Source organism: Oncorhynchus mykiss, chromosome 8 (assembly GCF_057628025.1).
Source record: "Oncorhynchus mykiss isolate SJ-2025 chromosome 8, ASM5762802v1, whole genome shotgun sequence".
Taxonomy (NCBI): Eukaryota; Metazoa; Chordata; class Actinopteri; order Salmoniformes; family Salmonidae; genus Oncorhynchus; species Oncorhynchus mykiss.
The window spans coordinates 41,074,326-41,135,273 of NC_143029.1; the positions used below are offsets into that span (position 1 = coordinate 41,074,326).

General features: G+C 42.9%; 1 long non-coding RNA gene across 1 annotated transcript; it reads left to right on the top strand.

Annotated features, from left to right (window-relative positions):
• The first annotated feature begins 39,792 nt into the window (after positions 1 to 39,792).
• LOC149981653 (uncharacterized) lies at positions 39,793 to 44,097 on the top strand. The gene is made up of 5 exons (XR_016497791.1): positions 39,793 to 40,230; positions 40,645 to 40,916; positions 41,012 to 41,357; positions 43,156 to 43,477; positions 43,580 to 44,097. It is a non-coding gene; the product is annotated as an uncharacterized LOC149981653 (long non-coding RNA).
• Positions 44,098 to 60,948: the final 16,851 nt, after the last annotated feature.

The following is a 60,948-nucleotide window of genomic DNA, read 5'->3' on the forward strand; positions in this document are numbered from 1 at the left end:
AAGCAGGGTGTCAGCAACTTCACACATGCATTCTTTTACCATCTCAGCGTCAGAATTTGTTTTGTGTGTGTGTTTTCCCAAAACCCAAGCTAAGTTCAGTGAACACTCAATTGCACGTTGTTGGGCTGTCAGGGAATTGACACTGACTTTGGCGGACCTCTCATATTGGGATTTGAGTTGGTTAATCTTGTTTGCTCTCACCTCCGTGTTCAGAGAATACGTCTGATCAAATGAACTATTCCTGGTATCATAACGGCGCTTACTTTTCACAAGAGCTACGGACTCGCAGCATATCAGGCACATAGGTTTTGTAATAGTTGTGGGGAGAATGAATAAATACTGCTCCGTCCACCCGTCTTTGAATATATGGTTTTCAGAGTCAACTTTTCTTTTTTTTAACTAGCCATATTAACAAAGATACTGGTAAGTAAGCTCATATGTGTGATCTCAACAATCTTTGTTTCTTTCTGCCTGCTTTTCCCAAGGTTCCACAGAGGATATTTGGATTGATGTGATTGGGTAAGACACGGCCTCTTGTATTTGCATATAACCACACGATTGGATTAGACGGGGCACTAGTAGAGGTGAGCAACAAAATGCGACGTCTGGATTGACCCTTCTCTGGGTCCGGACCGCGGTCCACCAGTTGAGTTTGGCTGACATTGTATCGGCACCTAAGTATTAGGGCTGGGAATTGCCAGGGACCTCACGATACGATATCACGATACTTAGGTGCCAATACGATATGTATTGCGATTCTCACGATTCTACATGTATTGCGATTCGATACTGTGATGTTATTACGATTCAATGTACCAAACCATATGTCTGCTGCAGAGGGACAAGATCAGTCATGTAAATTAAAGTGCTGAAAACAAATTGGATCCCTATTTTAAAAAAACAAGCCATGGAGTTTTGGTGCAGGTACAGTCATCTAGCGCAAAAATAATTTTGTGAAATTGGCGATACAATATATTGTCAAATAATATCCTGAAATGTAACTATTGATTTTCCTTTCCATCTTTATTTAACTAGGCAAGTCAGTTAAAAACAAATTATTATTTACAATGACAGCATACCAGGGAACAGTGGGTTAACTGCCTTGTTCAGGGGCAGAATGACAGATCCCTGGTAGACTTTTACCTTGTGCGCTCGGGGATTCGATCCAGCAACCTTTCTGTTACTGTCATGTATTGTCATGTTGTGTCTTTCTGTCCTTTCCTTTCACCCTGTCTCCCTCTGCTGGTCGTATTAGGTTACCTTTTCTCCCCCGCTTTCCCCCAGCTGTTCCTTGTCTCCTCCTAACTACCCATTCACCCCGTTTCCCACCTGTTCCCTTTTTCCCTCTGATTAGGTCCCTATATCTCTCTCTGTTTCTGCTCCTGTCTTTGTCGGATTCTTGTTTGTTGTGTTTCATGCCTGAACCAGACTATCGTCATGTTTGCTGTAACCTTGTCCTGTCCTGTCGGAATCTGCCGGTCTGTCTGAACCTACCTATGTTTGGTTATTCAAGAAGCTCTGTTAAGTTAATTCGCTTTTGGGTCCTCATTCACTCACCGTAACAGAAGAATCCGACCAAGAATGGACCCAGCGACTTCGGATCCTCTCCACTCAGCCGTCGAGATCCAGGGAGCGATGCTAGGCAGACACGAGCAGGAATTGTCTGCTGCTCGACATGCCGTTGAGACCCTGGCCACCCAAGTCTCCAACCTCACAGAACAGGTTCACCATCTCCGCCTCGATCCACCGGCCACTTCCAGGGCTTTCGAATCTCCGGAGCCCAGAATCAATAACCCGCCGTGTTACTCTGGGGAGCCCACTGAATGCCGCTCGTTCCTCACCCAGTGTGATATTGTGTTTTCTCTCCAGCCCAACACTTACTCCAGGAGCACTGCTCGTGTCGCCTACGTCATATCTCTCCTTACTGGACGGGCTCGTGAGTGGGGCACGGCAATCTGGGAGGCAAGGGCTGAGTGTACTAACCAGTATCAGGACTTTAAGGAGGAGATGATACAGGTTTTTGATCGATCTGTTTTTGGGGAGGAGGCTTCCAGGGCCCTGTCTTCCCTATGTCAAGGCAATCGATCCATAACTGACTACTCTATTGAGTTTCGCACTCTTGCTGCCTCCAGTGGCTGGAACGAGCCGGCCTTGCTCGCTCGTCTTCTGGAGGGTCTCCGCGCAGAGGTAAAGGATGAGATTCTCTCCCGGGAGGTTCCTTCCAGCGTGGATTCCTTGATTGAACTCGCTATTCGCATTGAGCGACGGGTTGATCTTCGTCACTGAGCTCGTGGAAAGGAGCTCGCGCTCTCCGTTGCCCCCCTCTCCGCATCACTACCATCTTCCTCTGCCGGCTCGGGAGCTGAGCCTATGCAGCTGGGAGGTATCCGCATCTCGACTAAGGAGAGGGAACGGAGAATCACCAACCGCCTCTGTCTCTATTGCGGTTCTGCTGGTCATTTTGTCACTTCATGTCCAGTAAAAGCCAGAGCTCATCAGTAAGCGGAGGGCTACTGGTGAGCGCTACTACTCCTGTCTCTCCTTCAAGATCCTGCACTACCTTGTCGGTCCATCTACGCTGGACCGGTTCGTCAGCTTCCTGCAGTGCCTTAATAGACTCTGGGGCGGAGGGCTGTTTTATGGACGAGACCTGGGCTCGGGAACATGACATTCCTCTCAGACAGTTAAGGGAGTCCACGGCCTTGTTCGCCCTGGATGGTAGTCCTCTCCCCAGGATTCAGCGTGAGACGCTACCTTTAACCCTCACTGTTTCTGGTAATCATAGCGAAACCATTTCTTTTTTAATTTTTCGTTCACCTTTTACATCTGTTGTTTTGGGCCATCCCTGGCTAGTTTGTCATAATCCTTCCATTAATTGGTCTAGTAATTCTATCCTCTCCTGGAACGTCTCTTGTCATGTGAAATGTTTAATGTCTGCTATCCCTCCTGTTTCCTCTGTCTCTTCTTCACAGGAGGAGCCTGGTGATTTGACAGGGGTGCCGGAGGAATATCACGATCTGCGCACGGTGTTCAGTCGGTCCAGGGCCACCTCTCTTCCTCCACACCGGTCGTATGATTGTAGTATTGATCTCCTTCCGGGAACCACTCCCCCCCGGGGTAGACTATACTCTCTGTCGGCTCCCGAACGTAAGGCTCTCGAGGATTATTTGTCTGTAGCTCTTGACGCCGGTACCATAGTCCCCTCCTCCTCTCCCGCCGGAGCGGGGTTTTTTTTTGTCAAGAAGAAGGACGGGTCTCTGCGCCCCTGCATAGATTATCGAGGGCTGAATGACATGACAGTGAAGAATCGTTATCCGCTTCCTCTTATGTCTTCAGCCTTCGAGATCCTGCAGGGAGCCAGGTTTTTCACTAAGTTGGACCTTCGTAACGTTTACCATCTCGTGCGCATCAGGGAGGGGGACGAGTGGAAGACGGCGTTTAACACTCCGTTAGGGCACTTTGAATACCGGGTTCTTCCTTTCGGCCTCGCTAACGCTCCAGCTGTCTTTCAGGCATTAGTCAATGATGTCCTGAGAGACATGCTGAACATCTTTGTTTTCGTTTACCTTGACGATATCCTGATTTTTTCACCGTCACTCCAGATTCATGTTCAGCACGTTCGACGTGTCCTCCAGCGCCTTTTAGAGAATTGTCTTTTTGTGAAGGCTGAGAAGTGCACTTTTCATGCCTCCTCCGTCACATTTCTCGGTTCTGTTATTTCCGCTGAAGGCATTAAGATGGATCCCGCTAAGGTCCAAGCTGTCATTGATTGGCCCGCCCCTAAGTCACGCATCGAGCTGCAGCGCTTTCTCGGCTTCGCGAACTTCTATCGTCGTTTCATCCGTAATTTCGGTCAGGTGGCAGCTCCTCTCACAGCCCTTACTTCTGTCAAGACGTGCTTTAAGTGGTCCGTTTCCGCCCAGGGAGCTTTTGATCTCCTCAAGAATCGTTTTACATCCGCTCCTATCCTTGTTACACCTGACGTCTCTAGACAGTTCGTTGTCGAGGTTGACGCGTCAGAGGTGGGCGTGGGAGCCATTCTTTCTCAGCGCTCCCTCTCTGACGACAAGGTCCACCCATGCGCGTATTTTTCTCATCGCCTGTCGCCGTCGGAACGTAACTATGATGTGGGAAACCGCGAACTGCTCGCCATCCGGTTAGCCCTAGGCGAATGGCGACAGTGGTTGGAGGGGGCGACCGTTCCTTTTGTCGTTTGGACTGACCATAGGAACCTTGAGTACATCCGTTCTGCCAAACGACTTAATGCGCGTCAGGCGCGTTGGGGCGCTGTTTTTCGCTCGTTTCGAGTTCGTGATTTCTTATCGTCCGGGCTCTAAGAACACCAAGCCTGATGCTTTATCTCGTCTCTTCAGTTCTTCAGTAGCCTCCACTGACCCCGAGGGGATTCTCCCTGAGGGGCGTGTTGTCGGGTTGACTGTCTGGGGAATTGAGAGGCAGGTAAAGCAAGCGCTCACTCACACTCCGTCGCCGCGCGCTTGTCCTAGGAACCTTCTTTTCGTTCCCGTTCCTACTCGTCTGGCCGTTCTTCAGTGGGCTCACTCTGCCAAGTTAGCCGGCCACCCTGGCGTTCGGGGTACGCTTGCTTCCATTCGCCAGCGTTTTTGGTGGCCCACCCGGGAGCATGACACGCGTCGTTTCGTGGCTGCTTGTTCGGTCTGCGCGCAGACTAAGTCCGGTAACTCTCCTCCTGCCGGCCGTCTCAGGCCGCTTCCCATTCCCTCTCGACCGTGGTCTCACATCGCCTTAGATTTTGTCACCGGACTGCCTTCGTCAGCGGGGAAGACTGTTATTCTTACGGTTGTCGATAGGTTCTATAAGGCGGCTCATTTCATTCCCCTTGCTAAGCTTCCTTCTGCTAAAGAGACGGCACAAATCATCATCGAGAATGTTTTCAGAATTCATGGCCTTCCGTCAGACGTCGTTTCGGACAGAGGTCCGCAATTCACGTCTCAATTTTGGAGGGAGTTTTGCCGTTTGATTGGGGCTTCCGTCAGTCTCTCTTCCGGCTTTCACCCCCAGTCTAACGGTCAAGCAGAACGGGCCAATCAGACTATTGGTCGCATCTTACGCAGTCTTTCTTTTCGCAACCCTGCGTCTTGGTCAGTACAGCTCCCCTGGGCAGAATACGCCCACAACTCGCTTCCTTCGTCTGCGACCGGGCTATCTCCTTTTCAGAGTAGCCTCGGGTACCAGCCTCCGCTGTTCTCATCTCAGTTCGCCGAGTCCAGCGTCCCCTCCGCTCAGGCTTTTGTCCAACGTTGCGAGCGCACCTGGAAGAGGGTCAGGTCTGCACTTTGCCGTTATAGGACGCAGACTGTGAGGGCTGCTAATAAGCGTAGAACTAAGAGTCCTAGATATTGTCGCGGTCAGAGAGTTTGGCTCTCCACTCAGAACCTTCCCCTTAAGACGGCTTCTCGCAAGTTGACCCCGCGGTTCATTGGTCCGTTCCGTATTTCTCGGGTCATTAATCCTGTCGCAGTTCGACTTCTTCTTCCGCGATACCTTCGTCGCGTCCACCCGGTCTTCCATGTCTCCTGTATCAAGCCCGTTCTTCGCGCCCCCGCTCGTCTTCCCCCCCCCCCCCATCCTTGTCGAGGGCGCACCCATCTACAGGGTCCGCAGGATTTTGGACATGCGTCCTCGGGGCCGTGGTCACCAGTACCTCGTAGATTGGGAGGGGTACGGTCCTGAGGAGAGGAGTTGGGTTCCCTCTCGGGACGTGCTGGACCGTGCGCTGATCGAGGATTTCCTCCGTTGCCGCCAGGTTTCCTCCTCGAGTGCGCCAGGAGGCGCTCGGTGAGTGGGGGGGTACTGTCATGTATTGTCATGTTGTGTCTTTCTGTCCTTTCCTTTCACCCTGTCTCCCTCTGCTGGTCGTATTAGGTTACCTTTTCTCCCCCGCTTTCCCCCAGCTGTTCCTTGTCTCCTCCTAACTACCCATTCACCCCGTTTCCCACCTGTTCCCTTTTTCCCTCTGATTAGGTCCCTATATCTCTCTCTGTTTCTGCTCCTGTCTTTGTCGGATTCTTGTTTGTTGTGTTTCATGCCTGAACCAGACTATCGTCATGTTTGCTGTAACCTTGTCCTGTCCTGTCGGAATCTGCCGGTCTGTCTGAACCTACCTATGTTTGGTTATTCAAGAAGCTCTGTTAAGTTAATTCGCTTTTGGGTCCTCATTCACTCACCGTAACAGTTACCTGCCCAATGCTCTAACTACTAGGCTACCTGCCACCCTATCACTACGAAGGATCATAATAATATTGTAACTTGAAGTCCCTGGCAATTCCCAGCCCAAGTAAAAATAGTGATTTGAACTTGGCAGCTGGGCTAAAGCCGTTGCCATTTCAATAAGCCTATGTGTGTTTGTGGTTGCTGTCTGTACAATAGTTAGTGTGTATCTTTATTTGGCAATTAGAAAGTGGTATATAACACAATAAATGTAGCCCATGATCTGTAATTCTGTATACAATTGTCCAAGGCCCCTATCTATCTGTAGAATGTAAGGTATACATAAGCAGTTGTCTATTTTGAGTTTGTGATTGGTTGCAAGATGCAAGGCATGTAGTCCGTAGTGTGTGCGTGTATGTGTGAGACTGTGAATGCATTCTTTTATTTTTAGGGGTAATTTCCCCTGGGCACAATGCCACTCAGTCTTGAGATGTGCATGTGACAGTTTAATGAGGGGGCAAGGGGTCATACACACATACACACACCTAAATTAGGGCATGACAATCTGTGCTTATGTTGGCAAGGAGAGCTAAACATGCTGTCATCACCCTCTCTTCCTTCCTCACTAATATTTCTCCTTTCATCAGAAACTCAGTGAATGCAAACACACACGACAGAACAAGTGTTTGGGTATTTTTGGTTTTGCCTGTAGTGAACTAGTTATGCTCATGAAAGACTTTCAAGAAACACCTAAATATTTTGAGCACTTTTTTTCCTATTTTATAGCACTTTGTGACATCGGCTGATGTTAAAAGGGCTTTATAAATAAATGTTATTGATTGATTTGAGTGCTCTTTCTGTAATGATTTTCTATGACATAAAATCAAATCAAATCAAATGTATTTGTCACATACACATGATTAGCAGATGTTAATGCGAGTGTAGCGAAATGCTTGTGCTTCTAGTTCTGACAATGCAGTAATAACCAACGAGTAATCTAACCTAACAAGTGTAAAAGGATAAAGAATATGTACATAAAGATATATGAATGGGTGATGGTACAGAACAGCCTAGGCAAGATGCAGTAGATGGTATCGAGTACAGTATATACATATGAGATGGGTAATGTAGGGTATGTAAACAAAGTGGCATAGTTTAAAGTGGCTAGTGATACATGTACAGTGGGGCAAAAAGTATTTAGTCAGCCACCAATTGTGCAAGTTCTCCCACTTAAAAAGATGAGAGGCCTGTAATTTTCATCATAGGTACATTTCAACTATGACAGACAAAATGAGAAAAAAAAATCCAGAAAATCACATTGTAGAATTTTTTATGAATTTATTTGCAAATTATGGTGGAAAATAAGTATTTGGTCACCTACAAACAAGCAAGATTTCTGGCTCTCACAGACCTGTAACTTCTTCTTTAAGAGGCTCCTCTGTCCTCCACTCGTTACCTGTATTAATGGCATCTGTTTGAACTTGTTATCAGTATAAAAGACACCTGTCCACAACCTCAAACAGTCACACTCCAAACTCCACTATGGCCAAGACCAAAGAGCTGTCAAAGGACACCAGAAACAAAATTGTAGACCTGCACCAGGCTCGGAAGACTTAATCTGCAATAGGTAAGCAGCTTGGTTTGAAGAAATCAACTGTGGGAACAATTATTAGGAAATGGTAGACATACAAGACCACTGATAATCTCCCTCGATCTGGGGCTTCACGCAAGATCTCACCCCGTGGGGTCAAAATTATCACAAGAACAGTGAGCAAAAATCCCAGAACCACACGGGGGGACCTAGTGAATGACCTGCAGAGAGCTGGGACCAAAGTAACAAAGCCTACCATCAGTAACACACTACGCCGCCAGGGACTCAAATCCTGCAGTGCCAGACGTGTCCCCCTGCTTAAGCCAGTACATGTCCAGGCCCATCTGAAGTTTGCTAGAGAGCATTTGGATGATCCAGAAGGAGATTGGGAGAATGTCATAGAAGCTGTTTTTTAGTCTCTCGGTCCCTGCTTTGATGCACCTGTACTGACCTCGCCTTCTGGATGATAGCGGGGTGAACAGGCAGTGGCTCGGGTGGTTGTTGTCCTTGATGATCTTTATGGCCTTCCTGTGACATCGGGTGGTGTAGGTGTCCTGGAGGGCAGGTAGTTTGCCCCCGGTGATGCATTGTGCAGACCTCACTACCCTCTGGAGAGCCTTACGGTTGTGGGCGGAGCAGTTGCCGTACCAGGCGGCGATACAGCCCGACAGGATGCTCTCGATTGTGCATCTGTAGAAAAAAATCATAAATCAATGGGAGAAAGAGGAGGGAGAAAGGAGGGAAGGAGAGGGGTTTTGGCTTGCGAGGAAGCGGGGGGTGGGATTGGTGAGGTGAGATAGGAGGAGGAGATTGAATATGGGATTCTGGAAAACATCCAGAACCATGCGTGCTGAGCTCCTAATTTAGTCAACAGCAGTATTTAAGGACCCCTGTACTCAACTGGGGGCATGTGGTTTTCCCGTTTTTAAAACGTTAGCCAACTTAAATAACACCACAAGTCAATACCCACTGGGCAAAAACTGGTTGAATTAACGTTGTTTCCACATAATTTCAAGAACATTTTAACGTGGTAAGGTAACTGAACTAAATGGCTATCACAGACACTGTGATGAAGTAGGCACAACAGTGCCTCTTCCACCTCAGGAGGCTGAAGAAATTAGGCTTGTCACCTAAAACCCTCACAAACTTTTACAGATGCACAATTGAGAGCATCCTGTCGAGCTGTATCATCCCCTGGTACGGCAACTTCACTGTTGTATGGTCTACACAACGCATCACCAAGAGCAAACTACCTGCCCTCCAGGACACCTACAGCACCCGTTGTCACAGGAAGGCCAATAAGATCATCAAGGACAACAACCACCCGAGCCACTGCCTGTTCACCCCGCTATCATCCAGAAGATGATTTAAAAAATCCAGAAGGTGATCAAATAAAAAGTCAGGCATCCTTTAAGGCCTCGTTATGTAGACATACACCTACATCAATCACGTGCTGACAATATTTGAGGAGTCCACGGTTTTACACTCACTGATGTGAATACAGTTCCTAAATTGCCAGTATTCAGCATTTTTAAAGAGCACCGTTTTTAGTCCGTTATGATTCCACAGTGAAACCCAGAGGCGAAAGACTGAAAAATAGATTCTATCTCAAGGACATCATCACTAACATAGAGAGGCTGCTGCCACCATACAGACTCAAACCTCTGGCCACTTATTAAATAATCATACTTAATACAGGTATCACTAGTCACTTTAAATAACGGCACTTTAATAATGTTTACATAGAGGTATCACTAGTCACTTTAAATAACGGCACTTTAATAATGTTTACATATCCTACATTACTCATCTCATATGTACATACTGTATTCTACACCATCTACTGCATCTCGTCTATGCCGCACACCGTCGCTCATCAATATATTTATATGTACATATTCTTATTCATCCCTCTACATTTGTGTCTGCTACCCATAAGTATGTGACCAATGAAATTTGATTTGGTCTGATGAGTTAAAATTTGCGATTTTTGGTTACAACCACCGTGTCTTTGTGAGACGCAGAGTAGGTAAACGGATGGTCTCCACATTTTTATTTATTTATTTTTATTTTACCTTTATTTAACCAGGTAGGCAAGTTGAGAACAAGTTCTCATTTACAATTGCGACCTGGCCAAGATAAAGCAAAGCAGTTCGACAGATACAACGACACAGAGTTACACATGGAGTAAAACAAACATACAGTCAATAATACAGTATAAACAAGTCTATATACAATGTGAGCAAATGAGGTGAGAAGGGATGTAAAGGCAAAAAAGGCCATGGTGGCAAGGTAAATACAATATAGCAAGTAAAACACTGGAATGGTAGTTTTGCAATGGGAGAATGTGCAAAGTAGAAATAAAAATAATGGGGTGCAAAGGAGCAAAATAAATAAATAAATTAAATACAGTTGGGAAAGAGGTAGTTGTTTGGGCTAAATTATAGGTGGGCTATGTACAGGTGCAGTAATCTGTGAGCTGCTCTGACAGTTGGTGCTTAAAGCTAGTGAGGGAGATAAGTGTTTCCAGTTTCAGAGATTTTTGTAGTTCGTTCCAGTCATTGGCAGCAGAGAACTGGAAAGAGAGGCGGCCAAAGAAAGAATTGGTTTTGGGGGTTACTAGAGAGATATACCTGCTAGAGCGTGTGCTACAGGTGGGAGATGCTATGGTGACCAGCGAGCTGAGATAAGGGGGGACTTTACCTAGCAGGGTCTTGTAGATGACATGGAGCCAGTGGGTTTGGCGACGAGTATGAAGCGAGGGCCAGCCAACGAGAGCGTACAGGTCGCAATGGTGGGTAGTATATGGGGCTTTGGTGACAAAACGGATTGCACTGTGATAGACTGCATCCGATTTGTTGAGTAGGGTATTGGAGGCTATTTTGTAAATGACATCGCCAAAGTCGAGGATTGGTAGGATGGTCAGTTTTACAAGGGTATGTTTGGCAGCATGAGTGAAGGATGCTTTGTTGCGAAATAGGAAGCCAATTCTAGATTTAACTTTGGATTGGAGATGTTTGATATGGGTCTGGAAGGAGAGTTTACAGTCTAACCAGACACCTAAGTATTTGTAGTTGTCCACGTATTCTAAGTCAGAGCCGACCAGAGTAGTGATGTTGGACAGGCGGGTAGGTGCAGGTAGCAATCGGTTGAAGAGCATGCATTTAGTTTCACTTGTATTTAAGAGCAATTGGAGGCCACGGAAGGAGAGTTGTGTGGCATTGAAGCTTGCCTGGAGGGTTGTTAACACAGTGTCCAAAGAAGGGCCGAAAGTATACAGAATGGTGTCGTCTGCGTAGAGGTGGATCAGAGACTCACCAGCAGCAAGAGCGACCTCATTGATGTATACAGAGAAGAGAGTCGGTCCAAGAATTGAACCCTGTGGCACCCCCATAGAGACTGCCAGAGGTCCGGACAACAGACCCTCCGATTTGACACACTGAACTCTATCAGAGAAGTAGTTGGTGAACCAGGCGAGGCAATCATTTGAGAAACCAAGGCTGTTGAGTCTGCCGATGAGGATGTGAGGATGTGGTGATTGACAGAGTCGAAAGCCTTGGCCAGATCAATGAATACGGCTGCACAGTAATGTTTCTTATCGATGGCGGTTAAGATATCGTTTAGGACCTTGAGCGTGGCTGAGGTGCACCCATGACCAGCTCTGAAACCAGATTGCATGGCAGAGAAGGTATGGTGAGATTCGAAATGGTCGGTAATCTGTTTGTTGACTTGGCTTTCGAAGACCTTAGAAAGGCATGGTAGGATAGATATTGGTCTGTAGTTTGGGTCAAGAGTGTCCCCCCCTTTGAATAGGGGGATGACCGCAGCTGCTTTCCACTCTTTGGGAATCTCAGACGACACGAAAGAGAGGTTGAACAGGCTAGTAATAGGGGTGGCAACAATTTTGGCAGATAATTTTAGAAAGAAAGGGTCCAGATTGTCTAGCCCGGCTGATTTGTAGGGGTCCAGATTTTGCAGCTCTTTCAGAACATCAGCTGAACGGATTTGGGAGAAGGAGAAATGGGGAAGGCTTGGGCGAGTTGCTGTTGGGGGTGCAGTGCTGTTGACAGGGGTAGGAGTAGCCAGGTGGAAAGCATGGCCAGCAGTAGAAAAATGCTTATTGAAATTTTCAATTATGGTGGATTTATCAGTGGTGACAGTGTTTCCTATCTTCAGTGCAGTGGGCAGCTAGGAGGAGGTGTTCTTATTCTCCATGGACTTTACAGTGTCCCAGAACTTTTTTGAGTTAGTGTTGCAGGAAGCAAATTTCTGCTTGAAAAAGCTAGCCTTGGCTTTTCTAACTGCCTGTGTGTAATGGTTTCTAGCTTCCCTGAACAGCTGCATATCACGGGGGCTGTTCGTTGCTAATGCAGAACGCCATGGGATGTTTTTGTGTTGGTTAAGGGCAGTCAGGTCTGGGGAGAACCAAGGGCTATATCTGTTCCTGGTTCTAAATTTCTTGAATGGGGCATGTTTATTTAAGATGGTTAGGAAGGCATTTTTAAAAAATATCCACGCATCCTCTACTGACGGGATGAGATCAATATCCTTCCAGGATACCCCGGCCAGGTCGATTAGAAAGGCCTGCTCGCTGAAGTGTTTCAGGGAGCGTTTTACAGTGATGAGTGGAGGTCGTTTGACCGCTGACCCATTACGGATGCAGGCAATGAGGCAGTGATCGCTGAGATCTTGGTTGAAAACAGCAAAGGTGTATTTAGAGGTCAAGTTGGTTAGGATGATATCTATGAGGGTGCCCGTGTTTAAGGCTTTGGGGAGGTACCTGGTAGGTTCATTGATAATTTGTGTGAGGTTGAGGGCATCAAGTTTAGATTGTAGGATGGCTGGGGTGTTAAGCATGTTCCAGTTTAGGTCGCCTAGCAGCACAAGCTCTGAAGATAGATGGGGGGCAATCAGTTCACATATGGTGTCCAGAGCACAGCTGGGGTCAGAGGGTGGTCTATAGCAGGCGGCAACGGTGAGAGACTTGTTTTTAGAGAGGTGGATTTTTAAAAGTAGAAGTTCAAATTGTTTGGGTACAGACCTGGATAGTAGGACAGAACTCTGCAGGCTATCTTTGCAGTAGATTGCAACACCGCCCCCTTTGGCAGTTCTATCTTGTCTGAAAATGTTGTAGTTTGGAATTAAAATGTCTGAATTTTTGGTGGTCTTCCTAAGCCAGGATTCAGACACAGCTAGAACATCCGGGTTGGCAGAGTGTGCTAAAGCAGTGAATAGAACAAACTTAGGGAGGAGGCTTCTAATGTTAACATGCATGAAACCAAGGCTATTACGGTTACAGAAGTCGTCAAAAGAGAGTGCCTGGGGAATAGGAGTGGAGCTAGGCACTGCAGGGCCTGGATTCACCTCTACATTGCCAGAGGAACATAGGAGGAGTAGAATAAGGGTGCGGCTAAAAGCAATAAGAATTGGTCGTCTAGAACGTCTGGAACAGAGAGTAAAATGAGGTTTCTGGGGGCGATAAAATAGCATCAAGGTATAATGTACAGACAAAGGTAAGGTAGGATGTGAATACAGTGGAGGTAAACCTAGGTATTGAGTGATGAAGAGAGAGATATTGTCTCTAGAAACATCATTGAAACCAGGAGATGTCATTGCATGTGTGGGTGGTGGAACTAATAGGTTGGATAAGGTATAGTGAGCAGGACTAGAGGCTCTACAGTGAAATAAGCCAATAAACACTAACCAGAACAGCAATGGACAGACATATTGACATTAAGGAGAGGCATGCTTAGTCGAGTGATCAAAAGGGTCCAGTGAGTGGAGAGGTTGGTTGAGGGTCACGGCGATTTAGACAGCTAGCCAGGCCATCGGTAGCAAGCTAGCATAGGATGGAGGTATGTTGTTAGCCACCTCTTGCGTTCGGTCAGTAGATTAGTGGGGTTCCGTGTGGTAGAGGGGATTAATCCAAATCACACAACAACAACAAAAATAAGAACAATAGATATAGTTATAGAGGCCCGAGAAGAAAACATAATAATAAAAATAAATAAATTGTCCAATTGTCTATTCAGATAGCAGCCGGTAAGACAGCTAACGGTTAGCGGGCCGCAGATGGGCGTTCAGGTAACGTCGCGACGGAGGAGCCAGCCGGATCTCCTTCAGGTAGATAACGTCGGCAGTCCAGTTGTGAAGGCCCGGTGGGGCTCCGCGTAGGCAGTAAAACGGGTCCGGATAGGTGACTGCAGCCCAGGAGTGAATGATGGAACTCAGGAGTGATTGACGGAGCTGGCTAGCACCGGAATAATTGATGTTTGCTCCGGAATCGACGAAAGCCGATTGTCACACGGATAGCAGCTAGCTAGCTGTGAGATCCGGGTATGAATGTCCAGAGAGCAGTTGAAATCCAGGGACATGGAGAGAAAAATTGGTCCGGTATGTTCCGTTCCGAGCCGCGCTGCGCCGTACAAAACTGGCGATAGATTTTCGATAGATTTTCGAGCTAAATGATAGCTGATGACCACAAACCGTAGTTAGCTGAATACTAACGATTTGCCAGTAAAGAAGCTAACTAGCTTCTGATTAGCTTCTGGATTAGCTTCTGGGCTAGCTCCTGGCTAGCTTCTGGCTAGTTTCTGGCTAGCTTCTTGGAGTTTCTGGCTAGCTTCTTGGAGGATTACAGATCTGAGGTAAATAATACTTTTTTATAAATATAAATTGGTGAAGCGGGTTGCAGGAGAGTGTTTTGAAGATGAGTTGATGGAAAATAAAAATAAAATGTATGTGAAAAAAGTTGTAAATATATATATATATATACAGGACATGACAAGACGAGGACAAAAGACGTCTGAACTGCTATGCGATCTTGGAGTAGAATGATGTGTGGTTCCCACTGTGAAGCATGGAGGAGGAGGTGTGATGGTGTGGGGGTGCTTTGCTGCTGACACTGTCTGTGATTTATTTAGAATTCAATGTCACTTAACCAGCATAGCTACCACAGCATTCTGCAGCGATACGCCATCCCATCTGGTTTGCACTTAGTGGGACGATCATTTGTTTTTCAACAGGACAATGACCCAAAACACACCTCCAGGCTGTGTAAGGGCTATTTGACCAATGAGGGTGATGGAGTGCTGCATCAGATGACCTGACCTCCACAATCACCTGACCTCAACCCAATTGAGATGGTTTGGGATGAGTTGGACTGCAGAGTGAAGGAAAAGCAGCCAACAAGTGCTCAGCCAATGTGGGAAATCCTTCAAGAGGTGAAGCTGGTTGAGAGAATACCCATAGTGTACAAAGCTGTCATCAAGGCAAAAGGTGGCAACTTTGAAGAATCTTAAATATAAAATATATTTGGAATTGTTTAACGCTTTTTTGGTTACTGCATTATTCCATGTGCGTTATTTCATAGTTTTGACGTTTTTACTATTATTCTACAATGTAGAAAAGAGTCAACATAAAGAAAAACCCTTGCCAATCCAAAGTTTGGACACACCTACTCACGTATTTATTTATTTTTAAAAATTGCGGACCCCCTGCAGTACCTCTGGACCCCCGGTTGAATGAATACCCCTGCTCTAGACATTCTGTTCTCTCATTCTGGAAGATTTCAAGTTCAACTTTAGACTTTAGGCATAAATAAACTTCAGACATAAATACAGACTACTGCATTAGGTTAGGACTTGTGAGGTGTCTATTTCTCAAACTAGACACTCTAATGTACTTGTCCTCTTGCTCAGTTGTGCACTGGGGCATCCCTCTCCTCTATCCATTCTGGTTAGAGCCAGTTTACACTGTTCTGTGAAGGGAGTGGTACACAGCGTTGTAGCAGAGCTTCAGTTTCTTGGCAATTTCTCGCATGGAATAGCCTTCATTTCTCAGAACAAGAGTAGACTGATGAGATTCAGAAGAAACTTCTTTGTTTCTGGCCATTTTGAGCCTGTAATTGAACCCACAAATGCTGATGCTCCAGATACTCAACTTGACTGAAGAAGCCAGGTTATTTCTTCTTTAATCAACACAACAGTTTTCAGCTGTGCTAACATAATTGCAGAAGGTTTTCTAATGATCAATTAGGCTTTTAAAATGATAAACTTGGATTAGCTAACACAACGTGCCATTAGAACACAGGGGTGATGATGGCTGCTGATAATGGGCCTGCCTCTGTACACCTATGTCGATATTCCATAAAAAATCTGCCGTTTCCAGATTCAATAGTCATTTACAACATTAACAACGTCTACACTGTATTTCTGATCAATTTGATGTTATTTTAATGGACCAAATTGCTTTTCTTTCAAAAACAAGGACATTTGTAAGTGACCCCAAACTTTTGAACGGTAGTATATCTTAAACAAACTGACACATACCAGAACACTCAGACTTACGTAAGTGCATGTATGACCACATACTGTGTGTGAGGATGCGTGCTCATGGTGTAAGTGTTGGAGTGATGTGTGTGTGTGTGTGTGTGTGTGTGTGTGTGTGTGTGTGTGTGTGTGTGTGTGTGTGTGTGTGTGTGTTCATTAGGCATGAGCTGGTTTAAACTAGTTCCTCAGTGGGATGTAGCGCGGTGGCTCGGCTACACAGAGCACTTCGTAATAACAGAGGCTTGTCTTCTGAGCATGGACAGGGATAGTAAGACTAGCACAGAATTATTCACAACAGAGGGGTACCTACCAAGCAGCTATGGTTATTGTGCAGTGTTTGATAGAGTTTTAGGCTCAATGTTCTCATGTGTTAAGCAAACATGTGTTTCCCAGGGTAACTCATAACTAGATGGAGAAATAGTGATGGAAAGACAGAGCGAGTGAAAACAAGATGTAAAAAGAGACAGAGCGAAACGGTAGGGTGTGGGAAAGAGATGAAAGCTGTAAAGGTATAGAACGACAGATACGAGAGAAGGAGACATCTGTAATGTGAGAGAAGCAGAGAAAGTGTGTGTTGGTTGGTGCCAGAGGAAGTGGTCTGTTACCCTGACAGGATGGATATGGAGGTTTAGTGGGTAAGAGGTCATCTCAGCCAGGAGCCTTGGGGGGGAAGTCCCTTCTCACAGCAGCCAGCTGTGTGCGTATACTGCATACACAGTGTTTGCACACAGAATATGTACTGTATGCTATAAGTTCAAGGACATCCAGTGTTCCACTGCTACTGTATGTGCAGTGACATACTACTAACTGTATTAAGGCCTATACCTTACAATATTGTTTCTCTCTCTCTGTCATTTTCACACTCTCTTTCCGTCTTTCTCTCCCTCTCACGTTCGCAAGCATGCGTGCGCATGCACGCACACTGCCTCTTACTCTGTAGCTGTGACGAAGGTCTGGCTGTTATTGTTGTCAGCTGGCAGTGGGCTTTCCTGTCTAAACAGCTGCAAACACTGAGGTGACAGAGCTGTGGAGAGCTGTGGAGCGAGGGGGAGAGAGAGAGCGAGAGAAAGGGAGGCTGGGTGCGGTTACCACTATGCCTGGGAGGTGGAGAGGGTGAAGATGAGATACCTTCAGGGCTGAGGTTAGGGCAAGAAACTGGGGGCATGGGAGATGGGCAAGGGCCAATGATTTCTTGCCCTGACAAAGGATACAGACACAGAGGGAGACACAGACACAGACTTGGCACACGGAGGCACCCCAGCTCATGTGAAACCAAGTAACCCCTAATCCTCCAGCCGCCCACTGAGGTTATCAGAGGAGAGCTGAGGCGCTGTCCTCACACCCCCTTCCATCGCTCTTCTATGTGCTCCCCACGCTTCTCTGTGGTCTACCCTATCCCAACTAATTTATTCTGACTCACATTACATTATTTAAAGTGAAGCCTAGGCCCTATAAACATACCTTTTCCCTCTAAATAAAATCACAGAACGGGTTTGTGTTACTGTGCAAGGACCACCTCCTCTTCTAGATTCCTTCCAGGAATTTGAATCACACTCTATGGACACTAGGCAGTAGTAGGCTATGTAAACAAGATGCTGCATGAACCTTGCATAGACTATGGCCTGGCTGATTGAGTCAGGCTTGGGCCCCTATAGGTCACACTCACGTAACTTAACAAAGCATTGATGGCTGCTGGAAGTTATGTGACATGAGTGTTTCTCAGTCAGTAAGGCCCCCTGGGGACAGTGTGTAACCCATGGTCACCAGCAGTGACGACCACAGGGGTTATTTCTGATCTCTGACGCTCCTGTGTGACATTCTGACCTCTCAACTGATATGTCTTGTGGTTTATGTTTTCAGTTTCCTCATAACACACTTTGACAGAGGGGGGCACACACACACACACAGGACACATAGTGTGAGGGATCTTTCCAACAACATGTAGAAAGGAAGGGGAAGCTCCAGAAACAAAACATCTGTTATCCCTCTTTTTAGTTGGCAGTCTGAGAAGAACTGGTGACTTCGCCAAAGAAGACATTGTGTGTGTGTGTGTGTTTTCACTGTAGTTACTGCTCTCTAATGTTAGCGGCTTGGTCTGTGATTTTCACTGGAGATTTTTTAGGATGATACAGTTGAAGTCGGAAGTTTACATACACTTAGGTTGGAGTAATTAAAACTTGTTTTTCAACCACTCCACACATTTCTTGTTAACAAACTATAGTTTTGGCAAGTCGGTTAGGACATAGAACATAGAAGCAGTGTCTCACTACTTTGTGCATGACACAAGTCATTTTTCCAACAATTGCTTACAGACAGATTATTTCACTTATAATTCACTGTATCGCAATTCCATTGGGTCAGAAGTTTACATACACTAAGTTGACTGTGCCTTTCAACAGCTTGGAAAATTCCCCAAAATTATGTCATGGCTTTAGAAGCTTCTGAAGGCAAATTAAAATAATTTGAGTCAATTGGAGGTGTACCTGTGGATGTATTTCAAGGCCTACCTTCAAACTCAGTACCTCTTTGCTTGACATCATGGGAAACAGGTACAAAAGTATCTATATCCACAGTGAAACGATTCCTATATAGACATCACCTGAAAGGCCCCTCAGCAAGGAAGAAGCCACTGCTCCAAAACCGCCATAAAAAAGGCTGACTACGGTTTGCAACTGCACATGGGGACCAAGATTGTACTTTTTGGAGAAATGTCCTCTGGTCTGATGAAACAAAAATAGAACTGTTTGGCCATAATGACCATCATTATGTTTGGAGGAAAAAAGTGGAGTTTTGCAAGCTGAAGAACACCATCCCAACCGTGAAGCATGGGGGTGGCAGAATCATGTTGTGGGGGTGGCAGCATCATGTTGTGGGGGTGCTTTGCTGCAGAAGGGACTGGTGCACTTAAAAAAATAGATGGCATCATGAGAAAAGGAAAATGATGTGGATATATTGAAGCAACATCTCAAGACATCAGGAAGATAAAGCTTGGCCACAAATGGGTCTTCCAAATGGACAATGACCTCAAGCATATATCCAAAGTTGTGGCAAAATTGCTTACGGACCACAAAGTCAAGGTATTGGAGTGGCCATCACAAAGCCCTGACCTCAATCCTATAGAAACTTTGTGGGCAGAACGGAAAAAGCGTGTGCGAGCAAGGAGGCGTACAAACCTGACTCAGTTACACCAGCTCTGTCAGGAGGAATGGGCCAAAATTCACCCAACTTATTGTGGGAAGCTTGTGGAAGGCTGCCCAAAACGTTTGACCCAAGTTAAACAATTTAAAGGCAATGCTACCAAACACTAATTGAGTGTATGTAAACTTCTGACCCACTAGGAAAGTGATGAAAAAAATAAAAGCTGAAATAAATCATTCTCTCTATTATTTTTCTCACATTTCACATTCTTAAAATAAAGTGGAGATCCTAACTGACCTAAGACAGGGAATTTTTTACTGCGATTAAATGTCAGGAATTGTGAAAAACTGAGTTTAAATGTATTTGGCTAAGGTGTATGTAAACTTCTGACTTCAACTGTATATCATCATCCTTTTCAGTGTGTGTGTGTGTGTGTGTGTGTGTGTGTGTGTGTGTGTGTGTGTGTGTGTGTGTGTGTGTGTGTGTGAGGGCATTTAAAGAATATACCCGGGGGGAAATAATTATTAAAACAATGAGGGGCTGACCCTAATTTATATCATACGCAAGTAAGTACATACTTACCAATACAAGTGGCGTGGTTACTGCCTTGTAGTTTTTCAAATCCCGAAATGTCCCTTTAATAGTTCAATGCAGCAGTTTTTATCTTGATATCAAATCATTTCTATAGATAACAATTAAGTACCTTAATGTATTAGCTTCTTATAGCAAAGAGCAATTTCTGGTCTGAGTTGGGAGGGGAAATCTGAAAACCAGCTCTTATTGGCATAGAGGTTTGGAACTCTCTTTCTTATAGGTCTATTACAGTTTTCTACAATCCCTTTGTCACTAATTTCAGAACCGTGTGGTCATTTTTCAAAACTCTAGACACAAAACTCAAAACGGGCCATCACTTGTAACACAGGCTGTCCAATGTTCAAAACATTGTATTGTGCATTCATATCTTTAAAGAAACCTTGCACTTGCAGAATCATTGATTCATATAACAAATGTATCATGAAATACCATAAGGAACATTAATTTAGATCACCCACACACAATATACCGATAGTTTCACTGCGTAGTTGTTCGTTCAATCATTTGATATTGTAGTACAAAATATGTGATACATGTTTCATTATGGTACTACACGTAAATACATCACACAGTGGAATCCTTGAACAAAATCTGAAATGTATTGATGAAATACAATAAAATCACTCATAGGTTTCTTTGAATCAAAGCAAAAATAATTAGCTACAAAAAAGAAAAAAACTACAGTACAACATCAACTGCGGTGTTCCTCACCTGGCTTACTGTAAAAAGCAAAACAAAGGATTGATTACTGTACTTCTATATTTCCATCAACCCTGTCTTGTGGATTTGGCCACAGGTTCTCATCCACATCACAATGGATGTTTTCATTAGCCAAACATCTTCGGCAGGGCAAATCCAGGCCTGACACTGGTCTGCAGTGATGTCATTGCATGCGTTATCTATGGCCTGGAGAATGGTGGCTTGTTTGTGAGGGCACCTATCATATACCTTCCACCTCCATGTGGAGAAACATTTTTCATTTGGGATTTAGGAAAGGAGAGTATGGGGGTAAGTACAGGGTGGTAAATTGTGGATGGGCCTGAAACCATGCTTGCACCATTTGAGCATGGTGGAACCTGACATTATCCCACACAATGACATAGGTCATGCCATCAGCCCTGCAGACCTGGTTTAGCCCATCAAGGAAACTTACATTCGAACAGCGAATCATGTGGCTGCCTGCAACTCAATATATAGAGTAGAGAGCTTTAGTTGTTGTTCGACCTAACAATAGAACGGGCAAGATGCATAATCTTAGCAACTTTGACCGTGGTATGATTGTTGATGCCACACATGGTGATTCCAGCATCTCAGAAACAGCTGCCTTCCTGGGATTTTTATGCACTACAGTCTCTAGAGTTTACAGAGTTTACAGAGCGGAAGTTCTGTGGGAAAAAACACCTTGTTAATGAGAGAGGTCAGAGGAGAATGTCCAGACTTATTCAAGCTAACAGAAAGGCCACAAATGCTGGTCCTACCCAGTACTAGATAGGTGAACCTAATAAAGTGGCCGGTGAGTGTACAGTAATGTCAAATCTGAAAACATGGTCTGGAAAAGTGGTACATGGGACCATAGAAACAGTGTCTAATAAAGAATGATGATGAAATATTACATCCATAGATAATGTAGTCCAATTGGTTCATGTTCCACGGTAATTGGTGTCAATGGATCTCGTTATCCTGAAACTTTCATGATCTTAACATGGAATATTGTTTCCAAAAAAGAGTAATGCAACAGTTACTTATCATTTTGAGCAGTTGTATCAATTGATAGTTAGATCATTGTAATGAAATAAATAGGCAGTCATCTCAGATGTAATGTGTGAATTTAATTTTGAAATGGTAATACTTTGATGATAAATTGTGTCATTTTGAACAGGTGATTTTAGTTAACAAATGAGCTTAGCTTTATGTGTATTGTATCCAAGCAATTAGAAAAAGTGTTTGAGTTTTGAACAATTTGCATTTTGATCATTGGTTGTGAGTTTTGTGTCTAGAGTTTTGAAAAATTACATCAAGGTTCCGAAATTCGTGCCAAAGTGATTGTAAAAAACTGTAATACATTTTTACCGCCTGGTTATGTCACCAGGCAGGTCAAAACTCCATCCCAACACAACAGGCTGAAATTTCAGACAGCCTTTTCAAACAGCTATTTCGCTAAAAGGACATTATCATTTAGACAATTTCACAGTATTATTCCAAGCTCGGTGTGGAAATATATATATAAAACACAGCAAATCGCATTTTTGACTACTTTAGGCCTTAAATGAAAGGGCGAAACAAGGCAATTGCATGGGAGAACGACAGAATAAGTGAATCGGGGACATTCTGCATAAATCATTAAAGCATTTAAAAAATAAAGTTGGGAGGAGAGAGGAAAACAAAGAAGGGTGACAGAGAGTTGGCAGACGTGGTTGTGTTGGCAGGTAGCCTACGCAGCTGCTTCATACAAGGCCCTTACATCGCATGCAGCAGGAAAGGGACAGTACACACACAGTACACACAGTACACAGTACACACACAAACACTCACTCTACGCTGGTGAGTTGAGCCTCCATTGTGTTTGGGTTGTCTAGTCCTTCACCCTCAGCCATGTGTGTGTGTGTGTGTGTGTGTGTGTGTGTGTGTGTGTGTGTGTCCTTATGGACTGTTCTGTCAGGATGCTGTGCAACTACACTGAACAAAAATATAAACACAACATGTAAAGTGTTGGTTTCATGAACTGAAATAAAAAATCCCCGAAGTTTTCCATATGCACAAGAAGCTTTAGTTTTTCTCTTATTTCTCCTTTGCCAGGATAATCTATCCACCTGAAGCTGATTAAACAGCATGATCATTACACAGGTGCGCCGTGTGCTGGGGACAATAAATGGCCACCTTAAAAAGTATTCAGACCCCTTGACTTATTCTAAAATGGATAAATAAAAATCCTCATTAATCTCCACACCATACCCCATAATGACAAAGCGAAAACAGGTTTTTAGAAATGTTTGCAAATGTATTAAAAATAAAAAACTGAAATAACTAAGTATTCAGACCCTTTGCTGTGAGACTCGAAATTGAGCTCAGGTGCGGTCTGTTTCCATTGATCATCCTTCAGATGTTTCTACAACTTAATTGGAGTCCATCTGTGGTAAATTCAATTGATTGGACATGATTTGGAGAGGCACACAGCTGTCTATATAAAGGTCCCACAGCTGAAAGTGCATGTCAGAGCAAAGAAAAAGCCATGAGGTCGAAGCAATTATCCGCAGACCTACGAGACAGGATTGAATCGAGGCACAGATCTGGGGTACCCACACAATGGCCTCCATCATTCTTAAATGGAAGAAGTTTGGAACTCTTCCTAGAGCTGGCCGCCTGGCCAAACAGGGTAGAAGGGCCTCGGTCAGGGAGGGGACCAAGAAGTCGATGGTCACTGAACTCCAGAGTTCGTCTGTGGAGATGGGCGAACCTCCAGGAGGACAACAATCTCTGCAGCACTCCACCAATCAGGCCTTTATGGTAGAGTGGCCAGACGGAAGCCACTCCTCAGTAAAAGGCCCGCTTGGAGTTTGCCAAAAGGCACCTAAATGACTGTCAGACCACGAGACACAAGATTCTCTGGTGTCTGATGAAACCAAGATCAAACACTTTGGCCTGAATGCCAAGCGTCACGTCTGGAGGAAACCTGCCATCATCCCTAAGGTGAAACATTATTGGTGGCAAGATCATGGTGTGAGGATGTTTTTCAGCAGCAGGGACTGCGAGACTAGTCAGGATTGAGGGAAAGATGAACAGAGTAATGTACAGAGAGATCCTTGATGAAAACCTCCAGAGTGCTTAGGACCTCAGATTGTGGCAAAGTTTCACCTTACAACAGGAATTGACCCTAAGCACACAGCCAAGACAACACGGGAGTGGCTTTCGGGAAAGTTTTAATGACCTTGAGTGGCCCAGCCAGATGCCGATCAACATCTCTGGAGAGAACTGAAAATAGCTGTGCAGTCGACGCTCCCCATCCAACCTGACAGTGCTTGAGAGGATCTGCGGAGAAGAATGCGAGAAAGTCCCCAAATACAAGGGTATGACACCCCAAGCTTGGCACACAAGAATACTCAAGGCTGTAATCGCTGCCAAAGGCACTTCAACAAAGTACTGAGTAAAGGGTCTGAATACTTACGTAAATGTGATATTTCAGTTTTGTACTTTTTCTAAATTTGCAAAAATGTATAAACCTGTTTTTGCTCTGTCAATATGGGGTATTGTGTGTAGATTGATGAGGAGGGGGGAACAATTGACTACATTTTACAACATCTGAAGTCAAGGGGTCTGAATACTTTCTGAATGCATTGTGTGTCTCATGTTGAGGGAGTGTGCAATTGACATGTTGACTGCAGGAACGTCCACCAGAGCTTTTTCAAAGCTGTTGTCAGAGAATTTAATGTTTTTTTCTTTACCATAAGCTGCCTCCAACGTCGTTTTAGTAAATTGTGCAGTACGTTCAACCAGCCTCACAACCATCCGGGTTCTTCACCTGTGGGATCGTCTGAGGGGGGATGCTGAGGAGTATTTTTGTCTGTAATAAAGCCCTTTTGTGGGGAAAACTCATTCTGATTGGCTAGGCCTGGCTTCCCAGTGGGTGGGCTTACACCCTCCTAGGCCGGACTATACCCTCCTAGTCCTAACAGGACTATATGTTCCAGCCTCTTCCTCTAATAGTGGTGTTCACACACACACACACACACACACACACACACACACACACACACACACACACACACACACACACACACACACACACACACACACACACACACACACACACACACACCATGTAAATTCTCTCAACCTCACACACACACACACTCCTCAGGAATACTCTGTTCTGCTGACCCAACATTGTCAGGACCGCACAGAAGAACGTTAGGAGCTATCATCGTCATGGTGACAGGTCCATTTATCAGGCCCATGAGAAAACGATGCCTTGCCTTCCTTGGCCCCTCCACCCTTTCCCCAACTCTTACTTGCAAAAGAGTCCATTATCAACATATACAGTGCCTTATTATTTGATATAATTATGATATAATTATCATATAATTATTATTTATTCATATACAGTGCCTTAATTATTCACACCCCTTTACCTTTTCCATATTTTGTTGTGTTACAAATTGGGATTAAAGTAGTATTTATGTCAACAAAAAAACACATAACATAAAACACTAATATCTTGATTAGATAAATGTTCAACTCCCTCAGTCAATACATGTTAGAATGAACTTTGGCAGAGATTTCAGCTGTGAGTCTTTCTGGGTAAATCTCTAAATGCTTTCCACACCAGGATTGTGCAACATTTGCTCATTATTCTTTTCAAAATTCTTAAAGTTCTGTCAAATCAATTGTTGGTCATTGCTAGACAATCATTTTCAGTTCTTGACATATGTTTTCAAGCAGATTTAATTCTAAACTGTAACACGGCCACTCAAGGAACATTCGGTCTTCTTTGTAAGCAACTCCAGTGTAAATTTGACCTTGTGTTTCAAGTTATTGTCCTGCTGAAAGGTGAAGTAATCTTCCAGTTTTCCTCTATGATTTTGCCTATGATTAGTTCCATTCTGTTTCTTTTTTTATTCTGAAATACTCCCCAGTCCTTACCGATTTACAAGCATACCCATAACATGATGCAGCCACCACTATGCTTGAAAATACAGATAGTGGTATTCCGTACTAGGTTGTATTGGATTTGCCTGAAATATAAGACCTTGTATTTAGGACAAAAAGTGAATTGCTTTACCAAATTTTGGGGGGGATTACTACTTTAGTGCCTTGTTGCAAACAGAATGCATGTTTTGGAATTGTTTTTTTCTGTACAGGCTTTCTTCTTTTCACTCTGCCAGTTAGGTTAGTATTGTGGAGTAACTACAATGCTGTTGATCCTTCCTCAGTCCTCTCCTATCACAGCCATTAATTGTTACTGTTACTGTTTTAAAGTCACCATTGGCCTCATTGTCAAATCCCTGAGCAGTTTCCTTCCTCTCCGGCTTCTGAGTTAGGAAGGACGCCTATATCTTTGTCGTGACTGGGTTTATTGATACACCTACCAAAGTGTAATTATTAACTTTAACTTTGTTATTAACACCATGATCAAAGGAATATTCAATGTCTGCTTTTTTATTTTTACCCATCTATCAATAGGTGCCCTACTTTGCCAGTCATTGGAAAACCTCCCTGGTCTCAGTTTGAATCTGTGTTTGGAATTCATTGCTCGACCACAGATAATTTTATGTGTGGGGTACAGAGGTGAGGTAATCATTCAAAAATCATGTTAAACAATATTATTACACACAGAGTGAGTTCATGCAACTTAAGCACAACTTAAGCACATTTTTTCTTCTGAACTTATTTAGGCTTGCCATAACAAAGAGGTTGAATACTTATTGACTCAAGACATTTCAGCTTTTCATTTTTAATGTATATATAAACAAACAAATCCCAGTTTGACATTCAAATCAAATGTTGTCACATGCACCGAATACAAGCCCATAATTACAAGCCCTTAAAGAACAATGCAGTTCAATAAATAGTTAAGAAAATATTTACTAAATAATCTGAGGTATCAAATAAAGTAACACAATAAAATAACAATAAGGAGGCTATATACAAGGTGTACCGGTACCGAGTCAATGTGCAGGGGTACAGCTTAGTCGAGGTAATTTGTACATGTAGGTAGAGGTAAAATGACTATGCATAGATAATAAACAGCTAGTAGCAGCAGTGTAAAAACAAAGTTAGGAGGGGGGAGGTCATAAATGTAAATAGTCTGGGTGGCCATTTGATGAATTGTTCAGCAGTCTTATGGCTTGGGGGTAGAAGCTGTTAAGGAGCCTTTTGGAACTGGACTTGGCGCTCCGGTACCGCTTTCCATGTGGTAGCAGAGAGAACAGTCTTTGACTTGGGTGACTTGAATCTTTGACATTTTTTCGGGCCTTCCTCTGACACCGCCTAGTGTATAGGTCCTGGATAGCAGGATGGGCCATACGCACTACCCTCTTTACCAGGTATTGTTCATCCTGATCAGACAGGTTTTTTACATGGACGCTACATTGGAGATAATATACGACAACTACTAGAAATAATAGAACATATAAGAAGCCAGGAATGGTATTTTCAAAAAGGCGTTTGATAAGGTGGGGAGCCTAGTGGTTAGAGCGTTGAGCTAGTAACTGGAAGGTTGCAAGTTCAAATCCCCAAGCTGACAAGGTACAAATCTGTAGTTCTGCCCCTGAACAGGCAGTTAACCCACTGTTCCTAGGCTGTCATTGAAAATAAGAATTTGTTCTTAACTGTCTTGCCAAAAGGTAAGACTGTATTTAGTTTATAAATGCCTGGATTTTTTCAATTTCGGTAATTCTCTTATGAAATCGGTAAAAATAATGTATAGCAACCCCAGGTGTAAAATAATAAATAACATCTACTTCTCAGAGAGTTTCGAATTGTCAAGAGGAGTTAAACAAGGGTGTCCGCTGTCACCATATCTATTCGTTATGACCTTCGAAATGCTAGCTACTGAAATCAGATCCAATAACAACATTAGAGGATTAGAAATCCAAGGCTTGAAAACAAAGGTGTCCGTGTATGCCGATGACTCAAGTTTTATGTTAAGTCCGTAATGGTCCTGCAATGTCTCATTAAAGATCTAGATAACTTTTCTGTACTCTCTGGACTAAAACCTAATTATGATAAGTGTACAATATTACGTATTGAATCCTTAAAAAATACAACTTTTACATTACCTTGAAGGTTACCTATAACATGGGCTGATGGTGAAGTAGACATACTCGGTATTCATATCACAAAATATATAACTAAGCTCTCCGCAATGAATTTCAATAGAAAACTTGTAAAAATAGACAAGATCCTGCAACCATGGAGAGGTAAATGCCTGTCTATTTATGGAAAAATTGCCCTGATGAACTCCTTAGTCATATCTCAGTTTACTCACTTACTTGGCGCTGCCTACTCTTGATGATTCATTTTTCAAATCAAATGATCAAAAATTGTTTTGCTTTATCTGGGACGCTAAACCAGGAAAAATCAAATGAGCCTATCTATATAATGAATATGAATTGGGTGGGTTGATATTATTAAATATAAAAGCACTGAACCTCTCTCTAAAAGCTTCACTCATTCAAAAGTATTATTTGAACCCTAAATGGTTCTCAAGTATATTAATAAGAAAAGCTCATCCATTGTTCAAAATGGCCATGTCTCATTTTCGATTAATTGAAAATTATACTTTATTCAAAGTATCTGTCTTTTTCAAACAATCATTGCAGAGCTGGCTACAATTTAAATTTCAGCCACCTGAAAAGATAGAACAAATATTATGGCTGAACTCAAATGTGCTGGTTGATAAAATACCTGTATTTAAGGGAATATTTGAAAAGGGTATTTTGTTCTTAAATTATATTGTAAATTGGAATGGTAGAGTTATGTCCTTCATGGAGTTATCAGAATTGTACGGGAAGGTCTGCTCAATCCAAGAGTACAAACAATTGATTACAGCATTGAGTTGATATATAAAACAACGCAAGATTCAAGACTTGGTGCTTTTCAGCTAGAATTATTATATAGAATTCTTGCCACCAACAAAATGTTGAATATTTGGGGCATAAAATCATCGAAGCTCTGCAGATTTTGTTGGGAGGATACAGAATCAATAGACCATTTATTGTGGTATTACCCTCAGGTAGCTTGTTTCTGGTCTCAGGTTCAGGAATGGCTGAAAATGCATAGCACTGATCTAAAATTGACCCTAGAAAGAGTACTGTTAGGAGGTCTGGAGAGACCGGGTCAGTCAATTACTAATATACTAATACTCTTAGTAAAAGTATTTATCTTCAACACGCAATCTGTAGATTCTATTCGATTAGATAGATTGAAATTGTACGTCAAACATCATAGCTTAGTTGAAAGATATGTGTTGAGTAGAAACACGAAGTGGGTGGCCAGCAGAGATAGATGGGATGGGCTGAGGGAAGCTGAGAGTTGGTATGTGGAATTGGAGAAGAGTGGGTGTGGAGTTGCTGTGTGAGAGAGAGAATGATGGTCAAAAGATAAAGGGAAAAAAAGTTTAAATAAAACATAATAAAGTGGCAGTGTTTTTACAACTAATGCCGGTTTGCCTGAGGCTGATGCCTTGCAGGTGTTTGTATACATGCATATACACACACTCTCATTCAAATAAACGCATACAAGAACACACACATACAGTGGGGCAAAAAAGTATTTAGTTAGCCACCAATTGTGCAAGTTCTCCCACTTAAAAAGATGAGAGAGGCCTGTAATTTTCATCATAGGTACACTTCAACTATGACAGGCTGTCACACCCTGACCATAGTTTACTTTGTATATTTCTATGTTGTGGTTGGTCAGGGTGTGATCTGAGTGGGCATTCTATGTTTCATGTCTAGTTTGTCTAGTTCTATGTTCGGCCTGATATGGTTCTCAATCAGAGGCAGGTGTTCGTCATTGTCTCTGATTGGGAACCATATTTAGGTAGCCTGGGTTTCACTGTGTGTTTGTGGGTGATTGTTCCTGTCTTTGTGTAGTGTTCACCAGATAGGCTGTATTAGGTTTTGAGTTCTCACGTTTCTTGTTTTTTCGTTAGTTTGTTCTTGTATAGTGTCGTAAATAAAGTACAATGAACAACCACCACGCTGCGCTTTGGTCCGCCTCAACTTCACAACAAGAGAATCGTTACAGAATCACCCACCACAACAGGACCAAGCGGTGTGGTAATGGGCAAAGGAGAAAGCAGCAGCAGGAGCAGCGCGAGGAGGTATGGACATGGGAGGACGTTATGGACAGCAATGGCATGGGTTATACTACTTGGGAGGAGATCGACAGGTGGGCGGCCGACCCAGGGAGAGTGCCGGAGCCCGCCTGGGATTCGATGGAGCAGTGCGCGGAAGGCTATCAGAGAATGGAGTTGGCGAAGCAGGCACGGCGGCGCGGAAGGAAGCCCGAGAGGCAGCCCCAAAAATTTCTTGGGGGGGGGCTAACAGGGAGTATGGCTACGCCAGGTAGGAGACCTGGGCAGACTCCCTGTGCTTACCGGGGGGCTAGAGAGACCGGGCAGGCACCGTGTTATGCAGTGGTGCGCACGGTGTCTCCAGTGCGGGTGCATAGCCCGGTGCGGTATATTCCAGCTCCGCGTGTCGGCCGGGCTAGATTGAGCGTCGAGCCTAATGCCATGAAGCCGGCTCTACGCAGCTGGTCCCCAGTGCGTCTCCTTGGGCCGGCTTACATGGCACCAGCCTTGCGCTCGGTGTCTCCGGTTCGCCTGCATAGCCCAGTGCGGGCTATTCCACCACGCCGCACTGGCAGGGCGACCGTGAGCATTCAACCAGGTAAGGTTGGGCAGGCTCGGTGCTCAAGAGCTCCAGTGCGCCTGCACGGTCCGGTCTTTCCAGTACCACCTCCACACCCCAGCCCTCCGGTAGCAGCTCCCCGCACAAGGCTTCCTGTGCGTGTCCTCGGCCCAGTACCACCAGTGCCAGCACCACGCATCAGGCCTACAGTGCGCCTCGCCTGTCCAGCACTACCAGAGCCTTCCTCCTCTCCAGCGCTGCCGGAGTCTCCCGCCTGTTCGGCGCTAGGAGAGCTACTCAGCCCAGCGCCGCCAGCGCCGCCCGTCTGCCCAGCGCCAGCGCCGCCCGTCTGCCCAGCGCCGCCAGTGCCGCCCGTCTGCCCAGCGCCGCCAGTGCCGCCCGTCTGCCCAGCGCCGCCAGTGCCGCCCGTCTGCCAGGAGCCGCCAATGCCGCCCGTCAGCCAGGTGCCGCCAGTCAGCCAGGGGCCGCCAGTGCCGCCAGTCAGCCCAGCGCCGGCGCCGCCAGTCAACCAGGGGCCGCCAGTGCCGCCAGTCAGCCAGGGGCCGCTAGAGCCCCTCCGCCCGGAGCAGCTGTCCCTCTGTCCCGAGCAGCTGTCCCTCTGTCCCGAGCAGCTGTCCCTCTGTCCCGAGCAGCTGTCCCTCTGTCCCGAGCTGTCTCTTAGGAGGGTCACCTATCTAGGGACGCTAAGGAGGTGGACAAAGACTATTATGGAGTGGGGTCCACGTCCAGCGCCAGAGCCGCCTCCGCGGACAGATGCCCACCCAGACCCTCCCCTATAGGTTCAGGTTTTGCGGCCGGAGTCCGCACCTTGGGGGGGGGGTACTGTCACACCCTGACCATAGTTTACTTTGTATATTTCTATGTTGTGGTTGGTCAGGGTGTGATCTGAGTGGGCATTCTATGTTTCATGTCTAGTTTGTCTAGTTCTATGTTCGGCCTGATATGGTTCTCAATCAGAGGCAGGTGTTCGTCATTGTCTCTGATTGGGAACCATATTTAGGTAGCCTGGGTTTCACTGTGTGTTTGTGGGTGATTGTTCCTGTCTTTGTGTAGTGTTCACCAGATAGGCTGTATTAGGTTTTGAGTTCTCACGTTTCTTGTTTTTTCGTTAGTTTGTTCTTGTATAGTGTCGTAAATAAAGTACAATGAACAACCACCACGCTGCGCTTTGGTCCGCCTCAACTTCACAACAAGAGAATCGTTACACAGGCAAAATGAGAAAAAAAATGAGAATGAGAAAATAAGTATTTGGTCACCTACAAACAAGCAAGATTTCTGGCTCTCACAGACCTGTAACTTCTTCTTTAAGAGGCTCCTCTGTCCTCCACTTGTTACCTGTATTAATGGCACCTGTTTGAACTTCTTATCAGTATAAAAGACACCTGTCCCCAACCTCAAACAGTCACACTCCAAAATCCACTATGGCCAAGACCAAAGAGCTGTCAAAGGACACCAGAAACAAAATTGTAGACCTGCACCAGGCTGGGAAGACTGAATCTGCAATAGGTAAGCAGCTTGGTTTGAAGAAATCAACTGTGGGAGCAATTATTAGGAAATGGAAGACATACAAGACCACTGATAATCTCCCTCGATCTGGGGCTCCATGCAAGATCTCACCCCGTGGGGTCAAAATCATCACAAGAACGGTGAGCAAAAATCCCAGAACCACATGGGGGGACCTAGTGAATGACCTGCAGAGAGCTGGGTCCAAAATAACAAAGCCTACCATCAGTAACACACTACGCCGCCAGGGACTCAAATCCTGCAGTGCCAGACGTTTCCCCCTGCTTAAGCCAGTACATGTCCAGGCCCGTCTGAAGTTTGCTAGAGAGAATTTGGATGATCCAGAAGAAGATTGGGAGAATGTCATATGGTCAGATGAAATCAAAATATAACCTTTTGGTAAAAACTCAACTCGTCGTGTTTGGAGGACAAAGAATGCTGAGTTGCATCCAAAGAACACCATACCTACTGTGAAGCATGGGGGTGGAAACATCATGCTTTGGGGCTGTTTTTCTGCAAAGGGACCAGGACAACTGATCTGTGTAAAGGAAAGAATGAATGGGGCCATGTATTGTGAGATTTTGAGTGAAAACCTCCTTCCATCAGCAAGGGCATTGAAAATGAAACGTAGCTGGGTCTTTCAGCATGACAATGATCCCAAACACACCGCCCGGGCAACGAAGGAGTGGCTTCGTAAGAAGCATTTCAAGGTCCTGGAGTGGCCTAATATAAAAAGACATGAAGGTCAGTCAATATGGAACATTTCAAGAACTTTTGAAAAGTGCAGTCCTGAAAATCATCAAGTGCTATGAAACTGGCTCTCATGGGGACCGCCACAGGAATGGAAGACCCAGAGTTACCTCTGATGCAGAGGATACGTTCAATGGACTTACCAGCCTCAGAAATTGCAGCCCAAATAAATGCCCCACAGAGTTCAAGTAACAGACATATCTCAACATCAACTGTTTAGAGGAGATTTTGTGAATCAGGCCTTCATGGTCGAATTGCTGCAAAGAAACCACTACCAAAGGACATCAATAGGAAGAAGAGACTTGCTTGGGCAAAGAAACATGAGCAATGGACATTAGACCGGTGGAAATTGTGTCCTTTTGGTCTGTAGTCCAAATTTGAGATATTTGGTTCCAACCTCTGTGTCTCTGTGAGACGTGGTGTGGGTGAACTGATGATCTCTGCATGTGTGGTTCCCATGTGCTGCATCAGATTACCTGGCCTCCACAATCCCCAGACATCAAACAAATTGAGATGGTTTGGGATGAGTCAGACTGCAGATTGAAGGACAAGCAGCCAACAAGTGCTCAGCATATGTGGGAAGTCCTTCAAGACTGTTGGAAAAGCATTCCAGGTGAAGCCTGTTGATAGAATGCCAAAAGTGTGCATAGCTGTCATCAAGGCAAAGGGTGGCTACTTTGAAGAAACTCAAATATAAAATAAATGTTGATTAAATGTTATTTATTTTAAATGTTTTTGGTTACTACATGGTTCCATAGGTGTTATTTCATAGTTTTGAAATAGGTGTCGTTAGTACCGTGTGTCGTTAGTTGTCTCTGATTGAGAATCATACTTAAGTAGCCTGGGTTTCACTGTTGTTTTGTGGGTGATTGTTTCCGTGTCTGTGTTTGTTCGCCACACGGTACTGTTTCGGTTTTGTTCAGGTTTTGTATTCATTGAGTGTTCAGTTTATGTTTTTTAAATAAACAACCATGGACACTTACCACGCCGCATCTTGGTCCGATCCTTGCTACACCTCCTCTTTGTCTGAAGAGGAGGAAAACCTTTACATTCAGGCTGTCATTCAAGGGGTGTGAATATTTTCTGAAAGGACTGTATTGTCCCTCTTCTTTTCTCAGAACCCCAAGAGACACAATTAACCGGGTTATCGAAGGGAGATCCATTCAACTGAAGTGAAGTTAACCCCCTTACTTTTGTGGAAATATTCTAACAGAATAAATTTAAAAAGCAAATGCATGACCATGGCAGCAATTGAAAGATAACACTTTGTGGATTATGGGGACATGATCAGACCAAAGGTGAGGTCACAGCAGTTCACCTGACACAAGACTGAATCTAAACATTACAATATTGATTGTATGTGCATTTTACATTTACTGTACTTTTCACAGGATTTGTAAATAACGGAATCTGAAAATACGCATATCGTGTAGTAACCAAAAAAGTGTTAAACAAATCAAAATATATTTTATATTTGAGATTCTTCAAAGAAGCCACCCTTTGCCATGATGACAGCTTTGCACACTCTTGGCATATTCTCAACCAGCTTCATGAGGTAGTCACCTGGAATGCATTTCAATGAACAGGAATTCCTTGTTAAAAGTTAATTTGTGGAAGAGACTTGCTTGGGCCAAGAAACACAAGCAATCAACATTAGACCGGTGGAAATCTGTCCTTTTGGTCCAAATTTGATATTTTTGGTTCCAGCTGCCGTGTCTTTGTGAGACGCAGAGTATGTGAATGGATGATCTCTGCATGTTTGGTCCCACCGTGAAGCATGGAGGAACAGGTGTGATAGTGTTGTGGTGCGTTGCTGGTGACACTGTCTGTGATTTATTTATTTAGAATTCAAGGCACACTTAACCAGCATGGCTACCACAGCATTCTGCAGCAATATGCCATCCCACCTGGTTTGTGCTTAGTGATATGTGTTATTTCATAGTGTTGATGTTTTCACTATTATTCTACAATTTAGAAAATAGTACAAATAAAGAAAAACCCTTGAATGGGTAGGTGTGTCCAAACTTTTGACTGGTACTGTACATAAAGGACCATCCTTAGAACATAACTAATTATATGGCTCCACACACCTTTCCAATACAGCTTCCATCTGCTGGCCTTTATTTTCCCCTAAGTGTGGACCACATAAACATGTGCTTGGCTGCCAAACTTAAACATCAACAAGACTCTGATACTGTAAACAGACATGCATACACACATACATACATAGAATGGCACACGACATGACACACACAGACGTAGACACAGTGACTGGACAGTCATCCTAGTCTCTACTGTAGATAGTTTATGTGTGTTTAAATAGCTCATTCCATGTCAGTCACCACCCTGGCCTGCTCAGTTATCTCTGTTAAGAGAGAGAAACGAAGGAGGGAACAAAAATAAATGTGCAAAGAGCGGGATGGAGAGAGAGAGAATAACAAGAGTATGGGAGACAAGCACCATGTGAGAGACTGATAGAGAGAAATAAGTGAGAAAGAGAGAACGGGAATGGTGGAAGATGTGGTCTTTGTGCTGGGTTCACCAACACTCTCCTAAACAAACATTTTCTCTGACAAACTCTCACAATTTTCTATTTGTCCCCAAACACCCTCCTACTCAGCCCACAAACTGGCTCCTAAACTCAAACACAACTTGCACAACACCACCTCAGAGCAAACATTCTCCTGCACAAACCACAAAAGAATGAACACCCTTAAAACAGGCTCCTCGCTGAAAATACCATTCCTAGTCTTTGGAAAACAGTGTTCATGTTTGCTAAAATGTGTGGAAAACATATTTTCTTGTTTTCTACACTTGTTTCTATATTCAGCCAACTGTACAATTACTAAGTTGTATGAGTGTTAGTGTGTGGGTAGAGCTTGATGTCAGACAATTGTGTTAAGTTAAAGATAGCACAAAAGAAAGAGCCAGAATAACCTTGAACTTGAACTAAAATCCATGTCTTCTGTATGGGGGCCAAACTTTCATGTGAGTCTGGGGATTGATGTCTACTCTGACTGGTGCTGTTTTGGGGTGGGGTTTGGATAGCAGGGTTGAAGTGGGCCTGTTTTTTTTATCCAGACAGTGTTGTGTTCCCTGCTGCAGGCACTTTGTGGGACAGCTGTGGAGGGCTGTTTTTTTATGTATTATTTTTCTGGGAATTGGCAGGGGTTTGAGCCTGGGCATCTGGTGCTTTGAGGAGGCCTGCTATTTATCAAACTGAAGCAAAGTCAGCAGGGAGGAAAAAAACATAACCCCCCTTTGCTCTCTTTCTTCCCCCTCTAGCTCTCTCTCACTCCCTCGCTCTGTGAGTCTGAGGACATGTTATTTAAATCCCTGTGTGAAGGGAGTCGTACAGTGCCCTAAAGGAGAAAGCGAGGGAGTGGGAAGAGGGAGTGAAAGAGCGAGAAGAGGGATGGTAAAATAAACAGCCCAGTTACAATGCCTTCAGAAAGTTTTCATATACTTTTTTTTTTTTTACTTATTCCACATTTGTTGTTACAGTCTAAACTCAAAATTGATTAAATATGATTTTTTTCTCTCACCAGTCTACACAATACCCCATAATGGCCAATTGAAAACATGTTTTAAGAAATGTTAACAAATCTATTGAAAATTAAATACAGAAATATATCATTTACATAGGTATTCACACCCCTGAGTCAATACTTTGTAGAAGCACCGTTGGCAGTGGTTACAGCTGTGAGTCTTTCTCGGTAAGTCTCTATGAGCTTTCCATACCCGGATTGTGCAACATTTGCCAAAATTGTAAAAATTCTTCAAGCTCTGTCAAAATAGTTGTTGATCATTGCTAGAGGTCAATTTCAGGTTATGCCATAGATTTTGAAGTAGATTTAAGTCAAAACTGTAACTTGGACAGTCAGGAACATTCACTGTCTTCTTGATATAAGCCACTCCAGTGTAGATGTGGCCTTGTGTTTTAGGTTATTATCCTTCTGAAAGTTGAATTCATCTCCCAGTGTCAGGTGGAAAGAAGACTGAACCAGGTTTTCCTCTAGGATTTTGCCTGTTCTTAGCTCCATTCCGTTTATTTTTTATCACGAAAAACTCCCCAGTCCTTAACGATTACAACCATACTCATAACATGATGCAGCCACCACTATGCTTGACAATATGGAGAGTGGTACTCCGCAATGTGTTATATTGGGTTTGCTCAAAACAAAACACTTTTTTGTGTTCAGGATAAAAACGTAATTGCTTTGCCACAATTTTTTTCAGTATTACTTTAGTGCCTTGTTGCAAACAGGACACATTTTTTTTATTTATTTTTTATTCTGTACAGGCTTCCTGATTTTCACTGTCAATTAGGTTAGTATTGTGGAGTAGTTAGAATGTTGTTGATCCATCCTCAGTTTTCTCCTATCACAGCGGTTTCCTTCCTCTCAGGCAACTGAGTAAGGAAGGACGCCTGTATCTTTGTAGTGACTGGGCATATTGATACACGATCCAAATTGTAATTAATAACATCACCATTCTCAAAAGGGATATTCGATGTCTGCTTTTTTTTTTATTTACCATCTACCAATAGGTGCCCTTCTTTGCAAGGCATTGAAAAAAGAAACTCGTCATTGTGGTTGAACCTGTGTTTGAAATTCTGCTCGACTGAGGGACCTTCAAAATAATTGTGTGTGTGAGATACAGAGATGGGGGAGTCATTCAAAAATAATGTTAAACACTATTATTGAATACACAGTGAGTCCATGCAACTTAGGTGACTTGTTAAGCACTTATTTTTACTCCTGAATGGATTTAGGCTTGCCATAACAAAGGGGTTCAATACTTATTGACTCAAGACATTTCAGCTTTTCATTTTTTATTCATTTGTAAAAAAAAATATATATATTCCACTTTGACATTATGGGGTATTGTGTGTAGGCCAGTGACAAAACCATTTACATTTAATACATTTTTTAAAAGTTGTAACACAACAAAATGTGGAAAAAGTCAAGGTGTGTGAATAATTTCTGAAGGAACTGTAAGTCTTTCTGGTCTGTCAAATATTTTGTTGCACAACCAGAGAAGCTGGCAACTGTTGTTATTATCCACGTTAAGAACAAGGCTACTTATTGTATTGTAGATCAATTTGCTTTTCAGGGAATCAGTTTTTCATAGAAAGACTGGAAAATGTGGAAAAAAAGATGGTCTGCTGACAAGCTAGCTCACTCAAGTTCAATGGATATTTCCCACCATGCATTGGCGTTAAATTAAACACTGTCAATGGTTTCCTTTGACAGGTGGTAGGAGGAGTTATATAAGGGATACACATATTTGAGTCAACCCATAGGTTCCCAATGACTGGGATGTCTAACGTGTTGACAGTTATGGCAAGGCTCCAGAATACAATTTTCCCCCGATGGCACTGGTGACACTAACTTTTCCAGTTGGTGGCACCAGCTCGCAGCGTCACACAATATAATATGTTTGAGTCATCATCTTATCATCTTATCATCTCATTATAAAGTTATTCACAATCCTTTATTAAGAAGTGTAATAGAATGTGTATATATTTTGAAATGCAACCTAATCCAGTGATTGTCATTAATTTTGGTTTGACAATTGGGTCATTTTTGTTATATTTTACTGTCAAAATAGTGCTCCAGAATTTTCAGATTTTTTGGGTGTTCAATAAGAGATGGATTTGCCTTCATCTTTATGTGCGCTAATATTATATATATATATAGGCCTAATTCAATTGGTGCTAATCCTCACCAGCTGAGGAAGTGGAAACTCAACACATTAGCTAGATTGTTAACTCTAAATATAACACCTACTGCTAGTAGCCATGCATTAATCTAACAGTAAATGTAATGTCCTAAAAAAAACTTTGCAATGAGTCATAGTGCACTCGCGATGGCCGATATGCAATTTCGCACACTCCGTATTTCAATGCCATATCAGATATCTTGATTGTAAAACACTGTACTTTGAGCTCAATAATGATTGTTGGCAATTAAAATTATCTCTACAGAAAGCTGCCCTCTCTCTTTAATATGGACAACTATTTGTTTTTTTGCTGCAATAGCATTTTGAAATGTTATACAATCATGAGGGGCACACGAGGGGGAGAAAGTGTTTGAGAGGCTTGCTCATTACAACAGATGGCCCCACCGAAACAGGCAGGCACAGTGGCAGCGGCAGACAGTTTTTATTTATTACAGGAACCATGAGGATAATGCACTTTTCTATTTGTGCTTTTATCCGCCCCAACAATAGGACGTTTTGATTGAGGTGAACAGGTAGAACGTGGCAATACAATTTTTTACTTGCACAGCCTAGACAAAGGGTCACAAAATGCGACTAAATGGTATGTCTGGTGCCCTGCCTCAGTTGAGTTGGACTGCGCTTCAACCACATTCTAGTTGTCTCATTTGACAAAAACAATAATCAGAGAGTTGAGGGTAAGGAAGAAATGTGTCAAAGAAGAAGAGAAAGAGACTGAAAAAAAGAGGGGATAAAGAGAAGGTGGAAATATGAATAGGGTGACAAAAATGGAATGACAGAAAAGAAAGAAAACAACTTGAGGTTAGTCTTTCCAGGTAATGGTAGAACAATGTTTCAGGTTAAACCTCCCTCCCTGGCCCTCCTCCCTGGCCCTGCCCAAACTCTCTTGCTCTCTTTGCCCCTCTGTTCCATACCTCCACTGTGATGTAACTCCCTGCGCCGAACATGTTTTCCTACACACACACACAGAGGCCCCATTCATTCATTGCAGCTTTGTTTGTGTGCCACTCCAAATAGTTCACATTTCTCTCCCCATCTGTGGCCTGCAACGGCCAATAAGGTCTTTATTTATGTAAGATGACTCTTATGGGTAAGCCACCCCACATATGCCTTCTGACGTGCACATTTATTTTTACTAAGCATATGCAGAGGAGCTGTGGGGGGGAAGCATCTCAACAGAGACAGTAAACACACACGTTCTCTCTTACTCTCACACACGTGCGCATACATATTTGACTGTTTCAGGAAACTAGGTGTATGTCGCAAGTCACAACTTCCCAGGAGAGCCATTTGAATGTAAAATAATATTTTATTGAAATGCATTTTTTGGCAGAAATGCCTTCTCAAACATGTGAACTTTCATGTACCTTAATAACAAACTTTTATGCCATCTGTAAATACAAATAAAGTTGTTAAATGACGAGCCTAGTTGGTTTAGCCAAAGAAAAAGTCAGGAACCTTCCCGCTAGCCATGACTGGCTGAGATAATGAGTGGGCTGGACATGCCGAGAGATGAGTTTCAGATTGGTCTGTGGTGTAGCATCTTGTCTATAAAATGAGCTGCTCGTTATGCCTAGATAATCCTTTCTAATGCTGTTTTTTATAAAGATATAACGTTAGCCATGGAGAACTGCAAATATGTTTCTACTGCTCTCAATAACAATGCTGCCCTGAATTTATCAGGCGCTATCAACAAAGGTCAGAGGGAAAAGGTTGTGATGGACTACTTTCTGGAGGAAAAGTGCCTTGCTGATTCTCTCTGACTCTGAAAATGAATCAGAAGATGTGGAAATCCCTAATGTAGGTTAAAAAAAATTATTGAAGAAGACATTTGTAGAGTCTTCTGATGACAGTTATGGGGAAGAAACGGCGATCAACAGTGTTGTTGTCACAGAAGAAGTTGACCGAGTTTTGAAATCAGTGGAATGTCTGTGCAAACTAAACAGAAACAACACTGAACGTCTTATTTAATGAAAGGGGTTGCCGTATGCTGTGAAGCATTCATCTATGTATACAGGTATGAGTCTAGCTACAGTTTAAGATATTATATGTTTCTAATTTTGTAAGAAAGTTGTTTTCATTGCAAGTTTAAGCATGTTGTTATCTAGCTAGCTGAAGTTCAATGGCTCGCTTGCTAGCTAACATTGAACCTATTTGGTTAACTTTAGCTAGCTATGCCAATCGGTTTGTATTGCTAGTACTCTAAGGATTTGGATAATGGTTTATTGTTTAGCTAGCTAGCTACATTTCTAAACAAACAAAAAAACAAACAATTTAAAGCTTTCTGTTAGCTAGCTAGCTGACGTTAGATGACTGGCTTGCTAACATTACGTGTATGACCTGTGTGTAGTGATATCTCAGAATCTCATTTGGTATCTATAGTAAAATAATCCTAAAATATTTGTACTTGGAATTTATCATTCGGCATCAGTAGAACACGCCTGACTCTCCTCCACCGGTCATACAAGGAGAATGGTCTAATGCCTCCCATCAAAAAGAGAGCTGGCCCAAGCAAGCACAGGTTACACCTGAAGCATGAGGACTTGCAGTGAGTGGTGAACTTTATCAACAACTACGCAGAGGAAAATGCAATAGTATTACCAGGACGTCACCCACACAAACACTTAGGTGGAAAGCTGCTGACATCCCATGTGAAAAGTGCAGCAGTGTGGCGTCTGTACAAGGAATCAATGACAACACTTGGTATGTAAAGTTTAAACACGTTTTGATTATTTAATTGACCTCCAACATGATTGGCACTACTTTTATTGATCTCACATTATTTCTGTATTTTCCAGAGGTACGTGTAGTCGGGCTGCCTTCCTTCAGGAATCTGTGGAAAAAATTGCTGCCCCACATCTCAAGCACTAAACCCAGCACAGACCTGTGCTGGCAGTGCCAGAGGAACAACTATCAGGTCTTCAGATCTGCCAATCTGCCAGATGCTGTTAAGTCAGCCAAGCTGAAGAAGCAAGAGCAGCAAGAGCAGCATCTCCTGCTTGTTCAGAGTGAGCGGTCTGTCTAGCAGAAGACGGTTGCTGACTGCAAGACCACCTGTCAAGACCTGCAGTTACCTCTGGGGGCCCTACTGAACCAGCAAGCAAAGACATCAGGATGCATTACAGCTTTGATTTTGCTCAACAAGTTAGCAACATTTCCTCCTTTATACTGATTAAGGACGTAGATGGATAGATATATGTACACTTCAAAAATATATATAGAGTTTAATTTGGAAGTTTACATACACCTTAGCCAAATACAATTAAACTCAGTTTTTCACAATTCCTGACATTAAATCTTAGTAAAAATTCCCTGTCTTAGGTCAGTTAGGATCACCACTTTATTTTAAGAACGTGAAATGTCAGAATATTGGCAGAGAGAATGATTTATTTCAGGTTTTATTTATTTCAACACATTCCCAATGGGACAGAAGTTTAAATACACTCCATTAGTATTTGGTAGCATTGCCTTTAAATTATTTAACTTGGGTCAAAGATTTCGGGTAGCCTTCCACAAGCTTCCCACAATAAGTTCGGTGAATTTTGGCCCATTCCTCCTGACAGAGCTGGTGTAACTGAGTCAGGTTTGTACGCCTCCTTGCTCGCACACGCTTTTTCAGATCTGCCCACAAATTCTCTATGCGATTGAGGTCAGGGCGTTGTAATGGCCACTCCAATACCTTGACTTTGTTATCCTTAAGCCATTTTGCCACAACTTTGAACATTGTCCATTGGGAAGATTAATTTGCGACCAAGATTTAACTTCCTGACTGATGTCTTGAGATGTTGCTTCAATATATCCACATAATTTTACTTCCTTATAAAGCCATCTATTTTGTGAAGTGCACCAGTCCCTCCTGCAGCAAAGCACCCCCACAACATGATGCTGCCACTCCCGTGCTTCACGGTTGGAATGGTGTTCTTCGGCTTGCAAACATCCCCCTTTTTCCTCCAAACATGATGATGGTCATTATGGCCAAACAGTTCTATTTTGTTTCATCAGACCAGAGGACATTTCTTCAACGATCTTTGTCCCCATGTGAAGTTGCAAACCGTAGTCAGTCTTTTTTATGGCGGTTTTGGAACAGTGGCTTCTTCCTTGCTGAGCGACATTTCAGGTTATGTCAATATAGGACTCGTTTTACTATGGATATAGACACTTTTGTACCCTTTTCCTCCAGCATCTTCACAAGGTCCTTTGCTGTTGTTCTGGGATTGATTTGCACTTTTTGCACCAAAGTACATTCATCTCTAGGAGACAGTCTCCTTACTGAGCGGTATGATGGCTGTGTGGTCCCATAGTGTTTATACTTGCGTATGTACAGATGAACGTGGTACCTTCAGGTGTTTGGAAATTGCTCCCAATGATGAACCAGACTTGTGGAGGTCTACAATTTTTTTCCGAGGTCTTGGCTGATTTCTTTAGATTTTCCCATAATGTCAAGCAAAGAGGCACTGAGTTTGAAGGTAGACCTTGAAATACATCCATAAATACACCTCCAATTGACTCAAATTATGTTAATTTGCCTATTAGAAGCTTCTAAAGCCATGACATAATTTTCTGGAAGCTGCAAGCTGTTTAAAGGCTCAGTCAACTTAGTTTATGTACACTTCTGACCCACTGGAATTGTGATATAATCTGTAAACAATTGTGATACAGTGAATTATAAGTGAAATAATCTGTAAACAATTGTTGGAAAAATTACTTGTGTCATGCACAAAGTAGATGTCCTAACCGACTTGAGAAAACTATAGTTTGTTCACAAGAAATTTGTGGAGTGGTTGAAAAACAAGTTTTAATAACTCCAACCTAAGTGTATGCAAACTTACGACTACAACTGTATATATAAGGCAAATACCTTTCACCAAGCAGTGTAAAGACAGACTGACAGGGGTGAGACAATTAATTGTAATTTATCTTAATGTTATTCTGTTGTTTGCAGGTGCACTAGCCTGCAGCCAGGTGCACTAGCCTGCAGCCAGGTCCCATCTACTTCTTTACTCCTCGGAAGTGTGGCTTGTTTGGTGTCTGCTGTGAAGGAATACCACAACAAGTCAACTACTTGATTGATGAAGGCATGTTGTCCAGCAAAGTGAAGGACAGCACTCTGACAGGGGTCAACATCCCACAGCTGGTTGGACTGGAGGATGGTACGGTGCTGGTGGAAAGCTATGGCTGGCAACAACACCTGACTCTCTACTTCAGGCCGCTGCTGCAGATCAAACAGTACCGGCACTTCACGTGAATATCATTGTCAATGCATTGTATGAGGTTATTCTTCTTCTTATCTAAACTTGTGAGGTGAATTGATTTTGTGCAAAGTTGTAATGTCTTCTCAATTTATTTAGTTATTTCCTGTTTTACAGCTTTAATGCTCTGGAGCCTGGTGTTGTCGGCAAGGAGCGTTCGGACTCAGTCAGGACCAGGTTTCAGCAGCTGTGCAACGCTGACATCCTTCCTCCCATAGATGGTCTGCCTGTACAAGCACCACCTGGACTGGACACAGCTAGACAAACATATATTTTTGAGAAGATAAGGGAGTTTTGTTACAAAGAGACTATGGACGTCACATGCCCTGCAACAAAGTCAAGGGCAGGACAGAAACAGGCTCTCCGAATATAGATTCCCTTGTTCATGCATGGTTCGGACAGACCAGTTATGTTTTACTTTTACTTCACTACATTCTGAATAAAAATATGTATTTTTTACTCCATACATTTTCCCTGACACTGAAAGTACTTGCTACATTTTGACAGGAAAATTGTTAAATTCACACATTAATCAATAGAACATCCCTGGCCATCCCTACTGCATCTGATCTGGCAGACTCACTAAACACAAGTCCTTTGTTTGTAAATTACGTAATAAAGAAATACACATAAAATTGTGCCATCTGGTTTATTAATCTAAAGATTTTGAAATGATTTTTTATTTTAATTTTGAAACTTAAGTAAATTTTATTAAGTCCATTTACTTTTGATACTTAAGTATTTTTTAACACAAAATACTTTTTGACTTTTTCTCAAGTAGTATTTTACCGGATGACTTTCACTTGAGTCATTTTCTTTTAAGCTATCTTTACTTTTACTCAAGTATGACAATTTTGTGCTTTTTACACCATTGGATTTGACTGGGGATTATAGCATTTCTTTCACATGACCCATCAATTTAGACAAATGTGTCTGGGTAAGCATCATCTAATATTTATTAAATATTTTTATATAGACTACTACTTTTACCACTTTTTTAGTCTTAATCTTTTCTACACTACTCACTATTTAGCACATGACCTCACATGTGTATCCTTAAAGAGGTGGGTGGGTCTGGCTTAAGAGGGTGTGAACATTGCTGAATGGGTGTAGACAAAGGAGAGCTCCCCAGTAGGTACCAAAACATTCAAAGGCCATTTTCTCAAAAGTGAGCTTACAAGTTTGTCATCTTTCAAATACATTGTTCCTCAAAAATATACAATTTTGTAGGTCAGAGTCTCTGCTTTTATCCAATGTAAAAAACACAATTTCAAATTTTGCTACATAAGACCGACCGGCTCAAAGCGATCTTATGTGGCAAGTAGGCTATGTTCTCCAATATAGTTTTACAGTGCGTGCTTGGGCCGACCAATCAACAGGATATAAAACCTTCCTGTTTTCTGTTCTTTATTTTAGAGCTGACCTTTCCCCTACTTCTCGCAATGAGCAGATTTGCTCAGTTAGTGTTTTCCCTCATACACTGTCTTGTTATACTTGGTACTGTCTCACTATGCTCCCTACTGTCTATCTTTCACTTACGCCAATTAATGGTGTCCTGTTTAATCCGCTGCATTATTTATTTTATTTTACCTTTATTTAACTAGGCAAGTCAGTTGAGAACAAATTCTTATTTTCAATGACGGCCTAGGAACAGTGGGTTAACTGCCTTATTCAGGGGCAGAACTTGTTAACTCAGAGATTCGATCTTGCAACCTTTTGGTTACTTGTCCAACGCTCTAACCACTAGGCTACGCTACTACGCTACGCTGCACCATGTTGCTCTATAGTTCAGAGATGATTTTATTGCATATTTTTCTGCTATCCGTTTTAAACTGATGTCTGTTGGAAATCAAAGTCAAACCAAATTGGGGTAGAGTTGCAGTGCACGATAGGTGTGAGACCCTTGCACGATAGGGTCAACGCTTTTTCACTTCGCTCTAGTGCAGAAAATGAATACCTTCTCTCTCTACACACACATGGATGGACGGACACACACACACAGACACACACACACCAATACTAACACGAATCATTGGATTTTCAAATAAAATATTCCCTGAGTCAGTGTTCAGAGGCAGTAGCTATCTGGCGACACGATTCAAAGGTCATCGTTAAGTCTAGTCGACGGTCCAACCAAATTTTCTCAAGGTTATAGATACTGGCAGGCATCCACACGAAGAGGGCTCTAGACATTACTGGTGTCTGTGTGCCATATGGTGTCTCTAGAGGTGGGGGGCAGACAGACACCTCAGCAGGTGAGTACAGACAGACGGACAGATGCCCCTGTAGGTGATCTAGACTGTTGGGCTTGTGGAGGATAGAGCATATTACCCTCTAGCCCACACAGTTATATTCAACTCAAATGTCTGCATAAAGACAGGCAGCAGTAGGGCATATTCTCACTTCGAGAATACAGTACGCTGTTGGCAACAACAGAAAAAAGCCTAGTCTCAAAACAAATATATGTGATAATGAGAGGCAAGTAAGGCGCTATGGAAGAAAAAAAACACCCACTCACCAAATACAAATAGATCTATCACAGTAACCCCCAGGTATTGTATTCACACTTCTCTGCTTATCTGCTGTGTCTATATGGGTGACATTGCACCATTTTGTTTTTCTGTTAAAATAGTTTTTTTTCTCTCCCCCCCCCCCGTTCTGTGACTTGTTGTTGAAGTGTTGTTGGAACCTGTTTCTCCTCTTTTCTCTCTCGCACTCTCTGTCGGCTAGAAGGTGATAAGTGGGTGGATTGATGTGATACAGTAGTGCTTGTGCTCAGTTGCTCATTGCGTTGACAACAGCCTTGTCAGTCTGATGGCTCTCTCTTCTGCAAGCTCCAAAACCTCTATGACTACATTCTGTTAGCTCTATGACTTGGTACAGGAGAGGGGTGATCTGAGGGAAATTGGATTTCATGGATGTGAACTTTGTATAACTTAAGTGTAGTGATTCAATGAATGTACATTTGCCTATATGGTATATGCGGCACTCAGAATTATTTAACTTGAATTCTACGTTTTAGTCAAGGATAGGTAATCGCGAGCCTCATAGACTGATCCTTATGGACTGCATGTCTGACTGGCATCACTTGTGAAAGATCACTGCCATTGTTCTGAGTTCGTATTGAGTGACACAAATTGTTTGCATTGCTAATATTTTGTACTTCTGCTTGGCCATCTGTGTGTGTGTGTGTGTGTGTGTGTGTGTGTGTGTGTGTGTGTGTGTGTGTGTGTGTGTGTGTGTGTGTGTGTTTCCCTTCTCTTTTATTGCCTGTTGCTGATCTCTGTCAAGTGACTACATGGCCTTTTATTTCTGGTGTCTGGTTTCAATACCGCAACATAATAACATGTTTGGGACAGAGAGTGGAGGAGAGCATAAGAGAGTAGTGGAAGAGGGGGAGGGAGGTAAGGGAGTCTGGGATGTTTGGGGGGGGGGGGGTTGAAACTTGAGATGTATCTTCTTGAGCTGGGCTCTGCAGACATCAACAGGAACTGATGTGTCCCAAACAGAGTGCTAATTACAAGGGGCCAAGAGGGGTCTCAGACCCCCTGAATGAGACATGAGTCCCCCTAAATGCAACATGAGTCCCCCAAAGTCCAACTTTGGGGGGGTCTCTAAATAGTGGTTATTTAATCATTCTCCTATTTGTTAAAAATGTAATTTGTACTGTGGTAAATATTAAAATAAAAGCTTTTTCCAAATAAAACTAACACCCCTAACTCTGTGTCATGGTTTAAACCATTTGTTTTCCATGTGGCTACACTTGTTATCCTGGAACAGTCCCATATCTCAGGCCCTTTTCCAGGGTCCCAACTTTTCTTTCTACAAAAAAGGTCAGCAATTACGCGTCAATTAATTTCGGCAACAAGAGTATACCCAATGGCAATCGCTGTATGTCATGTAACAGATGTCTCTTTCCGTTCATCAAATAGCGTGGATGCTGGAATAATTTTGAAGTGGACGAACACATAAAGTGATTTGTTTGACAATAAGAGCAAAACATATTGACTGGTTTGGTTCATGCCAAAGTAAAAGTTAATTTAAAAAAACAGTTAAATGGCTTGGCTTTACTATTATGCCCATAAACATTTTTTATGCACACATAAAACTAGAGGCCCCCTGATGTCACTGTGTAATCTGCACTCTGGTCCTAACTACGATTGTGTGTGTGCGTGTATGTGTCTCAGGTGTGTGGGTGCAGATAGGTAGTGTTCAGTCATTGATTTTCAATTACTAAACAGGAAGTGGCTAGTTATTGATTCTCTGGGACGATGATGCCACTCCAGATGTACGGTACACAGTGTTTGCGTAACCATGAGGTTCTCTCTCCCTCTTTAACCCCCTCTTCTCCCTCTCTTCTTCTTAGTCCCCTCCCTTCTGTCTCACGTCAATGTGGCGGAAAAACCCTTTTGTTCCTCCTGCTCTTCCATTCCTCTTCCTCCTCACTCTCCTCCTCTCTCCCTCCATCCTTGGCCTGTTAGTCTAGTGAGCCATATGGAAGATTTTCCCTTGGTTGGTTGGTTTGTTCTCCTCTCCTGCTTTAATGTTCCTGTTATTGATTAACCACATGGCAAACATCTCACCCGCAGCCATCAGAGGACTGCTCAACTAGCCACTCGCACACAGACACACACACACACACACCAAGATGGGCATAGTCAGACCTGGGCCGTGAAATCCAGAGAGGGTGAGACATTTCACCAACCAGTCTGTTATTCTATAAATATAATGTCCTAAGAGTCCAGGTATAACTGTTGTTCTTGTGAATTGAGTTAGACCTAGAAGACTCATAGACTCTGTCATCTTTGAGACAACATGCCAGTTGTACTAAACCTTACAACATGTTTGAAGATGTCTGTTTTTGAATTTATGGAAGTAAATGCGCAGGAGACTGCACGTGTGTACATGCGCTGTTTGTTTGTGTGTGTTCTGTTACTTTTACAGACTTATTTGATATTCTGCTGGATGAAGTGAGTCAGAACGTTCAGTGTACACTCTTTATAAATAGCACTGCTTAGTAAAGTCAACCACAACAGGACATTAAAATACTGATAGAGGGAGGGAAATGAAGCTAGTCATAGTGAGAGATAGAGAGCCAAAAGAGGGGAGGGAGTGAAAGATGAGGAGAGGAAAGAAGGCCTGAAAGATGGTATATAGATGGAGGTCCTCAGCTGTTACAGCCAGTACATTTCCCTCCCTCCATATTTCATGTGTGAAAATGTTTACGTAGTGGAAGTAGGGGATGAAGAGGGAAAGAGAGAGAGAGGGGGAAGACAGAACTACGTTGAATTTCTGCCCGACCAAATGGGCATTTCATAAACAATTAAATATTGACGGGGCTGTTCGGGTCGCAGTGTGGCATTCAAACGAGGCTCTGCCGGTGGTTTTGTTCGGCCGGACGGTACCTATTTATGAGGTAATGGGACCTGGGGAAAATGGTAGCGCCACAAGGATTAGGGCATATCGCATCCTCTCTGCTTTATAGTGGAGCTGGATCATCATGACACCCATGAAACAAAATGGCAAAAATACCAAGGCTGTAACGTAACAAAATGTGGATAAAGTCAAGGGGTCTGAATACTTATCGAATGCACTGTAGAAAGATATAGTTATTGAGCAACAGTTATTGAGCAACAGAGAATGCAATTAAAATCAAATGACATTTTATTGGTCACATACATGGTTAGCAGATGTTATTGTGAGAGTAGCGAAATGCTTCTAGTTCTGACAGTGCAGTAATATCTAACAAGTAATCTAACAATTCCACAACAACTACCTAATACACACAAATCTCAGTAAAGGAATGGAATAAGAATATATACACATATGAATATATGGATGAACGATGACCTAGCGGCATAGGCATGATGTGATGCTGAGGAACTTAAAACGTTTCACCTTCTCCACCCCCCTATCTACATCCCGTCGATGTGGATGGGGTGTGCTCCCTCTGCTGTTTCCTGAAGTCCACGATCATCTCCTTTGTTTTACTGACGTTGAGTGAGAGGTTGTTTTCCTGACACCACACTTCCAGAGCCCTCACCTCCTCCCTGTAGGCTGTTTCGCCATTGTTGGTAATCATGCCCACTACTGTTGTCGTCTGCAAACTTGATGGTTGAGTTAGAGGCGTGCATGGCCACGCAGTCATGGGTGAACAGGGAGTACAGGAGGGTGCTGAGTACGCACACGTGTGGGGCCCTAGTGTTGAGGATCAGTGAAGTGGAGATGTTGTTTCCTAACTTCACCACCTGGGGGCAGCACGTCAGGAAGTCCAGGACCCAATTGCACAGGGCGGGGTTGAGACCCAGGTCCTTAAGCTTAATGATAAGCTTGGCGGGTACTATGGTGTTGAATGCTGAGCTGTAGTCAATGAACAGCATTCTTACATTGGTATTCCTCTTGTCCAAATGGGATAGGGCAGTGTGAGTGTGATGGCGATTACAACGTCAGTGGACCTATTGGGGCCGTATGCAAATTGAAGTGGGTCTATAGTGGCAGGTAAGGTGGAGGTGATATGATCCTTGACAAGTCTCTCAAAGTACTTCATGATGACAGAAGTGAGTGCTATGGGCGATAGTCATTCAGTTCAGTTATCTTTGCCTTCTTGGGTACAGGAACAATGGTGGCCATCTTGAAGCATGTGGGGACAACAGACTGGGATAGGGAGAGATTGAATATGTCCGTAAACACACCAGCCAGCTGGTCTGCCCATGCTCTGAGGACGCAGCAAGGGATGCTGTCTGGGCCGGCAACCTTGCGAGGGTTAACACGTTTGAATGTTTTACTCACGTCGGCCACGGAGAAGTAGAAGGGGGCCCACAGTCCTAGGTAGCGGGCCACGTTGGTGGCACTGTATTATCCTTGTTATATCTCGGACGTTTGCAATACGTTGCATCAGACTGTCTTCGGTTCTGTCTGTCTGTTTGTTCACTGCCCAGTATGTCAGTCATTCAGAATCAATGGTCAGGATTTGACCTGGGCGTACCTCTCATACCTGCACTCTTTTACACTTCCAAAAATGTGCTACAATAAAACCTGTCCAACAATCCAGCCTTGAGTTTTATCACCCCACGTCTGCTACTCTCCTAGTCTCGGTCTCTCATACAGAGTTCATTGACACGTTGTTGTTTTTCTTTCCTTTAACCGTATGAGCAATCAGATGAGACTGATAACACCCTAACTTTGTAATGTACCGGCTGGCTGAGCAGAGGTTCAGGTTCATGGAGTTTTATATTAGTTATGAGGTTTTATGACCTATGATTTAGTGGCAACATGGTGAGCTGTTTTTACTGTGGTGTGTCTTTCCTTGTTGTTTGTGGAGATGGAGAGGGTTAGGGGAGTGAATTATTGTCTCAGGTGAACGGTTGGATCTGTTATGAATGTTTATTATGGGTTATTTTAAACTGATTAGGGATGTGTTGGACGGGGTCCTGTGAGTGAGCTGACTCATTTGTGCCCAATCAAGTCTGGTTCTCACCAACCAAAAAAAACTGCTGGGACTTTCTGCCAAGGGAGCAGGGGTTTGGATAGTTAGGAGCTGCATGTTGCATCAAGGTTAGAGTTTTGGGATTGTTAACTGATCCCAGATCTTTGTTTATGATTTTTCTTTACAATGTGCACACTCTCCCTTTTTTAAACGTCTTTACTCCCTGAACTTTACCCTTTGAACGCTTCCTTGCACCCCTCTGTAGTGAAACAGTGGTATCTTCCACAGAACCCTATGATACACCAAACTCCAGGAGCTTATGGGGAATTAGAGCGGGGTTGGAGTTATGTTGGCATAAATCACACACAGGAGTGTTTTGGAGGGGTAACATTGTTGGAAGGGGGGGGCTCTATTCATTAATTTATTGCCAGTCTGTTATATATCATGCTAAAGATAGCTGGGCCTGAGCAGAGTTTGTATTTTCTGTTATTCTATGTGATATTTTTGTTTGGGGCCTGTATTGTAACAGCTGCGATCCCTCACTGTTAAAATAACATCCCTGGGAACACGGCCCTCCTAACGTGCACATAGGGTTGGCAGTGGTATACTGCTGACTGCTGACTGCTGGACTCTATACTGTGTATGTGTACAGTGGCTTGCGAAAGTATTCACCCCCTTGGCATTTTTCCTATTTCCTATTTTATTGCCTTTACAACCTGAGTGAAGGAAAAGCAACCAATGAGTTCTCAGCATATGTGGGAACTCCTTCAAGACTTTTGGAAAAGTATTCCAGGTGACTACCTCATGAAGCTGGTTGAGAGAATGCCAAGAATATGAAAAGCTGTCATCAAGGCAAAGGTTGGCTACTTTGAAGAATCTAAAATAGAAAATGTATTTTGATTTGTTTAACACTTTTTTGGTTACTACATGATTATTTCATAGCTTTGATGTCTTCACTATTGTTCTACAATGTAGAAAATGGCAAAAATACAGAAAAATCCTTGAATGAGTAGGTGTGTCCACACGAGGATTGCATATTTTGGGGAATATTCAAAGGTGGAAACTTTCCGTGGGAATTAGGGTAGTATATGGGTATTAATGGAAATACAGTGCCTTGCGAAAGTATTCGGTCCCCTTGGACTTTGCGACCTTTTGCCACATTTCAGGCTTCAAACATAAAGATATAAAACTGTATTTTTTTGTGAAGAATCAACAACAAGTGGGACACAATCATGAAGTGGAACGACATTTATTGGATATTTCAAACTTTTTTAACAAATCAAAAACTGAAAAATTGGGCGTGCAAAATTATTCAGCCCCTTTACTTTCAGTGCAGCAAACTCTCTCCAGAAGTTCAGTGAGGATCTCTGAATGATCCAATGTTGACCTAAATGACTAATGATTATAAATACAATCCACCTGTGTGTAATCAAGTCTCCGTATAAATGCACCTGCACTGTGATAGTCTCAGGGGTCCGTTAAAAGCGCAGAGAGCATCATGAAGAACAAGGAACACACCAGGCAGGTCCGAGATACTGTTGTGAAGAAGTTTAAAGCCGGATTTGGATACAAAAAGATTTCCCAAGCTTTAAACATCCCAAGGAACACTGTGCAAGCGATAATATTGAAATGGAAGGAGTATCAGACCACTGCAAATCTACCAAGACCTGGCCGTCCCTCTAAACTTTCAGCTCATACAAGGAGAAGACTGATCAGAGATGCAGCCAAGAGGCCCATGATCACTCTGGATGAACTGCAGAGATCTACAGCTGAGGTGGGAGACTCTGTCCATAGGACAACAATCAGTCGTATATTGCACAAATCTGGCCTTTATGGAAGAGTGGCAAGAAGAAAGCCATTTCTTAAAGATATCCATAAAAAGTGTTGTTTAAAGTTTGCCACAAGCCACCTGGGAGACACACCAAACATGTGGAAGAAGGTGCTCTGGTCAGCTGAAACCAAAATTGAACTTTTTGGCAACAATGCAAAACGTTATGTTTGGCGTAAAAGCAACACAGCTGAACACACCATCCCCACTGTCAAACATGGTGGTGGCAGCATCATGGTTTGGGCCTGCTTTTCTTCAGCAGGGACAGGGAAGATGGTTAAAATTGATGGGAAGATGGATGGAGCCAAATACAGGACCATTCTGGAAGAAAACCTGATGGAGTCTGCAAAAGACCTGAGACTGGGACGGAGATTTGTCTTCCAACAAGACAATGATCCAAAACATAAAGCAAAATCTACAATGGAATGGTTCAAAAATAAACATATCCAGGTGTTAGAATGGCCAAGTCAAAGTCCAGACCTGAATCCAATCGAGAATCTGTGGAAAGAACTGAAAACTGCTGTTCACAAATGCTCTCCATCCAACCTCACTGAGCTCGAGCTGTTTTGCAAGGAGGAATGGGAAAAAAATTCAGTCTCTCGATGTGCAAAACTGATAGAGACATACCCCAAGCGACTTACAGCTGTAATCGCAGCAAAAGGTGGCGCTACAAAGTATTAACTTAAGGGGGCTGAATAATTTTGCACGCCCAATTTTTCAGTTTTTGATTTGTTAAAAAAGTTTGAAATATCCAATAAATGTCGTTCCACTTCATGATTGTGTCCCACTTGTTGTTGATTCTTCACAAAAAAATACAGTTTTATATCTTTATGTTTGAAGCCTGAAATGTGGCAAAAGGTCGCAAAGTTCAAGGGGGCCGAATACTTTCGCAAGGCACTGTATATGCAAATTAATATTAATACAATTTAATTGTGCAGTGGTTTGCAAAAGTATTCACCCCCCTTAGCATTTTTCCTATTTTGTTGCCTTACAACGTGGAATTCAAATGGATTCTTGGGGTGTTTGTATCATTTGATTTACACAACATGCCTATCACTTTGAAAATACTTTTTATTGTGAAACAAACGAGAAATAAGACAAAAAAACTCAAACCTTGAGCGTGCGTAACTATTCACCCCCCCCCCCCCCCCCCCCCCCCAGACTCTGGGGCCTTTCAGAACAGAAGTATAGATAGTGAGATCATGTGACAGATCATGTGACACTTAAATTGCACACATGCAGACTTTATTTAACAAATTATGTGACATTTGAAGGTAATTGGTTGCACCAGATCTTATTAAGGGGCTTCATAGCAAAGGGAGTGAGTAAAAGTTTTTTTTTTTTTCATTTCACTTCACCAATTTGGACTATTTTGTGTATGTCCATTACATGAAATCCAAATAAAAATCCATTTAAATTACAGGTTGTAATGCAACAAAATAGGAAAAACAATTAAAAGCCGATAAATAAACATTTTGCTGGAAAAAATGATGATGCGAAGGAAATCCTTTTTTTCTTTGATGAAATACCAGTCAACGTAAATACCTTCATGCTTCTCGGTTTCTACATTAATCTACATAGTTTAGTGGAATTAACTTGGCCTGTCACACGCACACAGCATACAGAGCATATTTTGAGTGGGATTTCTCCTGCAGCTCCCAGCTGGTCTAAATGCAATTGCATGTTAAAAATCGTGTTGGTGCACAATTGAAAATAGCTACAATTTTTATTTCTCAACCGGTAATTGAAGCACACCCCCCATTCACCATTCAAGTGCAGGCAACAGGCTATCAGCGTGTCACCCACCACTTTACAATGTGAGCTGGAGGAAGTGTGCATTTTGAAAACATACTTAATTTTTTAACATGAATGTTTTACCTTGCTTCAAAGTAGCCTATAGCCAAAATCTGCCCATGGATGTGGAGTCAATTCTTTCATAAAGACTTCATTGGGGGGCGCGGGCGTTTCAAGTTTGGGGACGCTTACGATTTATCCTATGATTTCTACCGGTCTGGGTGCAAGTTATGATTTCCCCCTGCGCATTTTAGTGGAACCATTTCATTTCAATAACGTTTTTGTTTCTCAAAATCATTATCACGTGGTTAAATCATAAAAATGGGAATTCAAATGATCATCTTAAAGTTAAAAGTCAAGTAATGTGAGATCACCAGCCTCTGCCATATGGACACATTGATACACCATGATCCTTTGGCGGCTAAAGTAATAAACATATGGAACTCATAGCCTGTCTGCCAATGCAGCAGTAGGCATATGTCTTCCATTGCTCTTTCACACTGAGGATTGATAATTATCGAGGGGGAGGTTGTTGTAAAGGAACTTACTGTGAGGAACTACAGTTTCAAAATACAGTATAATCATTCGCAATGGATGAAAAAAAATAATTTTAAAAATCCTACTATTCCACACAGCAGGCCAGGTACTTACTTATATGTGTGCTCAGGAACAAGAGCTCCCTCAACATTATCAGGACAGAGAAACTAGACACATACTCTTTGCTCACATTGAGCACTCCAAACAAAAGACAATGGAAAACGTGTTTCTTGTTTCTTACAGGTTAGCAGGTTGTGAACTCTGCAAACAATGTTTCTACTCTGAGAATGACTGAGTGACTGTAATTAATACACGCATTAACAGACATTCATGTAACCAAATGACAGGGATTAACGGTACATTTACTACTGCAGACATATGTAATGGTGAATTGATTCAAAAATTAAATAATCAAAGGGCAAACAATTCACAAGAGTTGGTAGGATACAGCTGAGCTGTTCTGGAGAGAGATTCATTTTCTTGTCTCAATGTTTTAAATTTAGCTCAAGACACGTTATCTTCACACATATTTTAGATGCTTTTTACTGACAGCCGCAACTCAATAACCATCTAGGCTTATTTCCATGCACCCTGCCCAAATTGTGGGCTTCCCAAATAGGCATAGACCTACAAGCTTGTGATTTGTAAAAATCCATGGCTAACTTTTTAAAGAATCTAATGATCTTTGATTCCTCTGTGGCTAAGTCATGCTTTCTGGTGAAGTATTTTGAATGATTTTATTTATTTCATATCAACTTTCTTTCATTGTCCAAAAGCCAAAGGCACAATGCTAGTCATATTAGCAACCCATCCTAGTTGTTGCATCTTTAGATTCTCCCTCTTTCTAAGTTTCTAACATGTTCATCTCTTCCACAGGAACTGCTATCAGGTGTGCTATTTAGAATGGTGTTTTCTCGCAAATTGCCTTTATAGCAAATGTTTGAAAATGACCTTTTATTGGCTGCTTCATAATCTACATGTGATTTCTGTCATTCTGAGCACCGTGGGTGGACGCCCTAATGGGTTATGCACCCAATGCATATGGGTCCGGTAAATTTTTTAAATGGCCGGTAAATGTAGTTGTCCGGTGCCACATTTTCCTAATGGAAACCCTGGTGGGTGGGTGAGTGGGTGGGTGGGTGTGTGTGTGTTTAGATGTGCGTGTGTATGTGTGGGAGATGCAGAAAGAGCAAGCCTGTGTGTGCATCTGTGAGAGCTAGAGCTGTGTGTGTGTGTGTGTGTGTGTGTGTGTGTGTGTGTGTGTGTGTGTGTGTGTGTGTGTGTGTGTGTGTGTGTGTGTGTGTGTGTGTGTGTGTGTGTGTGTGTGTGTGTGTGTGTGTGTGTGTGTGTGTGTGTGCCAGAATACACACACATCAGAGAGGAGAGATAGAAAGGGAGTGGGGAGATTGACGAGACGGGAGTGGGAGGAATTGGAGTAGAGTGTAACGGTTTTCATCCTCCTCTTTTGAGTAGGAGTAGGAAAGATTGGACCAATACGCAGCGTGGTAAGTGTTCATCATATTTTTTATCAAAACTGAACACTACACAAACTGAAAACGAAACAGTTATGTGTGGAAGACAGAAAACAATCACCCACAACCAAAATGGGGAAAACAGGCTACCTAAGTATGATTCTCAATCAGAGGCAACGATCGACAGCTGCCTCTGATTGAGAACCATACCAGGCCAAACACAGAAATACAACATAGAAAAAAGAACATAGGCTACCCACCCCAACCCACGCCCTGACCAACCTAACACAAAGACATAAAAAAGGAACTAAGTTCAGAACGTGACATAGAGGATTCGGTGTTTCCTCTTGGATTCTTTTTAGCAGCAGTAGCAAATGTAAAGGGGGGAAATTATGTTGACACCATCTGAAATATAACTGATGCGTGCCACTGCATTGTAGGGAGATGATGAGGAGCAAAGGATTGCTGTACGCTCGTGGCTCTCAATTGCGTCACTGCTCGCTCTGTTTGCTACAAATGTACATGAAACATGTCACTGACTTTAAAGGAATAGTGTGAGATTTTGTCAATTAAGCCCTTTTTCTACTACACAGAGTCAGATCAACTCATGGAGACAATTTGTATGTCTTTGCATGCAGTTTGAATGAAGTTAAAGGTAACTAGCGTTAGCGCAATGACTGGTCTTCTAGTCATTGTGCTTAAGCTAGTTAGCAACTTCCTTCAAACTGCATGCATACAAATAAAAATGGTATCCATGAGTTGATCTGACTATGGGTATGTAGAAAATGTATTTATTGCCAAGAACTTGCACTATCCATTTAAATACTTGTCTCAGCAGAAATATATCAAAAATATAATAAAGAAAAACAAAATACATTTTGGGAAGTGGTGGAAACTATTTAGCAGAGGTGGGCCTCCACTAGGGCTGTTACGGTGACCATATTACTTCCACACTGGCGGTCACGAGTCATGACCACAGTCAAAATCCATGTGACCATTTAGTATTTAGTACACAGTATCTAGGCTTCTTCAAGCTCTGATGCTGATGGCCATTAGTAGCCTACCAGACTTGCTAACTACCTGGGACTCAGCACTCTATTGTCCTTCTAATCACTCTGACATAATGCAAAGGTTTTCGAAAATCGAATCAAACACTTCATGAGACCCATGAGCGGATGTTGCGCAACATTTCTATAGGCTATGCAATTGCATGAGAAAACAGAGTTTTGTTGTGTTTACATCCCTGTTAGTGAGCATTTCTCCTTTGCCAAGATAGTCCATCCACCTGACAGGTGTGGCATATCAAGAAGCTGCTAAAAATGGCTTTATTTCTATAGGCTATGCAATTGAATGAGAAAACAGAGTTTTGATTGCCTCTATTAGAAAGAGGATCCCATCAGTTTTCTATAGGCTAGGCCTAGCCTAGTTTTCTATAGGCTAGGCCTATTTATCAACTTTCCTAATATTAAGCACATGCTTTACAACAGGAATATAGCCTACCTGGCTGGCATGAAAATGAACCCCAGGGAAAAGCATCCTCCATTCGCTATTTATGTGCCCCAGTTTCCGAGACCGGTGCATGATAATGGTCCCAGACATGTCTGTCTTCACTTGTAGCCTACTTCTTAGCTGAGATGCCTGTGAGAAGGAACCGATCACGTTACGGGCATTTGCTAATAAGAATTGAAATATCTGAGAGAGCCATGTGAGTGAGAGGTGTTTTGGAGCATGGCAGCTGGGAGAAGTGAATTATAATTATTTTCAGTCCATGGGCACAACGGCCACTTTGGCCGCAAAAGGCATGGATTTTTTAGGGGCCATTACGGCCATACAAGGGGGTATGCCGCTGAGAATATTATGCCTGGTGAGAATAATATCAAGTGCTTATCAAATTGTGAATGAGTCACTGATGTAGTGTGTGGAGCCTGCACAAGAAAAAAATCAGAGCTCATGTCTTTCAAGCTACTTTTTTCAAATCATCATTAGAGTCGCATCATGCAGCCTTAGAATGTATTAAAAATCAAAACATATAGTCCAACGTTTGTATCACAACTAAAGTTGCATAAATAACTTTAAATTAAGCATATAGGAGGACCTGTTTCTTTGTTAACAGCTCAACACAGAATAGCCGCTTGTGCGCACTTCCTTAGAAATCATTTGGAGAAAATATCCTTTCTATTTTATTCAGCTTTGTTCAGTTGTATTCTTCATACTATACTATTTTTTTTTTAAATTCCACGGAATTCTAAGCAAATCTTGTCTGCTAAATGAGCTAGTGGAAACCACAACCAAATGACAGCCATGTCAGGGCCTAACATAAGGACAACTCAGAGTATGCCATTCTGTTCTTCTGAAATAGACTATATTTTCTACATATCATTTTTTTGTTTTTACCTGTCTAAAATAAATGATGGACTTATTGTGATGGTGTAGGTTATATTAAATGGATGTATTAGACTTTTTAAAATGTAGATGTTCCAAAGGTCTGCATCAGTGGCTTGTAGGCTATGTGTGGAAGCCAGGAGATACTAATTGTATTTATGTTAATTCATGGTCAATTACCGTGAGACCGGCAGTTATTTGCTTGACAACATTTCATGCAAGGGGAAACCGGGATACCTAGTCAGTTGTACAACTGAATGCCTTCCGCTGAAATGTGTCATGACCGCTACAGCCCTAGCCACCGCTGCTAATTTAATATAGGGGAAACACTGGGATTTAAATTCTGACCTATACAATGTAAGTGGTTCCCAGCTTAACTCAGCTGTTGCTTATTGATTTTATGACTTTTGGAAAAATGCATTCATTATTTACACTGATCAAAAATGTAAATGCAACATGTAAAGTGTTGGTCCCATGTTTCATGAGCTAAAATAAACTCTCCCAGAAATGTTCTATATGCACAAAAAGCTTATTCCTCACAAAAATCTGGTGACCAAATGTTAGTGAGCATTTCTCCTTTGACAAGATAATCCATCCACCTGACAGGTGTGGCATATCAAGAAGCTGATTAAACAGCATGATCATTAAACAGGTGCACCTTGTGCTGGGGACAATAAAAGGACACTAAAATGTGCAGTTTTGTCACACAACACAATGCTACAGATGTATCACAGTTTGAGTGAGGGTGCAATTGGCATGCTGACTGCAGGAATGCCCACCAAAGCTGTTGCCAGATCATTTAATGTAAATGTTTCTATAAAAAAATAATTTGGCGCTACGTCCAATTGGCCTCGCAAACACAGACCACACCAGCCCAGGACCTCCACATCCGGCTTCTTCATCTGCGGGATCGTCTGAGACCAGCCACCCTGGCAGCTGATGAAACTGTGGGTTTGCACAACTGAAGAATTTCTGCACAAACTGTCATAAACCGTCTCAGGGAAGCTCATCTGTGTGCTCGTCGTTCTTACCAGGATCTTGACCTGACTGTAGTTCAGCATTGTAACTGACTTCTAGTGGGCAAATGCTCACCTTCAATGGAGAAATGTGCTCTTCACAGATTAATCCCAGTTTCAACTGTACCGAGCAGATGGCAAATGCTGTGTATGGGGTTGTGTGGGCGAGCGATTTGCTGATGTCAACATTGGGAACAGAGTGCCCCATGGTGGCAGTGGGGTTATGGTATTGAGAGGCAGAAGCTACGGACAACGAACACAATTGCATTTTATCGATGGCAATTTGAATGCACAGCGATACTGTGACGGGATCCTGAGACCCATTGTTGTGCCATTTATCCACCGCCGTCACCTCATGTTTCAGCATGATAATGCACGGCCCCATATCGCAAGGATCTGTACACAATTCCTGGAAGCTGAAAATGTCCCAGTTCTTCCATGACCTGCATATTCACCAGACATGTCACCCATTGAACATGTTTGGGATGCTCTGGATCAACGTGTACAACAGCGTGTTCCAGTTCCTACCAATATTCAACAACTTTGCACAGCCATTGAAGAGGAGTTTGACAACATTCCACAGGCGACAATCAACAGCCTGATCAACTCTATGCAAAGGAGATGTGTTGCGCTTCATGAGGTAAATAGTGGCCACACCACATACTGACTGGTTTTCTGATCCACGCCCCTACCTTTTTATTAAAGTTATCTTTGACCAACAGAGGAATATCTGTATTCCCAGTCATGTGAAATCCATAGAATAGGGCCTAATGAATTGATTTCAGTTCACTGATTTCCTTATAAGAACTGTAACTCGGTAAAATCTTTGAAATTGTTGCATGTTGTGTTTATATTTTTGTTCTGTGTAATAGTTATTTCAGTTCTCACTGGTAAGGATTGTTGTTAGGCTACAAAGAGGACAACTGATCCACAGCAACATATAACTCAAGGCTCGTCATCCTTAGGTATAGAATATAGCTAAGCATCTGCACAAACGCAATTGCAATTTTGAACAATGTGAAAGTTTGACA